At 40.0% G+C, this 71,641-nt stretch overlaps 3 protein-coding genes across 7 annotated transcripts; all 3 read left to right on the top strand.

Annotated features, from left to right (window-relative positions):
• Positions 1 to 374: 374 nt before the first annotated feature.
• Positions 375 to 4,965, top strand: dtwd2 (DTW domain containing 2). 2 transcript variants are annotated; one of them, XM_063480576.1, is made up of 6 exons: positions 375 to 604; positions 834 to 924; positions 2,166 to 2,260; positions 2,343 to 2,541; positions 3,107 to 3,235; positions 3,569 to 4,965. In XM_063480576.1, the coding sequence occupies exons 1-6, from the start codon at positions 438 to 440 to the stop codon at positions 3,707 to 3,709; spliced, it is 822 nt and encodes a 273-aa protein (XP_063336646.1). In that variant the 5' UTR covers positions 375 to 437; the 3' UTR covers positions 3,710 to 4,965. The 2 variants fall into 2 exon arrangements, with proteins under 2 accessions (XP_063336646.1, XP_063336645.1); XM_063480575.1 differs by having other exon boundaries at positions 378 to 604; positions 3,530 to 4,965.
• A 316-nt stretch (positions 4,966 to 5,281) lies between these two features.
• Positions 5,282 to 15,974, top strand: LOC134630627 (cytotoxic granule associated RNA binding protein TIA1-like). Of its 2 annotated transcripts, none has more exons than XM_063478067.1 (12): positions 5,282 to 5,482; positions 7,424 to 7,520; positions 7,763 to 7,861; positions 10,181 to 10,235; positions 10,373 to 10,460; positions 10,977 to 11,052; positions 11,216 to 11,321; positions 12,491 to 12,589; positions 12,673 to 12,757; positions 12,882 to 13,023; positions 13,171 to 13,319; positions 14,986 to 15,974. In XM_063478067.1, exons 1-12 carry the CDS (start codon positions 5,457 to 5,459, stop codon positions 15,122 to 15,124), a joined length of 1,161 nt encoding a protein of 386 aa, XP_063334137.1. In that variant the 5' UTR covers positions 5,282 to 5,456; the 3' UTR covers positions 15,125 to 15,974. The 2 variants fall into 2 exon arrangements, with proteins under 2 accessions (XP_063334137.1, XP_063334138.1); XM_063478068.1 differs by having other exon boundaries at positions 13,174 to 13,319.
• A 3,859-nt stretch (positions 15,975 to 19,833) lies between these two features.
• lg7h2orf42 (linkage group 7 C2orf42 homolog) lies at positions 19,834 to 26,060 on the top strand. Of its 3 annotated transcripts, XM_063478070.1 has the most exons (9): positions 19,834 to 19,927; positions 20,204 to 21,297; positions 22,048 to 22,167; positions 22,312 to 22,413; positions 22,678 to 22,782; positions 24,230 to 24,337; positions 25,008 to 25,108; positions 25,249 to 25,411; positions 25,504 to 26,060. In XM_063478070.1, exons 2-9 carry the CDS (start codon positions 20,235 to 20,237, stop codon positions 25,734 to 25,736), a joined length of 1,995 nt encoding a protein of 664 aa, XP_063334140.1. In that variant the 5' UTR covers positions 19,834 to 19,927; positions 20,204 to 20,234; the 3' UTR covers positions 25,737 to 26,060. The 3 variants fall into 3 exon arrangements, with proteins under 3 accessions (XP_063334140.1, XP_063334139.1, XP_063334143.1); XM_063478069.1 differs by having other exon boundaries at positions 22,048 to 22,413; XM_063478073.1 differs by lacking the exon at positions 22,312 to 22,413.
• Positions 26,061 to 71,641: the final 45,581 nt, after the last annotated feature.

Raw genomic sequence — 71,641 nt, forward strand, 5'->3', positions numbered from 1 at the left:
CATTACTCTTACCTTACAAACGAGGTAAGAGTAGCCAGAAAAGGTCTCTGCTATGATTATGAAACAAGTTATTTTAGCCATCCAACTCTAAATGTATATAACATACTACGTGATATAGGCATACCAAAGGAGATGGGAGGAAAAGAAAAAGAAGAGAAACACTTTGTATAGACGAATTCAGCCTCGGACTCTCCTGTAATAAACATTTCCTACTGAGAATCTTTATTTGCCACCAGCAGTTATGTGCATTGTGTACCCATCTCTTTTCATCCATTGTAGAGGCGAGGTATATACCCAAAATATAAAGCCTTACTCTCATACGCACTGTGAACTCTACGAAACACTTGTGCCTTCTCTCTCTAGTCGGTCTACTTCTACACCAGAAGACGGCGCAGTGTTTGGGTACTCGCACAGGTTAGCTTGTTGCTAACTCCACAATGGACTGCGCTCCCAGTCTGTGTCCCGCCGTCACTCAAGAGATACAGAACGGCCCAGAAATGTGCGACGGCTCCTCGATGGAGGACGGGTTGGTTGACGCTTTTGGGGATCTGGCTGCCCTTCCGGTGGAGGCTGGCGAGAGAAGACCGACATGTTTCCGTTGCCGGTGAGTTGAATTAAAGAGCAGCTCATGCTAGTAGTTAGCCGAGTTGGTTGACCCAGGCGGCGTATGAATGTTCCCGTCTCCTCGCGTAGCTGGCATGCTTTAATGAGGGAACAGATCCGTGTCGTTACAGAAAGCTCAAGACCAGCTGAAACACACACAGATGGGGGCTATAGGCTGGGAAGTAACTGGGAAAACACAGCCTCACGTCTTCAACTTTCCTCCCATGTAGTCGCCCTCAGAAGGTGTGTCTATGTCCTTTTCTTCCACCACAACCCCTGGAGGTCTCCACATGTCTGTACGTAGTGCAGCATCCTGCAGAGGTGAGTCAGAAGTCATGTTTTAAGACCCAGAGTCCTTGATCTGTTTAAATGTAGCGTTTGTGAAGCTTCAAAAAATACATCTATGTTATTCAAAGTTTTTCAAAAGCCCCCAAAAGTCACTGTTATTATTTATTAAAATCTGTTAGATTAAACCTTATGTTGTGTGGTAGTGTTAGCTGTATTGTCGTATGCTTGTATTGCACATTGATTTGAGCCTCTATGGGTTATTTTTTGCCTAGCAAATTGAGCTTGCATGAGTTTCACTTTGAGACCTGGCTGACAAAAATAGGATATAAGTAATAAACTATTATAGGACATGGCTTTAACTTGAATCAGCAGAAAAGCTGATAAAGTAACAAAGAGAGAGGGAATTTTACACTAAGATGACTGTAGCTGTTGAAGATTGATTTGATTTAAAAATGCTGATGAATATTTAAGTAAAATAAACACCCAAAAGTATTAATTGTAGAGACAAACATTATGGACTATAATAATCTTACTACAATGATTGTTATGAATGTTCCCTATCTCCTCCTGGAGGCATTGATCAAGCTGGATGAAACTTACTGACTAAACTACCTGCAGGATTATCAGCATCTATATAGGTTTTTATAACACAAATAATTTACAGATTATACATAGTATGTGTAGTAGCTGATCTCAAAACAAACAGTGACATGAGGTGTACTTTGCACTAAAACGGAAAATTCCCAGTTAAGTTACCTCGCTAATCTAAAATCCTGCATGATGGTACAGATGTCTACTCTGCTGGAAAAACTGTTTCCTGTAAAATAAATAATAATAATAATAATGATAATGATGGCAAACATATACATTGATGCCAGTATCAGCTGATACAACCATAGCTTATTTTATTAATCAAACTATCTGAAAGAACAATTTCTACATCGCACCATTTCCACGCATGTTTTGCTGACTTATTTCAGTTAAAGGCAAGTTTTGATATTGACCCATATCCAGAAAGATGCATTCATGTACATCTGCACCAGACCAAGACTGATATTGTGTTGAGAGTTAGTGGATGAATAAAAAGAACATCAGTGTCTCATTTCTTAGTGTATCACCCTGACATCGCCATCGGGTGTGTTTGAATGCTTTGGAATCAGATTACTGTCTTGCTCCTGACAGTGGACTCTATAATGCGCGGCTTTCGGGACAGTAATGAACACACATTTTATAAAAGGTTAACATTAGAGACTAAAGGTTTCGATCTCTTGCAGGAGAGCCGAGTACTCCGCACAGTTCCTCTACTTGCTGCTTGCTTGCCACAAGGAAAATGCAATGTCATAGTTGGAAGGAGATTTAATGAGGAAAAGTAAGTATGCGTTAATTGAGCGTAGCTAAATATGTGTGATATTTAAATTTTTATTTTCTGCCTTCATTTATTTTCTGTGCAGGCACCCGGAGCTGGCTGCGGTGTGTCGGGACAGCAGAACGCTGATTCTGTACCCAGGACCTAAATCGGAGAACCTTGAGGAGTTGGTGCAATACCAAGAAGTGGGCACTGCGAAACATAATGTCATCATCATAGACGGCACCTGGAGCCAAGCCAAAAACATGTTCCTCAAAAACAGCCTTTTCCACCTGCCCAAACAGGTGCGCACATTAAAGGACGTTGGAGAAAATATAAACTCTGTTCTCTCAGTTGCTAAGCCTTTTTTCTTTCTAGGGTCTTAAAGCCTGAATTGGGTGGAAAATTTGGATTTGTGTGTCCAACTGACACAGAACTATAACATGCAGGTGTGCACAAACGTGATTAGTCAATACAACGCCACAAACACACAAATCAGTTGATCCAGGCAGACTGAGGGAAAACGTAAACAAGTAAATGAAACACAGAAGTCTGAAAGGGGGGAAAAAATTAGCTCATATATCTGATATCAGATAAATCTGTGTCATAAATTCTGTGTCAGTCCGCCTCTAAGTTGAATGTGTGTAATGTTGACAACCAACATTGGAAGATGTTCCAGCTCTGACGTCACGTGTTTATGGACAAAAGCATAACTTTGAAACTTCACACCTGTCAGAGATGAACGCTGAAAGCACTAAATGAAAAACTGCCAGTGTTGTGCATTCCTTAAGAATTACAGCTTTCATAAAATTCATTGCTTTTCATACATCAACATTGTGATTACTGATCACTTTTGCTTTCGTTTACCAGGTGCAGCTCAATAGGACTTTATCAAGCCAATACGTGATCCGCACACAACCTTCCAACATCTGTCTGTCTACTCTGGAATGTGCCGCTGTCGCTCTGTCGATCCTGGAGCGGAATGATGAGATCCAAGAGGTAAAATACCAAAACAGTTATATAGTAGTATAATAAATATCTAAAATCTGTAGTATACAGTAGTATATTTTAGAATAAAATGAGTTTTTTGCTGCTGCCTTCTTAAAACGAGGGTGATGAGTGGGTAGGCTAAATGAAAAGGGTAAAAGGATGGTAAAATGTAGCTTGGAGATAAGAGTGCGTGAGAAGCTGGGCAGTAATTCTTTATAGGTTCATTATCATGAATTATGTCAAAACACAGAGCGTGGTGTTCTTTATCGCGCTCTCCTTCCATTCCCATCTGTGCGTGTGCAGGTTCTGCTCAAGCCCCTGAAAGCACTCTGCTCCTTCCAGCTTCAGCACGGCGCTCAGATCCATCATAGCAAGGAACATCTGCTGAAGAATGGCATGTACGACAAACCCATGCCAAAGAACAAGCGCAAGATAAAGAGGATGGAGAAACTCCTCAGTGACCACAGCATCTGCCCCAGATGAGGGCATGTCAGAGCAGAGAGGACAGGCCCGATTCAGCTCTGCTTCTCCTGCTGTTTGCACTGTGTTGGACTGTGCGATCAGAGTACAGGCATGGAAACTATGAGACATAAGGGGACTTTTTTCCTTTTTGTTTTTTTGTAAAAACACTTGTATATGCTGATAAATATAATTTATGTATTTGTCATTAATTGTAAGTAAATTACTGACAAATAATTGTTGTACTTGAAGCATCAGAGTTAAGAATAAATTAGGTTTCTTACTTTGTTTACATCACAATAGCTTGAATTTTTTAGAAAACGTGTGGTGGTTCTGTTGTGATTGGATTCACGTGGCTATACAGCGGGTCACATGTGGAAGGGCCGATTCCACTGATATTTTCAATAAGCAAAATTTCAATTTCCACAAAAAATAATAAAAGAAACTGAAATAAACACAAAACCTACCAAAGACAAATAACACACTGGTAAGAAGAGTGACAACTGAAACTTGCACTATACTGTATAAATGTATAGCTTTATAAATGGTGTTTGGAGGCTTGCCAATAATGTTTGTTGGATGTTACAAAAAGCTGTTTAAGTATTGCAGTTTTTCTATGCCACAAACTATCAGTAAAATGGAAAACAAATCTCATTTTAGGAATATGTGTAGAATTTTTCTTTTGTTTACACCAAATTCTGGTCCTACTATCTAAATGTCGCAGCAGATATCCCATGTGCTTCAGTGTTCAACGTGTTGTGAATTCAGAGATGCTCTTCTGCATACCTTGCTTGTACTCAGTGGTTATTTGGTTTACTGCTATCCTCCAATCAGCTCAAAGCAGTCTGGCTGTTCTTCTCTTTATTCATTGCTTTTCTCTCCAGGGCATACCTCCACCTTTCTAGGTTATCTTCCACATGCTCTCTACTCTCACTACAGTTCAGTGTCCTCTGCAAACATCATAGTCCATGCCAAGTCCTACCAAACCCCATCTGTGAACTTGTCCATCACCACTGCAAACAAGAGGGGAGTCAGAGCCGAGCCCTGATGTAACTCTTCTCTTCCACTGTCTCATTGTCCTCACATGTCCTGCACCACCCTCTGTACCCCACTGCTGCTCACTGATTGTCACCTCTTTTCTTAACCTAGCTTAAACAACTCCTTCACATTTGTTTATAGTATGGCTCATCAGCTTTATCCATCTGTGTATACATAATTTAAATCGTAATGTATTGCATGTCCTAATATTTGCCTGTCAAATGTAGAAAAGAGAACTCCAAAACAGCTTAAATATAAATTCTCAGATACACGTTTCCCAAAGTGCAGTGTAGTTACTTTACACAAAAGAGAATATAAAAAACAGCGGGATTGAATGAAGTTATTAAAAGTCGCACAGGTTTTTATATATTTTATTGATTAGAGATCTACTTGTAATGCATATATTATGGAAGAAAAAAAACATTTACACGTGCTTTTACATGTTTTCGTGTAATAATCATGCGCGCGTTTTGTCATCTAATTTGCACTTGTGGTTATTTTGTAACCTGTCTAGAAGTTGCCTTTAGGCTGAACTACTGCGCATGCGGGTCTCGCGTCGGCCTCCAGTTGCTCCGCCATCTTTGTCGGCTGCCCATTGTTCACTCTTGAGCTAACAACGGCGATAAACCAGTTCGCAATAAAATAACTCGACAGTGTCACCGGCAGCTGCCCGCGACAGTCGTGGATTTGCTCTCGGGGTTGCGACTTGTTTTCGGCCAGCAACTGAAACAGAATGGACGATGACCAGCCCAAAACCCTGTAAGTGTATGTCTTTATCGTTAGCTAACCGCTTGTGTTCGTCACGTAATGCTCAGCGGCAGTTTCCAGGGCTGACTCTAGTCTCGAAGCGGTTGTTTCTTTAGGACAGGCACATTGGAGGCTCCCCTCTATATAATAACAGTTGAATGTCTTGTGTAAGCTTTTGTTAAACGTAGTATAACAACGCGTTTATAACATCTAAACACATGGTAACGGTCTATCTCTGGTATAGTCGACACATTGGTTAATGCTAGCCTGCTAGCTAGTTCCAGAAAAATCTCAAATTAACGCGTCCGTTCACGTTCCTTGCTGAGAATAAGACGGTGTGAAAGTTGAATTGTTTCTAAAATAAATAACTGTTGGTATGCTTAGTGAACGACACTTTAAGTAGTAACTTGGGGAGACTCGCTAAATGTACCAGAGACTTCTCTATAGCGCAGTTAAGTGTTGCAATAAGCAGAAGTACATTAAACTAGCTGGCTTTTCAATGGAGTTCGACGTGCCATCACCCTGATAGAATCACCATTGTATAGGCCAGGAAACTACACACACACACACACACACATTATATATATATATATATATATATATATATATATATATATGCGCGTTTGATGCTTTCAGCTGCTATAAGTGTTAACATGGTGTCAGCCAATGTTGATTTGATTATGAAAACGGGTTATTTTTATTACCTGGGGAAGATTAATTCTATTTAAAACAGTTCTATTTAAAAGACACGGTTGATATTTCTTTATTTAAACCCCTCCCTTCTCTTTGGCTGACATTTAAATGCTATAATTACTGAATCATTAAGCATAAATAGCGTTCAGATTTGCATTTAATGGAGCCTTACAAGTGGACTAGTAGTGGTGTCTGGTGCTGATATTGTTTTTTTTATTTTCTGTTTTTTTTCTTTCAGTTTATTGTTTAATCTGTAAGTCGTCATCTTAATTAAGTCATTAAGTAAAATATTAAGTAATTAAGTAAAATATGTTTTTAAAAAAACAGCAAGAAGTCGATTAAGATTTCAAATAATTTTTCTCAAAATTCAAACCCTTTTATCAGCTCATTAAGTATGATATAATTTTAGAGATTAAACCATCTTCCAGTGTGTAAAAAGCTTTAAATTGAACCTTGTTGGGCTACAGCGTTAATCCAAGATATCATACCAATAAAACACCAGTATTTTGAAGTGTATTTGATTTGGAATGCTTTCATAGTAGAGAAATTTAATTTCATAATAATTATTTGTCATTTTAGCTTGTGGCAATATTTTAACTGAATATTTATCCCAACACAGAATATAAACAGTGATTGTATTTTATGAAAACATGATCAAGTCAGCTGCTTTGCCATCTTATGGAAACGTGTACCGCCTTGTTATTTTTATCTTTTCCAAGAAATTACAAGAAAGCAATCACCTCCACCCGTCTGAAATTTTCTAGACCTTACCCAAAGGAGGGGCATACGATAGTGCATATGTCCTATACAGTTGGATTGGATGAATGCGTGGTATGTGGTTGTGATTTGCTGAGTTGTTCTGGTCTAGGAATTACACATGTAATGGTCCAGCGAATTCACATCTATCAAGTTGTTATGATGTGTCTGGCCCCCTGCACAGTCTACCCAGAAACCTCCCTTATCTAAAACGAAATAAAGGATTTCCAGTAATGAGGGTGAGGCTGATATGAATGTGCTAAAAATGGGAAACAACAACTTCTTACAGTGTCCTGACGTGATGCTTCAAACATTTTCTGGAGTTAGGATAAAAATGGATTAGGAAAGATGTTTCTCTGGGCTAATATTTTAACAATTTTTAACTTTTAGAGAAGGGAAACCCTGTTGCCCTGTTAGATCATCTGCACCAGCCATCGGTGGCTACTTTGAAAAACTAACCAGCACTGACTGTCTCCCGTCTGTTGTTTGTTTTTGTGCATCTAGGTATGTGGGAAATCTGTCCCGGGATGTGACCGAGGCACTCATCTTGGAGTTGTTTGGCCAAATCGGACCCTGCAAAAGCTGCAAAATGATAGTAGATGTGAGTTTGTTTTTTGTTTTTTTTTTTATTTTCCGTAACTCTTTTTCTTCTCATTTTCCTTTCAGCCCTTGCAATCTGGTTTAGCTACTTGCTTGACTCTTGTAATGTCCATCCTTTTTTTTTCCATTTTGCATTGGTGTTGCATCCTCCCAATTTAATGCTTAACAATGACGTCACCATAATTATTCAAGCTTTCATATTGCTCACAGTAACATAACTTATGTGTTTCCTCTCCAACCCAGACAGCAGGTCACGATCCGTACTGCTTTGTGGAGTTTTATGAGCATAGACATGCCACTGCCACAATCGCAGCCATGAATGGTCGGAAAATTCTGGGTAAGGTAAGCTATCGTATCTCCTGGGTGAGTCAACTAGGTCAAGGCTGGGTGGGCACAATTTGAAATGAAGCGTCTGGAGAAACTTGTATCTTGTTAAACCTTATCACACTGCCCTGTTCCTGCTCCACTTCACTTAATTTGTTTAATTCCCCTGTGCAAACCATTCTTCTGTGCACAGTCTGAAATGACCAGGGTGAGAACACTAAGCACTGATCTGTGTAATCTTACTATTGTGAACTTTATGAATCCTAAAAATATGTAGTCTTGGTTCTCAACAGTGTGGGCTTTTGGTTTTGTGTGTTTGCTGCTCTGTTGGTTGTGTGGAATTAACTCAAATCAGTAGCTGCACATCAAGAAGTGACTGCAAATCATGCAAACCAAAGAAATTAGATGCAAAAATGACTTAATAGCATATTCTTTTCACTGTGGTAGATTAACAGTGTTAGAGTATTTTGTTCAGTGATTCTCAGAAAGTTAAATAATATTCAATTCGATATTTTGTTGATACAGACATCAAAGATATGACCTTTTTGTTAATTTGTTTTTAGTAATTTTACCAGTTAGCTTATTAATTTGTTTAAATAAATATTTATTTTTAATTTCAATTATTTTTCACAGATGAAATGAAAATGATTGAAAAATGAGAAAATCTATCAATCAAATTTTAGTGGGACAACAGTTGATGTGTCAATTATGTTCTAGAGCTGCCACCTATTGTTTGTTCAGACCAAACACGATGCAGAGGTTTTCCTGACTTTACTCACATGAATAAAGTGTCCAACATTTCACTGTCAGCTATATGCAGTTCACAGAAACATATTTCAGACCTCACCAGGAAGTAGAGTCACTTCTCTTACTTTACTTCAAGTCCTGTTCTCTCTCTCTCTCTCTCTTTTTTTTTGTCTCGAAGGCAAATCTTAAAGCTCTGACTGACTCAAATTGTGTTGTGACTTTAAGCTTATCCCCCATTTCTGCTAATTAGTGTAATCAGGGGAAACAACAGCTGATACTTTGGTGATGGAGCATAAAGCAAAGTTGGTGCCAGAGTTTAGAAATTTTGTAACTAATGTCTTTGCCTTTGTTTGACACAAATGTGTAGCTTCCACAATGTTTATATTTATCTTTACTTCACATTTGGTCTGAACACACTGTTGGGTGAAGTTTTCATTCTAGTTCAAGGCCAGTAACAATTTAATTGAATGCCATAGTTATGGCACATATATAGAATGGAAGCGTTAGAATTTTAACCTTAGACTAGAAAATCACAAAAAGGAAGAAAGTGCATAAATGTGGTCACTGAAGCTTTAAATACAGTGTTTTATTTATTTATTTTTTTTTCCAGCTGTATTGAATTATTACAGAACTCCTGAAGTCCCATAACATTAAATGTGTCTCGTATATACAAGGTATAGAAATTCCTGGCTAATAAATACATTTATTTATGTATTTATTTTATTTTAATGAAAACTTGGGTTTGTTTTTTTTAATTATTTTTCGTAAACGTCACCATATGGTATTTCAGGGGCTCTGTAGGTTACAGTACAGTGTCTGACATAGAAAGTGAAATCCAGTATGTGAGTGGGTTTAAACACAGTGCTGCTTTTTACTGTCATTTCATGCTCCATGCTGTGCCTGTTTTTAAATGCCGATGTTCCTTAAGTGAGTTTCCATCTGTGTATGAATTAATTTACCGTGGCCCTGCTGTGTAATCATGCAACATGTAACATTCTCTGATCTCCTTTGATTGATGCTCTTCTGTCCCCCTACATCTTTACTGCTGTGTGTTCTTTTGCAAACTTATTTCCACATAGAATCCACATAAGAGCTACTTCCAAGAAAAATACATTCAGTTGAAAATATTTTATCCTCAACAGGTATTGAAGGACCATTTGAGGAGTATAACAAGTTCGTAAAAATCACTTGTTTGTAAGTCCCTTGTTATTTGGACCTTACTTCCTACAGTTTTGCTCCAAATTTTTACTAGACTGAGAGTGAAATGTTCCTGATTATGAAGGTGAAATCTTGATATCCCTCTGTGTACGCCACTGTATTTTTACTGTGTATTAATTACTGCAAAGGTGTATAAAATTAAATGGCAATGGATAAATCAGTTTGTGTTGGTGCTTTAAGAACCCAAATGTGACATACAGAGATCATCTTATTTATATAAAAAAAGTTCTCAATCACAAAATGTGGCCTAAGTAAAAGTGGTGTGTGAAAAAGCCTCTAATCACAGAAAAACAACCTTCCTTCCTTCCACAAGCACGCTACATGTCTCACCTTTGTCCTCTTCCTCGCTTTCTGCATCTTTCTCTCTTGCAGGAAGTCAAGGTCAACTGGGCTACTACACCAACCAGTCAAAAGAAAGACACAAGCAGTGAGTAAAACTGGTGATGTGGTTGCACAGTATTCTCTGGGGTCGTCTTAGCTTTTTAAACAGGGAACATTGGTCAATAAATAAATGAAAATTGTGTTTTACTGTGTTATGTTTTTTGTTTTGTGTTTTTTTTTAAGGTCACTTCCATGTCTTTGTTGGAGATCTAAGTCCTGAAATCACCACAGATGACATAAAAGCAGCTTTTGCTCCATTTGGAAAAATATCGTAAGTGTGTTCTTGTGATATATAGTTTCTGGAAATTTGTGAGCTGAAAACAGCACAACCGAGAATGTGCTAGTAACCAGTGCTTCTGTGTCACTCAGTCTGACTTCCACTGGTTTGTGAAATGAATTAATAGATATGGTGTAAAGGCCATTGTAGGTATTAGCAAACACTACCTTAATAGTTGTAAACCCGCACTAATCTAACCAGATCTGCTGGTGCTTTCATAAGGAGGAAAGCATCATGGAAATAGGCTGGAATCTATTGCTGAAAATGTGAGGCCCATTCCTCAGTAGTTCTAGTGCTGGACCATCACTTGATACATTTTTATTTTTGGAAACCATATGAATCAGGGCAGGTGAACACTGGTTGGCTCTGACTCTTGTAGGAAAATGATTTAATGTGCTGCAAATGCTAGCTTTACATGTTCAATATTTGGTAATATTCTGTTAAAATATATTCTTTATAGGTCTGAGTCTTTCAAGCTGCTTGTTTTGACCGAGTTTCATTTGTTTGCAGGGACTGTCGGGTGGTGAAAGACATGGCCACAGGTAAATCTAAAGGCTATGGCTTTGTCTCCTTCTTCAACAAGTGGGTAAGTGTGTAAATTATGACCGTGTTAGAGGAGTCAGAAACAGGTTCTGATTTTTCACTTAAGTCAGAGACAGGATTTCCATATTGTATTTGGTAATGTTTACAAGTGTCCTGTGTTTTGTTTTTTTGTTTTTTTTTCTTCTGTGCTTGCTTTGTGTAATCAGGATGCAGAGAACGCCATTCAGCAGATGGGAGGACAGTGGTTGGGAGGGAGGCAGATCAGGACTAACTGGGCTACAAGGAAGCCTGCTCCAAAAACTACAAGTGAAAGTGAGTGAGAATGAAGATTTGGGAGATTTTCTTTTCTCTTTCCCTTCTTTTTTCTCTTGAAGTAAATCCTCTTGTGCATCTCTGGACTGCTTTTCAATATAGCTGCTATTTTTAAATTGCTCCCTAAAGCCCCTTTCTCACTGCTTGCACTTACCTGTGTCACCACCTCAGACATCAGTTTCTATTTTAACCAGAAACATGTTTCTTATGGAGATTCAGCACTAGTCTCCAGCTTCAAACCAGCAGTTTTCAGCTGAAGAGTTAAGTTGTGCGTGTCAGACCAAACAGACCATATGTGTGGTTTTGTATGATATTGTGTAGTGTCCCCGCACTACATACGTCCGGTGTACTTCTGTTTTTGTTTTTTAATGGTTGGTAAAAGCTTGTACTTTTATTACCACCACCTGCTTCTGGTTGTAGCTCATTACATAATAATAGGCAGTGTGTAAATATAGTTTAATAACTTCTTGAATGTATGATCATCCCTTATGAGTTCCTGCATGCAGATGCAACCTGAAAATAGGAGTCAGGGAAGCCGTGCGGACATGCACAAGAAGGTAATAAGAAGAGCACTCATAGTGGGTGTGCCAGTGCTGCAGCTAGCAGTGTGACAAAATGAGAGGCATTCAGCAAATAGAAGTGCTCTTGTAAAACTGTCCATAGCTTATTGATAAAGCAACACTTGACTTGTCTAAATATGGGAAACAATAAATATTTGCATGATACTGAAATGGCATCCGTATTTTATTTTTTATTTACTACTACTATTTTTAACAAGGGTTGGGGGAGGGGTATTCTGGTGCAAACAGTGCAAACATACTCCAGGTCTTATTTACTGCTCAATAGGAATCATGTTTGTTTTTGGTTTTTTGGTTTGTTTGTCTTTTAATTAAAGTTGCTGCTAAGCATATTTTTCAACAGTCCCTAAAAAAAAAAAAAAAGACTTTCTGGACCCGAGAATATAAAATTACTAAATGTTCAGATTTGTTCCTCCTGTGTTTGGCTAATAAAAAAAGTTGGAGCAGGTTTGTGTTCTGTTTGTTCTGTTTCAAAATGAATATAAATGCAATTAAAAAGAAACTAGCCCAAAGCAAATATGCTGCAAGAAAACATTTTGATAACAAAACTAATTAAAAAAGAAACCTTGTCTTTCTCTTTTCTCATTTTAGCAACCAATACCAAGCAGCTATCTTTTGATGAGGTGGTGAACCAGTCAAGCCCCAGCAACTGCACAGTCTACTGCGGAGGAGTGACAACAGGACTCACAGGTGAGTCACAGTTTACCTCTGTGCTGCAGGGCTGCAAGCACTGCCCACACATTCAACATTAAAACTGTTTTTCCTGTTCATAGAACAAATTATGAGACAGACCTTCTCGCCTTTTGGGCAAATAATGGAAATCAGAGTTTTCCCGGAGAAAGGCTATTCATTTGTGAGGCAAGTTGTCTTGTTGTTATGCTTTCTAAGTCTAAATTGTCAAACACACCTAGTTTAGGGTGTCTTAATATTATCCAATCTAATGCCTGCGCTTTTTTTCTTTTTGTTTGTTTTTTTTGTGCAGGTTCAACTCCCATGAGGCCGCAGCTCATGCTATTGTTTCTGTCAATGGCACTTCCATAGAGGGCTATGTTGTTAAGTGTTACTGGGGTAAAGAAACTACAGACATGGTCCAGGGTCCCATACAGCAGGTACAGATGGCACAGGTATGAACCTTTTAAGATTTTATTCTGAATGTATTACAGATCGACTACAATGACACCCACTCATTCAAATGAGAGACTGACTGTACTTGTGAGTGATTTTGATGCAATGTGATAGTCTGCCTCCTAAAATATAACTCTGCATGTCAGCAGAACACAGTGAGCTTCGCAGCGCAGCCCTACAGTCAGTGGGGCCAGTGGTACAGTAACACACAGCAGATTGGCCAGTATGTGCCCAATGGGTGGCAGGTGCCGAGCTACAGCGTCTATGGACAGACTTGGGATCAGCAGGGCTACAAGTAAGTACCAAAGATGATTACAGTCAAAAGAAGTGAGCAGGTTGTTCACCTCAGCCTTGTTTCTTTTCTGTGTCAGGGGCTGTTATTTACATTACAGTGAATTAAACATTTTTCATGTTGTCTTGATACTTTAGGATTTCTACCAGCCTTTACAACGCACAGTGCATCATTGAAGCCTAGGTAACAGTAGGCTGCTTAAGACAGAAGTAAAGTTAAAGACAGTGAGAAATATGGATGTTGTCACCCACTGGTTTGGTATGTCCTGTTATGAAGCCTCAGGCTGCAACTGCTGAGCAGTTCTGTCGTTGCCATCTTGGTATTTTAAATCAAAAATGACAAACAAGGGATGGATTAGACATTGTTACACAATGAGAGTGTAGTTTCACAAGTTGTTAGCTAGTTAACATGCACGCTGGGTAATTATCCTTTCTGAAACTTGGAATTACGAAAATTGACTTAGGGTTTTATTCTGCATGAGCAAAAATAAGTGACTGAATCCACAAACCCATCAGGAAAGTACTTGCAGAGGTCTGGACAGGGGCTGTTTTCCCCTTTTAGGCTTTTATACGACCACAAGTGTTTTTGCTGCAGCAGCATCTCCTGCTAAAAAGAATGCAACTTTAAGGCTCATTCACTCTTCTGACCTGGAAGCTACATCCATATTTTATACTGTGTATTAGTGTAGTCCCTCACTCATAAAAGGCTGATGGGGTATTGTCGTCTGACTTTAGTCTGTCTTTGTTTTTCTTGGCTACATGCAGAGCAGTGCAAGTCCACATTTAATTCATTTCAGATACTGTTAAAGTATTGAAAAATGCTGGCATAAGAATAACTTGTATTCCTTTTAATAACCCATGTTGGAATTCATACATTGAAATCCCTGCATCTGATGGAATCTGAACAGCTCAAATAATGTGCAAAGGAAGTTCTAATTGAAACTAGACATGAGTAAAGCTTTAAAGCTATTTTCTGCTGATATGGAGCATCAGTCTGATACCAGCAGCTAGTAAATGCACCAAAAATAAGCTGTAGTCAGTGCTTTAGCCCTCAGATTTATGCTGTAGTTGCATTTACTAGGCTCAGTGGTAGCACTGACAGCTGTCAGTATTAATTAATTAGTTTATTTTAAATGTGTAAGACAGCAGCAGGATCAACATATAATTTGCTACCTTATTTCCTGCTTGGAACTAGTGGTCTACTATTAGAATAATAACCAATACCCAAACTAGTGATATGAGGATTGGGCTGATATCTGATCAGTGCATCTTTACTCTGGTTCATGTCTTACTTGGCTGCATTTGTTTTTACCCCTTAGCCATAAAAGGTTGATTTGCTATTGTCGTCAACCCGCTGGGTAGGTGGGCGACTTGGACACCTAAGTTTGCGACTGCGATAACTCAAGAAGGCAGTCACCTAGGCTTTTGGAATTGATACCATAGATGCATCTACTAAAAATCTTTGATGAGTTAGAACCTCGGTGACCTTGACCTCAAGGTCAAAATAAGTTTTCTGAAAATCTCGTGAATACAAGAACTTAAGAACAAGACATGATAGGATTTTGAAGTTGATATCATAGGTGTTTCTGCTAGGAGGCTGAGGGGTAGCACAAGCAGTTGTCAGTATTTTGCATTTTTTCTAATTGTTCTGTTTTTGTGTGCTGTTGCAGTCATTTACATGCTGGTGCTGGATGGACAGGTGTGGGTGCCATGAGCAATGGAGGCATGGTGGAGGCTGGGCAAGGAGTCAACGGGACGGTGCTAACCAACCAGGCTGGCATGGGTACTGCTGGCTATCACACTCACTGATCACAGCGTCCGTCTCCCTCTAAGCCTCTGAGGCCACAAGGATGATACTCTGCTGGGGAAGGAGTGCAGTAGAAGTGCTCTGTCTGTCACCTCACCAAATTACTTTGTTAGTGAAGCTGGTACGCCATTTTATCAACCATACCAGCCCCAAACTTCACTCACCGCCCAAATGTGCAAGTGTAAAGATAATTAGTCACACTTTAACACAGTTAAAGCTATCGCTAATGCACCTTGCATTCCTGGGCCCATTTTATTGTTTGGTGTACTACTGGCCAAATGTAAATTCTCCTACGATATTTTGAGCTCAGCCACAGTTTAGTTTAAAAGGAACCTGTTTCTTGAATTAGATTTCTATTCAAACAGCTGCTTTAATGTTTGTTTTCAGCCCCCAAGAGCCAAAGAGCAAGGGCAGGATTTTATACCAATATTCAACGATTGTCCAGGGCGAAAGAGGTGACAAACTCAATAGTTGGCATAATTGCAACACAAGCTACAAGATGTGTCTTGAATAAGGGTACGGGGTTTTGTTTTGTGTTTTTTTTTAGTTTTATTTCAGTTGGAGCTCGATGTCACTGTCCGTCTGTCAGCCGGTTGCTAAAGTAAAACACAAGTCCGAGCAAGTTCTCAGGGTGTTGTCAAGTCATTCTGTGAAATGTAGGATATCACTGAGTAGAAGGAGCCGGCAGGTTGAGGGAAGGATGCGGATGCAAACAAAAAAAAGAACAACAACAAAAAAATCAAAGTAAATTTGAGCGCTACTTCACTTGTTATCCCGGACAGGACTGGGCAGAGAATCCCATCTGTGGATTAAGAAATGTGTGTGTGCTTACGTGTGTGCATGAACTGATGCTTTTACACACAAGACGATACCCTGGTCATCTTCCCCTGAAACCGAAAGGACTATGCCATCTTTTCTTTTTTCCCCTTTTTTGCTACAAATCTAATAGATGAACTGCCATTTCTTTTTTTTCTTTTTGTTGAGCAAATTTAAAATGCTGTTATTGTAAAAAGAGCTTTTGCCTTTTTGTGTTTCATTTCAGGACTCTGTCTTATAAAGAAATGTTGAAGTGACACCATCTAATCATGTGATGCGCAAAATCTTCTGTTTTCTTTCTAAAACATGAAGTGGCTGTCAACTGTCAACTTTTATTTTTTAAATTAGATGATCTCAAATAAAATGCAGGGATTACTGCCACTCTTATCTTACTTATAGGCAGACAAATATTGCACAAATACTTAAGTTGTCACAAAATTTGAAACATTAGAGGGTTTTTTTGTTTGTTTTGTTTTGCATTCCAGTTTATTTGTGATTTCATTTGGAAGTCTGTTTTATGTAAATAACAAAACAGTCTGTTCAACTGTACTGAATCTGTATAAAGACAACATGATGATTAAGGAAGTGTGCTTGCTCTCCTGGTTGGGGAAGTGGATTCCATAAATGAGTAGCAGCAATGACTAAGGCGTGTTGGAGAGGCGGTGCAGCATTTCAATCTTTCACATGCTTGGTGGACACGCTGGAAAAGCCTTTAAACTTATAGTTCTTAACTTATTTTGTTTTCCCGCTACCTGACAGTTTGTTTTTGGGTACAGAAGCAACTTCATAAGGATTAGATTTTGTTTACTGTGACCCCAGTCATTTAAACACAATCGGGGGAAAAAAAAAACCTTGCTGTGCTGCCTTATCAGTGACCTACCTTTCATTAAATCATCAGAGTAGGCAGTGCCTAAGAATTATTCCAACCCAAAGCAAGTTCTGTTAAAGCTCCAGTAACATGCTTTGTGATTTTAATTAGATTTTTTTGGTCTGTTGTCCCATTAAAGTGCTGATACTTAAAACGGATCACATTTATGCTGTTTGCATCTATGCTATACAGCAGGTGGAGCCTGAAATGGGGAACATTATTTGTAGTCTTGTTACAACTTGCTGCAGGAGAGGCAGATTAATTTTAAGATGTCACTAGAGTGGTACAAATAGGCCAGTGGGGGCATACACTCACAAGCCCCTTGTTAATTGTGCTTGTTAATGCAAATATCTAACAAACCCAATGAAATGGCAGCAATCCAGTGCATTAAGGCATGCAGATGTGGTCAGGACAACCAAGATCAAAATCAAACTAAGCCTCAGAATGAAGGGAAAATGGTGATTTTAAGTGATTTTGAACATGGCCTCATTGTGGGAGATGGGTGGATCTGAGAATATCAGAAACTGCTGAACTACTGGGGATTTTCTCACACAACCACTGCTAGGGTTTACAGAGAAGGGTCTGAGAAGGAATCTGGTACCCAGGGAGTGGCAGTTCTCTATAATGTCGGTGACAGAGGTCAGAAGAGAATGGTCAGACTGCTCTGAGCTGACAGGAGGGCAACAATAACTCAAATAACCCCATGTTACAATCAAGGTTTGCAGAAGAACGTATCTGAATTTGCAACAGAGTCTTGGAAGTATATGGATTACAGCAGCAGAAGACCACACCATGTGCCACTCCTGTCAGCTAACAAACTGAGGCTATAATTTACACAGGCTCACCAAAACTGTCTCTAGTATTTTTGCTGATCATGTCCATCACTTCAACATCACAATGTATGCCTATCTTCTGATGGTAGCTTCAAGCAGGATGGTGCACCATGTCAAGCTCAAATCATCTCAAACTGGTTTCTCTATGTGACAATGAGTTCACTGTATTTACACAGCCTCCACAGTCACCAGATCTCAGTCCAATACAATCCAAAAGGTATCCGCAGCGCTTCACTTGTTCCACATTTTGTCATGTTACATATTTATTCCAAAATGGATCAAATTAAATTTTGCGTTCTACACATACCTTACAATGGCAAAGTGAAACATGTTTGCTTGAAATTCTTTCAAATTTATTAAAAATTGCCCAAATTAAAGAAAACAAAAAACAAGCAGCCTAACAAGTCTATTAAAGGATGATGCTACAAGTTTGGCACACCTGTTTTTGGGCAGTTTCTCCCAGTCTTTTTTGCAGAACATTTTGAGCTCCATCAGGTTGGATGTTGAGCCATCTTCAGATCTCTCCAGAGATGTTTAATCGGGTTCAGGTTTGGGCTCTGGTTGGTTCACTCAAGTTCATTCACAGTGATCAGGAATCCACACCTTTGTTATCTTGACTGTGTGATTAAGGTCGTTATTCTGTTAGAAGATGAACCTTCACCTGTCTGCACCGGAGTAGTTCCCACAACCCCAACTAGTATCCCAATTCCTGCTGACAAAAAACATCCCCACAGCCTGATGCTACTGCCACCATGCTTCATTGTAGGGATGGAATTGACCATGTGATGAGTGGTGCCTGGTTCACTCCAGACATGATGCTTGGCATTCAGGCCAAAGACTGCAATCTGTGTTTCATCGGACTGGAGAATTTTGTTTCTTATCTGAGAGCACTTCAGGTATCTTTTGTTGAACTCCAGATGAACTATCATGTGCCTTTTACTAAGCAGTCACTTCAGAAGTGTTTCTGTACTATTCCCCAGATCTGTGCCTCGATACAGTCCTGTCTCAGAGGTTTACAGACGATTCTTTAGATTTCATGTCTTCTTTTGTGCTCTATCGTGCACTGTCAACTATGGGATCTTATATAGATACACAACACGTGTATGAGCGAGCTTTGTTTACCAACGACCCTGTCGCTGGTTCACTGTTCCTTGGAGCCCTTTTGATACATACTGACCACTGCAGACCTGGAATACTCCACGAGAGTTGCAGTTTTTAAGACGTTCTAACCCAGTCGTCTACAGTCATCACAATTTGGCCCTTGTCAAACTCGCTCAGATCCTGACACTTGCCCATTTCAGTATCTGGGACCACATTCTCGGTAACGATGGGCGATGAGGGATGAGGAAGTATGAACTGGTGCTGCGGTTTGGGGAAGGCCTTGAAGGGGACTGGCGATGGCTCCCGGGCCGGACAGATCCCCATGTACTAATGAGAAGTGAATGAAGGAAAGGAAGAGAGGAGAAGAGAGGATAAATGGGGGGGAAGGGTGGGAACAGCAGGTATTGGTGAAGGGGGGCTTTTATAGCCTGAGCCCAGACGGGGCGTGAAGGAGGAGTGGTCCGGCTCCTGAAATTCAGATGATATCTCCACTTTTTTCTGCTTCTAGCCCATAAAAATTTGAGGACAAAAAGTTCACTTGCCCTCTAATAATGAATGAATACATAATCAGTCTTATTCACCTCACCTGTCAGTGGTCATAATGTAATGCCTGATCAGTGTACTTTTGCACTCATCCCTATGGGCAATTTTGAATCCCCAAGTTACCAAACCCCACTAACTGCAAGCCACATGGGAAACACATGTAAACTCCCTTGGCTTTTTTGTCAGACCAATTAAAAAAATTATATATATATATATATATATATATAAAAAAAAGCTATACAACAAAATAAAATATACGTTAAAACGCACACTTGCTATATATTTTTAAGTGGACCTTAATAAATATTTGGCGCCCTTTAATTTCATGTGAAAACCAACATGATCAAGAAAACAACTTAAAAAGCCTCATCAACACAAGCGTCACAGACGTCCACCCGACAGTTCAAAATAACTACAGCCCCCATGAGCCAATGCTCCTTATAGAGGCCGTCCCCTCCCAGAGCCCTGAGCTCTAGTGAACCGCTCTGTCCCCGCCTTTCTACACCACGTGATCGTCTCCGGCCAATAGGGAGTGTCGTTACAGGCGCAATGCGGGTGTCGGGATGTAAGGAGCAATGGCGACGGTCGAGACGGTTTTGGAGGTTTGAGTTGAGCTGGATTTGACCAAAAGAGGCAGATTATAGGTAGTTTGGACATTCACACACGTAAAGACCATATGTAAGATAGGAGGTTTGTTTATAGAGAGGTGCTGTAGCGGTTAAACAGAAATATGATAAAGCACTTTAAAAAAAAGCAATGAAACGATAGTAGAATGAATAAGGCTGAGTGTTATTTCAATTAAAGTTTCATACTATTATAAATCAAAAATAGACTGTTTTACTGGTAACATTTAGTCACAGCTCCCTTTATTCTTAATGCACGTGTATATTTTATTTTCCCTCTTTTTAAATTTTTTTAAGGCTTGAATCCCTTCATGTCTTCCTAAAAACAATGGAAACTGAAGTTTGCTCCTTTTCAAGCGTCCTGTCAACCCCCACTCCACAGACTCTAACCAGTCAGGCCAACCTGGCAGCAAAACAGAGAGACAGCAGAAAGTCCTCAGCCGCAACTCCTGCCTTCCTCTCCAACCTGGGAAGGGCCACCCTGCGGGGTATTCGCAAGTGTCCTCAGTGTGGGGTCTACAACGGCACCCGTGGGCTCAGCTGCAAGAACAAGGCCTGTGGGGTGTCCCTCCGGAATGCTTCATCCACGGGCAGAAGCAGCAGGAAATGTGCTGTGGAGGTGGTTAAAGTTATAATCGACAGTGAGGTGAGAGGTGCGAAAGAGCAGGAGGGACAAGGGGTACTGGGCAGTGGCTCAGGCGGAGGTGTGCAGGTGTTCTCGGTATGTCACAGGGGAAGAGGAGTCACAGGTACACAGTGTGGCTTTGTGGAACTTGTTCCCACGGATACTGCGATCGCCACTGGGGATGGCCCCACCCTGCTCACCCGCATCAACCTGGGCCGCTGCTTTTTGCCTTCCTGCAAACAGGGTCAAAGATCGAATCAGGGCGAGTCACCTGCAGCCAAACAGTCCTCCGAGAGCCTCTGTGTCCACATCAAACAAGCCATAGAGTGTCGCAGCCGTGCCACCCCACTGACGTTCAAAAGTTCAGTCCTGGAGGGTTTGAAGGCCTCAGATCAAGTCAAAGAAGAGCTGTGGCGGCTGGCCACAGAGTCTCCGGGGCCCCTGGTGCAGCGCGTTTCTAAAGACACGCTGGTGGTGAAGTGTCACACGGACTCGCACCATCCACTGGGGCTGCTGCATCTGACTGTAGGCGCAGGGGGGCCGTCATCAGAGGCTTTGAAGAGCGAGAGAAGCGTTTTTCACTGTGCCTGCCAGGTTAACACGAGAAGAAATAAAGCCGGCGTGGACGGAGCAGGCGGCTCTCAGCCGCCTCCCAGCTCTTTCACTTTGCAGCCCTGCCTTCACTTCTTCGCCTGCGTGTGTGCATTTGCAAGCGACGAGAAGCTGGCCTCAGAGTTTTCAGCTTTCCTCAGCTACGCCTCCAGCGGTACGGCAACCCAGCTGATTTCAACCAGTTTCGAAAGAACCTGGCAGCAGACTGGGATTACATTAGTACTCAAGTGTTGTCAGACAACAGTACTGAATCCATTTATTTATGAAACTTCTCAACAAGCAAAAAGATACATACATACATACATACATTCGTGATAATAACCTGTCCTTTTGGAGGGCTGCAGAGGAATACTGTTTAAAAAAACCCAATTAAACCAATTTAAATCAATCCTGATCGTTTTGGTGTGAGTTGCCCTGAGCTGTGGGTATGTCTGCCTTTCTTGAATGTAATGAAACCAGAAGGCTCGACTTGTAGTACTGAAGAAATATCCATATATTTCAGTTGTTCAGAAGTACACCTGTTCAACTGCTCTATAACACAAACTATCTGATCAGCCAATCACATGGCAGTGACTCAGCGAAGGTGACTTGATGACATTCAAACTGGGCATCAGAATGGGAGAAGACTTTGAGCATGGCATGGTTGTGTCACTCTATCACAAGAAAAAGCCCCTCATTATGCTTTTTTTTACCAAGTGCCATTTAACTTAAACATAGTCAAGAGAAAGCAGATGTCTCTACAGCCGATATCTCCAAGACTGGGTTTCTAGCACCAAAACAATCTAGATGTATAAAAAGCACTACAGACCAGCTTACGGCTTTACTCTTGGCCACAAATGCAACTGTTCCTTCATGCTTGATCACATGTCTTAGCATGTCCCTCTCCTTGTGGTTTTCCTTTCAGGCTTGCAGCAAAAAGTTTCGGGTAGAACAATCAGTCCCTGTGAGAAACCTCTGCAGCAGGCTGAACCCGTCGGCTCTCATCCCAGAGCCAAGAAGCTTCACCTGGATGAATCTGTCTCTGGTGGTTTGATCGTAATTCTTTCTGAAAAACTGAGCACAAAGCATTGTGCTCATCGATGTTGCTCTAAATCTGCTGTTGTCCTCACTTCTCTTCCTGTCTTATCTTTCTCTGTCATTTCCTGCTGCCCCTGTGAAACCCTCTCAGTGGCTTCTCTCTCTGGGGTGGGGAAGGAGGGAGTGTCTGCCTCTTGCCCAAGGAAAGCTGGTCACAGGAGAGCCCCTGGTGCTGGTGGGCCGAAGGCTCCAGGTGCTACCTCCTTGCCTTGTCTCACCACTGGAGCCTTTCCCCCTCTCTTGTGTGTGTCTGTTAAAGAACCTTACATCTCCTCAGACGTCTCTCTCTGTGGTTGTCATTTCATCTATCTAATCTTGCAGCACTTACCCTGATCCACTGTTCAAAAAGAACACAGGAGATATTATAACAGTTGTAGCATATTCTAACATTTAGTTCAGGAAAATGTCTAGATTCTTTTTTAATCTGATTTGAAGACTAAATATTTGTATGTCTCAGGGAGCACTCAGGCCGTGGATGAGCATACGGTGACGATGGGCTTCCATCAGTGGCTGGCGAGTGTCACAGAGAGGATCCACCTGGCCATGCACTACCAGTGTGACGGTAAAGTTGAAACAACGCGTTAACGGTTCAAGCACTAAAACGAAAGTATTTTCAACAAATAAGGCCATGAAATCTTGCGTCTTTGAGAGTAGTGTCACCTGTCTCTGGTGGTCCAATGGAGACTTTAACATAGAAAATATCCTCTTGTTTGACATCATACCGAGCCATGAGTAGAAAAAAGTTCTTTAAACATAGTGTTTGGAGCAGACTGAAGCCTGAGTTTTTGGCTCACAGAGACTTCTTATTCATTTGCTTGTAGAATAGAATGCCTTTATTGTCAGGATGCAGATGTACAATGAGATACAGGTCAGATACAGTGAGATAGTATCTCATTATATGAAACTTTAGCCAACACTTAATAAACACTTTCATACTCCTTTCACTTTTTTGACCAATAATTGCGCCAGGTCTTCCATGTTGCTCTTCTGTTGCAGCTGTCACATTTTTGGTCATAATTCATATCTGTTTTAGTTACTTTACATCCAGTGAAACCATAAATCAGTAAGAAGCAAATCACAAAAACAAAAATGTATTTCCAAGTTATCAACATGAACAACATAACAGATTATTAAAAATTAGTGATGCAAAGAACCTTTATTTGGAACGGTTCACTCGTTTAATTGTTAAATATGCTGTACTTGCTGTATTTAACCACCAGGGGGCAGCGCAAACGCGCTGTTAACACATTTTAAATTGATGAGCTGGGGAGCACACAGTTGTAGTAACAAAACACAAATATTATTCTGCTTTTGATGAAAATATCAGTTTCTAGTTGCTTATTGCAGAGCTGTAAAACAAAATTAAATGATTTAATTAATTTTTATTTTATTTAATAATAATAATGTATACTTTATTTATCCCCATAGGAAAATTACTCTCTGCATTTCACCCATTCACTCTAGTGAAGCAGTGGGCAGCCAATCCAGCGCCCGGAGTGCAGTGTGTAGGGACGGTACTTTGCTCAGGGGTACCTCAGGGTAGCCATTCAGTGGCCCCCATTTTATTTAATTTATTCAGTGAAAACATACAAACTCTCTACATCGACTGTGTTTACATCGACAGTTTAATTCACTATTAGTTATATAGCGCCAAGTCACAACAACAGTCAATTAAAGGCACTTTGGGTAAAGACCCTACAGTAAGAGAGAGAGAGAGAGAAAACCCCAAAAATCAGACAACTCCCTAATGAGCAAGCATTTGGCGACAGTAGGGAGGAAGAACTTCTTTTTAACAGAGAGAAGAAGTAAAATGGGGGAGGCTCTCCCATTCTACCTTTAAATCTCCTACGAACCACAAGTAAGCTTGCAGTCTGGGAGCTAAGTGATCAACTGGGGTGATATGGTACTATGGTATGGAACTTGATCACAGTACATCTTTCTGCAACATGACAGGCTTTAAATTTCTCACTGCGCACAGAAAAAAACAGTTTCTTTTTTTTCCCCATCAGGGAAGCCAGAGCCTCTGGTCTACCACATTCCTCAGGAGTTCTTCAACGCTCTGCAGCAGCGTCTGTCGCTCGGATCCAAGAAGAGGAGACTGCCTAACTTCACAACAGGTGGGAACATATTAGGCTTTAAGTAAGACAGAGCTCTGAAATCAGAACATCACAGCTGAGCATCCAGGTAATGCGAGTCTAGCGTTGTGTAGCTCATCCTGGAAAAGAACCAATGAGCTTATCCCATGTTGAGGTGTCCGTGTGTTCACAGGTCACAAGATTCGCTACTTCAGAACAGAGTGATGTCCAAATTTAGGTGCACACAATTATTATGTAACGGGTCTTTGCCCAAATTGTGCTTAAGATCATAATTATCATTTTACAGGCAGTAACCTGTGAATTGTGATGCAAACTGTGTCAGCGACGTTCTGGTTCATCACCCAGAAAGTACTTGATAATCTTACAAATTACAGCACAATGGCAGATATTAAACTAGTGACTCATGAACCATCGTAACACAGCCACGCAAAAACCTCACAAATGGTTTTAAGTTTCAAGCCAATGGAGGTCATTTTTATCATCTCACAAATCATTAAAGAGAAAAGAAAATACTCAAAAAATGAAGTGCAGTAAGTCTGCCTTCATCGCCTCGTTACTCCTCTTGTAACCCTTTGCAGTAACTGTGAATGTCTCCTGTGAATCTGGGTACTTCCAGCTAAACAAGCCCAAAAATTCGTACTTATGTGTTACGTCTCTCTCTCTGTCTCTGTCTTATTTGTGTGAATGTCAGCATTTGTGAGAAATGACGGACTTCCTCAGACCTCTTACTCCAAGTACACCTGGCACATCACCAATCTGATGCAGGTCAAACGCATCTTTGACACTCCTGAGGTAAACGCTCGCATCTATAAATAAAAAAAAAAAAATCACACAGCATTTCTTTCATGAAAGATCTTCATTAGTGTTTTTTTGGCAGACCCCAGACCTCTTCTTACAACTTCATACCTCTTTCTTCTTGTCTTGCCCAACAGCTGCCGCTGGAGGTCACTCAGAGTTTTGTGAAAAACGCAGACGGTTCGTACTCACATTTTCGCTGCCCTGAGCCTCCACCTGAGTTGGAATCACTGGAAGGATGCAAGTCAGATCGGCCGCAGGCGATACGACCAATGGAGCTCCGCACCTTCCTCAAAGTCGGTGAGTGACTTTTCTTTCTTTCTTTAGTTTTTCTTCTTTAACACTTGAAGTCAGCCTGCACAGCCGTGTTTACGCTGCTGTTTCTCGAGTAGGAGCAGCAGATCAGAAGGAGGCCTGCCCGTTTGTGATTGACTGGATCCCAGACGTTCTCCCTCGCTGTCACGTGGGAGAGCTCAGGATCAGCTTTGAATTTGGCCACCAACAGAGCGGCCAGCCCGAACACGGCGACAAAACGAGCGCAGCAGAGAAAGGAGGCCGTAATAAGTCAGACTGTCCCCAACACAAACTCACAAACACTGTCGAAATTCTACAGGTCGTTGTCTAAACACAGCATGACATGTGTCTCCTCATGTGTCCCACACATACATATATATATATCTCCATGTGTTAATAATAGTATTATGAAACGTGTGAAGGAACAAGTGTGTTACATGGTATAATATAGATCAGTAGAAAGCTAGACTGTACTGGAGTTCTCATTTTAATGTGTATTCCTTTATGCAAAAATATTTAAACTACATATTAAAAATCAACAGTTTATTTTTTTGAAACAGATTCTGTTTTTTTTTTTTACTTTGTAAAGATAAGAAAAAAGTCTGAGATTGATTGTACAGTAAAAAGTGTGCAAAATAAAATCAGGAAAAAAAGATGCATTTACTGCCCTGTGTGTTCTGCTGTGTTTTCATCTTGGGAAACTCAGAAATGAATTCTTAGGCCTTTTCGTCATGTCCAGATGATCAAATGATTGATGATCTGGTTCTTATATGGAGCTTTAAGCCTCATTCATTCATACAAGTACATTTTTCCTTCACCTTAGCACTTTCTATCTCACATTGACACCCCAGTGAACGCACTGGAAGTTACTCAGGGTTTAGTGTCTTGCCAAGGATAATTTGGCATGCAGACTGGACCAGCAGAGGGTTGAACCATCAACCTTCTAATTAGTTGAGGACCTACTCCACCTCCTGAGCCACAGCCACATCATTTAGTCACGTGATTAAACTGGTGATTCTCAAATTTAGAAGAACAGGTAAAAACAGAATCATATATAGAAACATTTAATCCAGCATTTGAAAACTAATTATCAGCATATACATTAAAAGAGGCCATTTGTGATCTGATGATCAGAGCTGGTTCTCAGGCAAAGACCGAACCAGAAGGTACACAAGGTCAGGAGAGGGACCAGTATGCTGGCCTTTCACAGAGTGGTGTACCTCAGGGTCAAAGAACAAACTGTCAAAGCACAGTTCTGCTGTAATTGTGTGAGGCGCTTGTTGTCGGACAGTCAGCAAAAAGGATAAATTGCTGCCATTTAACAAGCTGACTTTCAGCAGTTTGCAGGTCTGGAAAACTGAAGCCAAAGCAAAGCACCTCCCAGCCACTAGAGGGGAACACCTACGGTTGAATAAAGTCTTCCAGTCCTGTAGAAAACACCCGACTGTTCTGACCTCAGTAAGCGCTTTACTGATAAGTTTAATAAACATCGAATTTACTTTATGTCAATTATGGTCATTCTAAGAACTTGACTAAGTAATTAGTGACGTCACAGTGCAGTCCATCTTTTATACCGTCCATGGTTGTTGTCATGCCATCGTGCATGCTGGAGAAGATCCAGCCTTTACTGCAAATTCATACATGCAAGGAGTCAGTCCAGGACTTTCAGCCTAATCTAATAATAGCCTCCGTGCAAGGTAGCAGTGCAGTGTTACAGAAGGACAACTTTCAAGGTGTAGACAGCCAATATTAAATTAGTTTTCTTTTTTAAGAATTTTTTTGTCATACCTAGCATGTCCGACTTTTTCTGGTGACATTTGTGAATATGGCTTGGCTTTCTGGCTGTTCTAATCCACAGTCCAGCTACATGTACAGTAAGAGGTTCATTGTGCAGTAGCCAGCTGTAAACTGGATTCCCCCATTATGTAGTTTGGAATTGGAAAATGTGTTTACATCCACCACTCATTAGTATTCCCTGGAGACATCTCCAGTGTATTTTTTTTCTCTATTTGTAGCGTGCAGTTTGGTGAAGATGCTCTCTGAATTTGCATGCTTTGACATCACAATATCACAGTCAAATTCAGATGACTGCACAATAAAAGAGCGCTTGTGTTCTCATTACAGTGGAAGTCCTGCATTACTTTTCCGGACGAATGTACATAACTGTTACCAGCAGATGGAAGCAGCGTCCTGCGCCTTCACCTACAGTATTTGAGCAAACACAAATTGAAGAAGTGCAAAAATGGAGGAGAAATGAGTGTAAGAAGTGCATCGTTTCACTCTGTTCCTCTCAGGAAATGAGTTAATATAGAATAAAATTAGGTGTATAACTGCATTTCATAATTTGGCTTCATCCCTTTTTTCTCCCTTCTGGGCATCACAAAGCGGCGATTACACACTTGCTGTGTGATATATCGCTGGAAACATCACACATGCTTACAAAATGTGTCCAAATGCTCATGAATTAATTAAGATTACAAGTTAATGCCATGAGGACGTAACGCCAAATTATATGCAGCGCTCAGAATAGCAGCTTGCACACTGTGTATCTACATGGTTGGTGTAGGCGTTTAAGAACAGTGCCAGCCCCCGGCCTCGTCGTCCCTCACAGGCCCCCAGGACATCAGTGTGAGTACAGCCTCTGCCTGTGCAGGAGGGGGGTGGAGGGTGGGGTGGGGGTTTCTGCCAGACAGCTCTGAGGAACACATTTAGCTGTTTATGTAGTCTGTCAGTCACAGAGATGGGAGACACATCAATCCTCTCCTGGAAGGAATAGCGAGCACATTGTGACAGAGAGACTTCCTCCATCACCTAAAAGATGTGTTATAGAAAGAGACAGCAAAGGCCTGAGAGGGTGGGAGGGCTCATATGTTGTTGGAAGCCAGAAAAGTTGATTTAAATTAAAAAAGACTAAAGTGGTTTTCAGTAAAATTAATGGTCTTAAAAAAAAAGCCTCAAGATTGAAAAGCTGCTAGCAGCATGTCAGTCACTGCACGGTGGCATATGTCAGTTCCACAGTGGTATGTCACAGCTCTTGGATGTCACGCTATACCATACTTTCCAACAGTGTGTGTCACATCAGTATGCAAATTTTATGCCAGTGACATTGTTTCGGGGTGGGTGTTTCTATCTTTATCCACAATGTAGCTAAGGCAAACGCACATCAACTCAAAGAGTCTTTAATTTGAAAAGCTCGTCTTTTATCAGAAACGCACCAGAGGCTGATACTACAGCTAACCTTTGCTAAAATGTCCATGGTTTCCTTGACTGCTGTAACCAGTCTTTCTAACCAACGAGAGTGGGCTGATCCTATTTAGGGAAGCCATTTGAAAACAAGAAGCAAACCAAGAACATATTTACTTTTAAGGGAGTAGTATTGTATCTTGTATGTAAATCTTTGAAACTGGATTTAAGAAACACGTGTTTCTTAGTACTCAATGTGATGTCACCAGGTTGGTTGCTTGATTGATTTATATTAACTGATAACTACTTCTAAGGTTAACACTCACTGTTGCAGACAGGGGCAGTGCAAAAGTGAAAAAAAAAAACCTACTCCACAACTCCAGGAATTCATACTTTTGGGCTACCTTGCAAATACTAACATGAAACCGGAAGTCTCAGCCAGGTAGCAAAAACTTCAGCCTGTAATACCATATTGGATTTAGCACTGTCCATGTAACCGAAGAAAGAATAATTACGTTTCTAGAATTTACATTGTGCAATAAATTTGTCATGTTTAAATATTTTTGAGATCATTCACAATGAGCAGTAATCTCAAAAGGAGCCTTATAGCATCTTTGAGACACTTGTCTTAGTTTTCCACTCTGTTCATATCATGGTCAAGAGAGACTAGCTCTATACTGCATTTCAGTTAAAAGTATCAACTGTATATAAAGGTGCACCTGTTGGTTGTAAGGTTCTTCTACACAGGAAGCAATTTAGTCCCTGGCATTGCTTTATTGCTTTGACAGCTTGTGTTCCTCTCTGTGTTTACCACCCTGTCATGACTCAATCAACCATATTCTTCAATGTCATTGGTAGTCACTACAGTCCCTCGCTTTACAGCTGAGGAAAACTTAACTCAGGATCTGGCCACTTTGTATCACTAGTGCCTTATTTTGCCCATTGTCACGTCAAGCCACAGAACACCGCAGACTTTCTATGGTCTCTGGTTGCGACATCACTAAATGAGTCAAGGCCCCTTTATACTCTACATTCTGAGGCTTCAATGTTAGAGTTTCAGTGCTAGGTTTTTTTAAAGGCAGATATTAACATTTGAAAAGGAGAGGGCAAAGTCGTTAGCTAATGCTGGCTGTATTCATAAACAATTAACAGACACACACATTTGCTAATTAGTGTCCAGTAACAGAATAACATAATGCGGGTGTTTTCCATAGGACTGGAAGTCTTTACTCAACCACAGGGGTTGCCCTCTAGTGGCTGTTGTGCTCGTATGGGTTCCTGGCTTCCTCCCTCAGTCCAAAGCTATTCATGCTCGGTTAAGTGGTGATTTCAAATGGGCTTGGATGTGATGTGGATAAACAGGTTAAAGTGTGTACATTAAAGCCCTAATGTGCTTTGAATGGCCGGTTAACTAAAAAAAGCATATACATGCCTTTTCCAGTTGTCTCTCTCTGATATAAAAACATGCTATATGAGCAAATTTTGGTTAGCGAGCGTAGCTGCGTGTTGATGAAAGATCACATACTCACCTTAATATCATTTTAATTGGTTTTAACGAGATGCAGCACTTGTACTATTAATACAGAACTTTCCAGACCTCAGACTCACAAATCCATTATCACTTTGACATCTTGTTGTTGAAGCATCCCCACGGCCCTCATCACTTGACTTATCTCCGTAATGAGGTCAGAAAAGTTGCTTCCATTTGCACGCGATTAGTGCAAACAGCAGGTCTTTGTGTCCAAGCACACAAAAACAGTATGAAAAAGGGAAAAACCGCGAGGATGCACCAATCATCAGTTACAAAGGTCAGCATTTTTATGGTCAAACGAACAAGGCAAAACACATTATCTAAGCCTGCCACGTGGATATATGAGATACTTAGTGCACCTGCACCAACAGCACTGGCACCCATCTGACGTGGTGTAACTCAGTGTAAGACAAGGGCGGGGAAAACGATCTGCCAACAAGTAGTCTACCTGCCAACTGGAAGAGATGCAGGCAAACTGACGGGACTTATCAACACGTCCGTGATGACTGATGACAAACCGTGACACGCAATATTTCCACGGCCTGGAAACAAACTGCACTCAACCTGCCTCAACAGAAAACCATTAACCAGACAGAGAAGTCAATGTCGCATGCAAGGTAAAGAGCGAGAAGACCACTTACCCAATGACTTCCGAACCCTGTCTGTCAGTCCTCGGGTGAACCGACCGAATCCAAAGTCGATGTCCTGACGATCCACATCTCAATACCTCCACAAGTCCTCCTGACTCCACAGCGGCATGTATTGACTTGTATTAGGAGGGGTAAATCAGCCCTGAATGATGGATGAATATGTGGAGTGAGTCGATCACATGTTCATTAGATGTGTGAAGGAACCTTTAAAAACGTGTCCAATAGTGGTGAAATCTAATGAAGTTCAAGTACATTTTTGCTTCTTGCATTTTATTTTTTTTTCTATGCTTATTCATACTCCACTGCATTTATATGTTTGCTTACTTAATATACACTGAAGAAAAAAATTATTTCAAGGTATATTAATTGCTTAAGGACTTGAGGACATATTTTCATACACGTTAAAAAACTAAAACTAAAAATCTGTGTGTGGAAAATCTTATAACAAAAATGCGTGTTTGAAATTTGATTCATAAATATGTAAAAATGTGCCCGCTTTGCAAGTGGATTTAACACCACTAAATCTTAGAAGTAGCTTTTTTTATAACCTAAACTATTCATTTCAGAACACTGTACTTTAACTGCATAAAAAGCAAATTTGTTTGGGCACAGATTAGTAATTGTGACATTATTGTTTATGTCAGTTCCTCAAATTTGGACAAAATCCAGACTCTATTTGAAGCGTTAGCTAACATTTCTTGTTTTAAAGTCAACATGACCAATGAAAAGTACAGAATTATCCATTTTCAGTACTTCTGGATTTGTGATTTCTCTAGTGGCCACTGAGCATGACTCCCATGTTAAAATGTCCAACTTTACAGATTTAAAAAAAAAATCATGCTAATAGCCTAGCAAGGAAAATGGTTTTGGAAGAACTAGTATTTCATTAGTCTGTTATTTAAGGCTAATTATCAGTCATTTCTGTGTTTCATCACTCTTACAATTTAACGGATGTAGCTAACTAAGCTTGATAGCATTAGTTGATAACTTATCACTTCACTTCTTCATTCAAATATGGTAACTCTGTACCATATGGCTAAAGCTTAAATGCTAGTTTTGAGGCTTCAAATCGAGGAGTCTAAACCGTAGACTCGGTACCAACGGGTACTGGCTTTGGATTATTTCAAACCGTGTGCAAAGAAAGAATACTTAGTTTAAAAATGTATTTTATTTTGATTTGTTATTTTTCTAAAAATGCTACTACTACCCACACCTCACTCCCTCAGTCGTGTTTTTTCTTTCATGCATCAGTAAGTCTGCAAGCTAACCCTTGAAAAAATGACAAAAACAAATATCACTGGAGAGCTTCTTTGAAAAGGTAAAATGAGACACCAGAGGGGTCTCAGAGTGCCAAGAAAAAAAAAGCTGTATTTAAAAGAAATGATCAAGAATCCTACTTAAATTAAAGGTTCATCGCAACAGGTCGTGTCATACCCCATCCATGCGAAGAACAAATTAAATTCTAAATAAAAAACTAAACATTTTTTCATTACCTGCTGCAGTAATACAAGAAAGTAATAAATCTAAAAACAAAATGAAGCAAATGTTCTTATTTTTTAATACTACAAAGAGCCAATGAGATGTGTGTGAGATCTATGCAATACAAATGTGAAACTCAAATAATAAAGTTCAGTGACCCTCCACTATAGAACCACCAACCGTTAATCTCATCACCATTAATCCGTGTCCTATAAATTATGCAGTAGTAATTTTACATTCTTTGGAGAACTGCTAAAAGTTTGGACTGCATTTGAATGGAAACTGGTCACGTGGTGACGAATCTCTGAGGGGAACTGAATAACAGTTTGAATGTGCAGAAGCAATTTGTTTGTGATTGCCATCAGTGTTTGGATGGATCTCATTTTGTGCAACTCAGCTGCTACACTGCATCATTTAACACAGCCTTTCTTCTCTTATGATTCACGCATCCTCCCCTTCACATGCAAACTTTCTCTCCCCTCCTTCTCCTCCTCCTTCCTTCAGACTGCTTCCTGATCGTTGAGCAGAGTCATCATCAGATCCATCAGTGCACAGTCATTGCCTGAGGAAACACGGGCCAATTATGGCCATAAATAATAATGGGAGAGCGCATCTGGCATGATGACTGATGGGCCTCTCTCACAGCTCATTTACATGGCTTTTGTGTGGCCATCAGCAGCTTCACTCTAATGTAATGCTCAGAAAATGAGCCTTTCATAGAATATTGTATGATTCAAGGGTGGAAAAACGGCACTAGGGCGGTGCATGCCGTGGACTGGAAACAGGGAAGGAGCGAGCATAAAGAGGTCTTAATTGTCCCATTATATGCTGCCATACATACAGTGCGAGCTTGTGGCTTGTCTCTGCTTGTGTGTTACACAAAGAAGTCCATCCATCAATATCAACATGAAGGGGGACTGATTGTGCCTGTGCGGTCAGGTAACAAACTAACCACCTCCCACGCTCGAACACACACACACTACAGATACTTTACATGTGCCTGTCAGACACCTGCCCACTTATCCTGCCTCCTTAATGCTTTTCATGTCAATTCCTAATGCGCAAAGTGAAAAACGATAGCGTTACTTCAAAGCACAGATTGGTGGACAGTTTTTAATTTCTCAGCATAGGTGTCAACGGTGTTCGGAGAATCCTTAATCTGTCCTTTGGGTCGGTGGCCGCCTAGAGCCACAGAACAAAAGGCTGCAGCATGCTGACGTGTGTCCCAGGAGCTGATAAGCCTGGTTGTTAATGGTGTTAGGGTAGATTTCATTACCCCCTCCAGACTGCTCTCATTAAATAAACATCCTCCTGTCACATCCTTCACCCTGCGAGCAGAGGAGTAACCGAGGCAGGACAGGGCGAAGGGAGGAGAGGGATGAGTGAGACAGACAATAAAGCGGAATGTTAATGAAAAACTTGTCAATCAAAGTCACGTCAGCTGTAAAATGTATGTTGGTGTTCTTGTAAAAGTACTTGTAGCGCTGTTTTTTTCTTCTTCTGCTTTTTATCCAAGCTAGCACTATGACTCTGAGGACAGCAGTGTTGGCTGCTTTGACTTCATGATTCAGACTGAAATATCACCAACTGTTTAGAGCAGATTTTCATGATGGACTCTGGATTTTGGATTTACATTTGTGGTTTGAGAGAAATGTATCAACAGCACTTGCATAGATTTGCATAATATTTATCCTTTGGTATGGTACAATTCTATTTATACAGGGCCAAGTTATAGCAATCTACTTAAGGTGCTTTAAATTGTAAGGATAACCCCCTGCAGTATTAAAAAAAAGATCAGCGAGAATTTGGCAACAGCGGGGAGGAAAAACTCCCTTTTAACAGACTTCCAGCAGAGCCAGGCTCAGGGAGGCGCAGCCATTTGTTGGGGGTGTGGGCAGAGGAGCAAAAAGGAAAGAAAACAGGAAAGAGGAGCAGAGACAGACAACAAAAGACAAACATAAGAGATCACAGGGCAAGCCTATAGCAGCATAACAGCATAACTAAGGGAAGGGTCAAATGTATGCAGTGTTTTCTAATGTTGTCTAAGGCGGACATGTATAACATGAAAAGCATCTATTACAGCTCAGAATTCAGAACCAGGCTCCAGTGGAAGGTAGTTTAGTTCTGAATTGGAGGTTGTTACTTGGCAGCAATGTTCAAATGGGGTCACCAGATACATAGCACAGATGGAAACCCAAAAGCAAGGGCTTTTTTTCCTTTATTAGCTTATGCACAAGGTGAGGATTTTTAAATCAAACCACTATCTTGGAGTCAGCATCCAATCAACTATTGGGTCAAATCATTGCAGATGGCACAGTAAGATGAACAGTGTTGTGTGTAATGCATTTCAAAGTAACGCATTACTGTAATTACAAGTTTTCCTTGATGCAGTAATGTAATGTGTTCTAGTACTAAATTCAGTTCAATTCACTTTTATTTATATAGTTCCAAATCACAACAGCAGTCATCTCAATGCCTAAAAAAAAAAGCAAAACAAAACATCAAATACGTTTTTTTTCAGCTGATTTCAGTTCTTGTGCAGGAAGGAGAAAAATATTGGAGCACTCAACAACTTTTGAGACATTACTTTTATTTTTTTTATCACATAAAAGAACAAGAGCATAATGGTGAAATGTAAAGTGTGTACAGACTAGTGATGTTCGATTCGTGAACGAATCATTCGATACTCGAGAATCACTTTACTGACTCGTGAATCATGATTCACAAGCGCAACTGACTCACTGACTCATCCCTGTTGCTGTTAGCAAACTAATTCCATTAGTAGAAATATATCTAGCTTATAATTAAAATTGTGGGGAATAAAACAACAGACAGTTTCTTAACAAAAACATTTCTGCTCTGAACTGGAAGAAAAAACCCTGAGTAGAAAGCTCACATCAAGACAATAGCTCCTCAGTTCACAGTAGCATCGCTCAGCTAACATGCTAACAGCACATTTGAGTTACTCACCCCCTCCCGTCCTGTGCTGAATCGTAGCGTAAGCGAATCACTCACTCACTCACTCACTCACTCACCCCCTCCCTCCTGGCTCACAGCTTCTTCTTCTTCTTGGTTGGCAACCAATGTTAAGGCGCATTACCGCCCCCTGGCTCACAGCTCAGTGGACATTTAGATGAGAAAATATATATTCGACACATTTAAGGAAAATACTAATAAAATAAAATAAAAATAAATAAATGTTCCCTTTAGAATTTTTTTTTGCTCTTTTTTGCTCTGTAAAATAGTTGTTTTCTTTTAAAATCATTCATCTTAGCAGTAGGATTTACATGAAAAGAGAAACAAATTAAGTTTGAGTGAAAATGTACATTTTTGCACTCTCTGGTCAACTGACTCAGTGACTCAAATGACTCAAGAAACCCGATTCACTTTGGTGAGTGACTCATTAAAACTCGATTCAGTAAAAAGAATCAAATTTACCATCACTAGTACAGACTAGAAACCGCTGCATTACACTCCCAACAAAAGTTTGGCTCTTTGCAGGAATCTTCACAAACAACATGTTGACAATAAGCTAGAGATAAACCTAGAGTAATGTCAAAGCTGAGTACATGCCAACATATCAGAAAATACTTTCTCCAGTGCATAATTAAGTAACATACTGGATTATTTTCCTGTTTCTCCCACTGAAAACGCTACGTCCAGATGAACAGAATCAACTTTTGGGAACATACTGGATTACTTTAACAAAAGTATTAAGTAATACATGACTTTTTTGAGTAACAACCCCAATACTAAAAATGATATAATCAAAGAGTGCTTGTTTCTATAATGTAGAAAACTGAAAGAATCTTTGAGGAACTTCACATTTTAATTTTTTCTTTTAATCTCTGAAAACATTTTCTCAAGTTTTGAGTCCATCAACCGGTGGATGGAAACTAACCTGTGAGCATGCTCATTCTAGCATTTAGCTACAGACTTGCAGGGATTTTAGCACAGATTTACTGGACGCTGTTCTTGTTTTAAGATACCCACCAATCACATGGTGAGCTGAAACATCTAGGCTTTTGATATAATTACAGTTATCCAGACATGTCTCCGACCCCTTTTACAGTTACCCTTTTCCTCTCCGTAATCTCTTCAATCAGCCTCTTCGCTGATTCCGTCTCTTTTGTCTTCTTCCATTCGTTTTTGCTGCAGTTTTCTTTGCTAGCGACCCTTTCATTACCCCACTTACACCTCCTCTGACCCTGTGTGGACTCATGTCCCTCCCACCCCTTGCTCTTTTTGCCCAGATGAATCTATGCCATCATCCTCTCTTCATCTATCAGGGTGCTCTCATTGTTTTGACGTCTAGTTAATTCTCGGCTCATGATTTATCAAATTCTTATTACCGCTTGGTGAAAGCCTCATTCATTGTCCTGATGTATGGTAATGATAGTCCTCGTGTAGCTGCCTGAATCGCAACAAACCAGCTCATTTTTTCTTCTTCTTCTTCCCCTATTTCCTTTATGATTGCCTTTCCTTTGTAAACTGTTTTCGTTTTACTTTTTATGTGCTCATCTCTCAATTACCTACATGAATGTAAAGCTGTCTGTCCATTCATTTTCTTCTGGGTGTAATACACAGAGAAAGACAACCAATCACACCTATGGCCAATTTAGAATTGCAAATTAACCTAATTGCCATGAATTTCTTTGGACTGTGGAAGGACACACAGAGTGTCTGGAGTGAACCTGTGCAAGTATGGGGAGAATTTGAAAACTTCACACAGAAAGGCCCCGGCCAGATGGTGGAATCGAATCCAGGACCTGCAGTGTTGACCACTACAGCTCCCTGTTGCCCAGTAAAACTGGCTTCTGGCAAAGCTGACTCCACTGTAACCTTTTATGAAAATGTCAAAGCCTTCCAAACAGTCTTGTTTGCTATATGTTGTCAGTAAGGTTAGGTAAACTAGAGTGTTTCTGGTGTTCGTAGTTGCTAGTCTTGACGCCAAGACATCCCACAGAGTGCCCCAACAATGTATTTGTTAGGAAATGGTTTACTGTTGGTCAAAATGAGTGAACATAAACTTTTGTGTTCTATAAAAGTAATTACTATCCAGAAGAATACAAATAGACTATAAAATAATACATGCCCTCAGTGGGAAAGAATTGGGAGTATGCTACTTCTAGATGGAAAATTCCCAAGGATATTGTTAATTTGACTCACAGCTAAAGCACCTCTATAGTTTGGATCAGTACAAACTCCACTTGAAGATTAAAGACTGGATTTATTTTAAAAAAAAGTGAATAGTGAATGAAAACCTAAACAAAGCAAAGGTAATACTTCAATTAAAAACTACAACGAGGTCAAATGGGAAACATCAAACAGAAAACGATGGGTGCAAACCTAGGATCATAACAATTTTGGTTGGTTAAATAAAAGGACAGTTGAATAATGGAAAACCCATCATGAACATCAGCACAGTAAATATTGAATAAAGATGTAAAACAATAAAGAAGTAAAAAGGTAAGTTTAATCTACTCCATAATATGGCACAAATTGCACAGAATAGAATAGAATAGAATAGAATAGAATAATCCTTTAATTGTCCCACAAGGGGAAATTTGGTTGTAACAGCAGCAGAAGAAAAGCACATATACAAACACAAACACACACATTTTTTACAGAAAAAAATATTTACATCATGGACAATAGTTACAAAAACAGAGTACTGTACAGTTATTAAGATTGAAGGACAGGTTGTTGTTTTTTTATATAAACTGAGAAAAATAATGTGCACTTTATAACAGTAGCAGTTGTTCAGTTGATTAGTGCAAATTACAGCGCTGATGTAAACATCTATGTTTGTTGGGAGCAGTTTTACTTACTTAATTTACTTACAGTATAATCATTTCTTTGTTTCCTGTAAACTTTACCCCCTTATTCTAGTGTGTCTCACTTTAACTTTACCTTTCATTTTAATTTAGATTCCATTTTCAAACAAAATACTCTGAAATGACATTTAATTGCAGGGGACTTACACCCTTAGTGGTGTGCTGTATTAGAAAGAGTTACATGACTGTCCTGAGTGGATAGGATTTTTTTAACGACTAATCTGACAGTTAGAGGTTTGACTACTTTGACTGAAAGGTGTCTGGAAAAGGCAGTTCAAACCGACTGGTGTTTATTCAGCATCACCTTGATTACTTACAGTCACTGAACTGAGCTGGGCACTGTGTCATGTTTTAGGGCAATTTAATGGAATTATTCGACATCATGGCTTCCAAGTAGTTTGTTCTTGTGTTTTGGTGGCTGAAATTCTAGTGTTGTATTAGTCTGTCACGTAGCTCTAATTAGCAGGTATCTATATGTGTGCATAATGCCTGTACAGTTTATAGATGCCACTCACTAATCAAGCTTTTTAGCTTCAGCCGATGACTTAGCACCCCACTTTTTCATCTAAATGTGGGCACTTTTGCCTTTTAACCCACACAAAAAAACAACATGGCAGCAGCCAAAATGCTAACCCGTGGGTGATGACCAGCAAGCTAAGTCTAAGTAATTTGATGATACTACTTTTTTAGTTTTGCGTAAAATATTGGCATAGAATACTTTTACTTTTCAAGAGGTATTTTTAACATGGTACTATAATACTGAAGCAAAGTTATATAGTAAAATCTGACTGCTTATTTGCTTCATTGTATATCATTTCATTTGTAAAAATGCTATATTTGTTTCAGCCCAAACAAAGTGCTAATTGAGTGTGCTCACAGTTGGTTATCCTCCCACCAAAAAAATCAATTTTCATCCTTCTCTTCTTATCCCTTCATTCTCTCCCTTGTTCTTTTTTTCCTTCCCTTTTCCCCTCTTGTCCACCCCATCTTCAGTGCCAGTGAAGGACAGGCGCCGGGTTAGAGGAGGTCAAGCATTAGCGAAACTATCTAATCACTAGCTCTACTCTTTCTCTTCCTCCTCTCCCCCCTTTCTCCTCCTCTTCACTGACAAGTCATCTGTCAAACGGGTTGGCGGCTCTGGCCTCTCCATTAGAGCTGTGGCACCTGAGTATTTCTCAGTCCTGCGCACGCACACACACAAAAACTCACGCACACACACTTTTCCATGCATCTCCCTGCCCAGACACCCTCCTTGTGAGCGGTGAGATCAATGCAGCCAGTTCCATGCATCATTTGTCACACCGCTGCCCTCCCTTTAATGAGCTTGTCTGGCTTCAGCTCCTCCTTTTTCATTCTCCCTTCTTCTTCTTCACCTTTCATCCCCTGTTCAGCTGACTGTTTCAATCTTTTAACTCGGCTCGCCTGCATGTAGAACAACTTCTCTTCTCACTTGTCCTACTGTCAGTCCCCCCTGACTTACTCTCTATTTAGGTAATGATACAAGCAGCATGCTTTATAGTGGGTGGAGATTACAGCAGCCAGTCCGTGGGCAGTGGTGAAGGAAGTCCTTGAAAAAAAGCACCAAAGTTTCAATGATTTTGATGATTAAGATCCCACTAAAAATGGAGTTGTAGCAGTGTAAGCAGTTTAGTGTCTTAGAGCCTGTAAAGATTAAATCTGATGAAATGATTAGTGAAAAAATAAAGTTGTCTACACACTTTTGAAATTTATTTTGGACTTTTGAAATTATCCATGAAACACTGATAATTTGAATTGCGGATAATTTAGGGTGGTGGAGTGGTTAGCAATGTTGCCTCACAGCAAGAGGGTTACTGGTTTGATACTGCTGGCTAGCTGTGGCCTATGTGGGTCCTCTCTGGGTACTCCAGCTTAAAGACCTGCTAGATGTGTTAATTCATGTTTCTCAATGGCTTTAGCTTTTATTTCACATTATTTATTTGCAAAAATCATTTTGGTAAAAAACAAATTACAACAGGCGGCTTACAACCCTGGTGCCAGTCCCAAGGCTGTGTTGCATTAGGAAAGTCCAAGTCTAAGTCAAATCAAAGATGCAGACCATAAGTAAGATTTCTCCATGGTCTATGATGTTCACGGACAGCATTATTATCTGTAGTGAGAGCAGGGAGCCAGCAGGAGAAGGCCTGGAGAGGCGGAGGCATGTACAAGAGGAAAGAGAAATGAAATGCAGTAGTAGTAGAAGCAAGGCAGAACATGTGTGTGAATGAGAGAGACACAGGTGCAACGGTGAAGATGCAAGGAGCAGAGATAGTGAAGGTGGAGGAGTTTAAATATGTGGGGTCAACCATCCCAAATAACGGACAGTGCAGAGACAAGTGTCAGCAGAAAGACAGCAGCAAGAGAAAATTTAGACAAGAGCGAGACCTGCTATGATGTACGGTTTGGAGACGGTGGCACTGACTAAAAGACAGGAGGCCGAACTAGAAATGGCAGAGCTGAAATTGCTCATATTTATGTTGAGAGCGACTAGAATGGATAGCATTAGAAATGAGTACCTCAGAGGGACAGCTCAGGTCGAGTGTTTCGGAGAGAAGCAAGGCTGAGATGGTTTTGACATTAGCAGAAGAGGGATAATGGGGAAAGGATGATGAATATGAAGCTGACAGGCAGGAATAAAAGAGGAAGAGCACAGAAAAGATTGATGGATGTAGTGAAGGGACAAGCAGAGGGTTGGATGCTCGGAATATGGTGAGATGGAGGCAGATGATCCATTGTAGAAACCCCTGAAGAGAACAGCCAAAGAAGGAGAAACAAAAGTACGCAAATACTTACTGGACTGTGTGGACTGCACTTTAAAACCTTTATAATTTTGAGTTAACTGAACAAACTGAGATTTTTTATACCGTGTAAACACAAGTTAGGTTATTATAGTTATTAAACTAAGAAAACTAGCTGAAGTGATTTTGTGATTTTGGAAAAGTGTAGTCATTATGTCGTAATGAACAAGTAACCTTAAATAAATGACATTTATACACATGCGTTAATTTTAACATGTTTCATGCCTTACTTCCATGTATGATCTTTGTGCTGTTAATGCAGGGTGATGATTGTCTAAAGCAGGGGTGTCGAACTCCAGGCCTCGAGGGCCGGTGTCCTGCAGGTTTTAGTTAACACCCTGGGTCAACACACCTGAATCAACTGATTAGTTCATTACCAGGCTTCTGGAGAACTTCAAGACATGTTGAGGAGGTCATTTAGCCATTTAAATCAGCTGTGTTGGATCAAGGACACATCTAAAACCTGCAGGACACCAGCCCTCGAGGCCTGGAGTTTGACACCTGTGGTCTAAAGACTTGTTGTTATATGATGATCCTCCAGTGTTCAAAGATAGAAATGGGCTGTCATAAACAAGACTGACACTAAAAAAAAGCATATTTTTTGTGTAAACTGCCATTTTTCTCCCGATCATCATCAGTCTTCCCACGTTTGCTTGAATAAAGACGAATTCTCATTTCTCCACAACAGCAGCTTCTTTGCTCTCTTTGTCATCCGTTGCGTGGCACGACCTGTTTGTCTGAAAGTAGCTGCCGTTAGTACTGGATCATTTTCCGAAAATAACAATAACCGACAACAACAGCAGGTGCAGCAGAGCATCATCTGGATCTGTACGCTGAATTCTACTTTGTGTTGTCACATTTTTCACATCCTGAAATGTTGCTGTTATTGTTTGTCACCTGTAGCAGCACTGCTCCACACACAGGGTCCACAAAGGTTCATGTACGCCTGTTTAGGTTAATATAGCAACAGCTCATGATGTGATATGCTGCAGGAATCAAAAATGATAAGGGAAATTGTAAAGTTTATCTCATAGAATCAAACAAATTTCTGGTATTATGAAATCCATACCCCAAATTCAATCAACACATGCACACACCAGAAAGTCACCTTTAGCATGAGCCGGTCAAGGTGGTGAAATAAACACCTGTGTGTAAAATGAAGTGGTAGTTGAAAGTACAATGATTCCCTGAAATATGTGATTTTTTGACGCTTTATTATACATAAAACTACATAACCAGTTAGGCAAATAGAGGTGTAACAGTTAGTCGGGGGACAGAAAATTATTTGGCAGCAGAAACAATTTCTTCAATGCAAAAATACCAGAAACATTTTGCAGTGTTTACACAGTCTGTGTTGGAAGTGAATGTGGTAGTAAATCATGAAAATCTTATTGCAGTAGATTCAGAAACAGTCTGCTTGAGGACAGAGGCTGAAAAAGAAGATCAAGATGGATTTAAAGAAGTCTAAAAAAACAAGTGAATGAAAATAAACTTTATGCGGCAAGAGGGAGAAAAGAGAGTTTTATCTTCTTGTAAAACATGAAGAAAATGTGCTGCCATTTCTAAATCAGAGGTATTAAAATACAAACCCCGGCAGTTCTTTTTCATATTAATGAAAAGAGTTCTAACCTTGATGAAGGAAGGTATTACATTCTTCAATTTAACAAGGTTACCGGGAGCACTCTTATCTCTGTAGTGACAAAAGGAGCCGACACAGCTTAATGTTAGATTAATATCTATAATAATTCAGGAGTAATTAAAGAATTGAATTATACAAAGCTTACTTAATTAATGTGAAACAGATCAAAACAACCAAATACAAAAATAAAACAACTACTTTAATGTTTGCCTTAATGGTTTTTCATTCATTCAAAGGAGGGAATAGATGCTACATGGCTGCGAGAGCTAATATCACAAATAAGAAAAAGCATAGAAATAAAATCAAGGAATTTCAGTTGCATAATTACATTTATCAAGCTAATTTAAATTTATAACTGTACAAGTGCATGGGAAAAATTCATCTTATTAATTTATTAACTAAACTAATTTACATAAAAATACATATAATATGTATGAAATAGTTGTTTTTTCATCTAGTTTATATACAGACATTGTCTTTTTGTACACCGTACACTTATTGAACTTAAGGGCAAATTGCTAATCAGGTCAACACAGAAAGATGGATAACCACACACACTCACTCCTACAGCCAATTTCCAATCATGCTAAGCAGGAGGTTCAAACCTGGAATTTTCTTGCAAAGCCGATAGCAATAACCGCTGCTCCACTGTGCCAGGAATTCCAAAAACAGTATAATGTTTTGGTACCAAAATGGCAAATAGCATTACATACAGGTTAAAGTGGGATGCCTACTAGGTGTCAGGTAAACGGTTCAATTCCCCATCCTTGTTTGTGATAGTGTGTAGCCTCCTCTGCCTGCAAATGACCACACTCCACCATTAGCCACTAGTCAGTCAACATTACTGATGCAGCTTATCAATATTGGAATTGGTGCCAGTAACGTCAGGATATAGAAGACTAAGTCTTAATCTGTAGCCTCAGGTTTCAGATGAATAAAACTGGACATCATACTGGGACAGGTGCTGCCATTTGACCTGATACATTCAGTGATCTCTTTTCCTTCAACTTTTAGCTCTGGCTTGTAGTCCAAATGTTCACCATCTGGTAGCTAACTCTGTCTAACCGCTTACTTCTAAACTTACTGCCTAAAAAACCAAAACAGTGATCTGAAAGACACCCACAGTGCTAATGGGACTGTTCAAATTACTGGTTCTTATATATCCCAAGTGGAGTTGTTCTTGTATAGTGCTGTACTACTCCAGCACTCAAAGCGCCGTATACGACACGCCTCATTCAGCCATTCACACCCATTCATTTAAGTACTTTTTTCTATACCTAGGTGCTTTCTATCTAACATTCACACTTCAGTGAAATCATCGGAGAGCAACTTGGGGTTAAGTATCTTTGCCCAAGTATAATACACCTGCTCTACTGTACCTCCTGAGGTACAGCCACCCATTACCCAGTTATTTGATCCATTTCTAGTGTAAAATGGGTCTTCCCACCCACCAGTCAGGAAGGGAAGACAATAAATAAACAGCCCCTGAAAAAGGAACCATTCATGCAGTTGATGTGAGCCGTGCACAACTTGTATTCGATGTTCTGATGAAGAGCGATTTTGTTTGCACTCTGCAGCTGTGTAAAGATGCCACCATTGAGAACAATGGCACCACAAACAAAAACCAAGCACACATGTGCTCACCACACATCGCAGCTGAATGGAGTTGAGAGATGTTTAATAGTATTAGTCCTCAACCTCCTCAGCAGTGCAGTACTTTACTGCTCTTTGTGGAAACTTAAGCTAATGCTTAGTCATACTAAGGATTCTCAAACCTGGGATTGTTCCATAGACTGCTTTTAAAATTATGCTGGATAAGACACAGTCTGTTGTATTTATGGTTTACTGTCATTTTGGCTCGGAACGAGTCCCAACCAGTGATTTATGATACACGTGAGGGGCTCAAAGGATGAGAATCACTGCTATAACGTATGATGTCCTGTGGATACAGATACATAAAGACCAGCAGAGCAGGATACCAGATCCACTCGCTGCAGAGGAGAGAGACTTAAGGGAAAGATTTATCATGCAACTCTGTGCTAAAAAAAATGTTTGGGTGATTTAGCTTGTTTTTACTGGAGCCATTTTTGATATTTATTGGTAGATTTATCTTCACTAATACCATTAAATGTGCCTGACATGATGTCATACTGAGATGTTTTTTGAGCTCAGTTAATACATTTTTTCTGCTTCCAAATATATCAGTATTTGTGAGCTGTATCGCAAATGCTTCCCTTTGTAGTTGGATTTGTAGCGATATGAAAAATAAGGAAATAGATATCATTGCATGCATTCATTACAGGACAAACAAGCAATTTGAGAAGAGTGTCCAGAATAATTTGTTATTACCAGGCAACAGTAGATGAGAAGGATTTGGGTGTTATTCTCCCTATATTTCCTGAATCCTGTCTGGCTGTTATCTCTAGCTGAATGTGCTCCTCCATCTCTCTTTCAAGAAATAGCCAGTCAAACTTTTCTTTTGCCAAACTAAGCACTCCTTTTTTTTGTCAGCCTGAATCGCATCACATTGCTGGCTATCTAAGGACAAGCTGTCATCTTTTTTTTTTAAAATGAAGCTTGGAAAAGTGTTGTTGCATTTGGTACTCATAATTTTTGTTACAGCTCCCTCTTAATGAGCTTCCTCTGTGTTTGGCATCGCTTTGTCTTTTCCAGGCTGAGACTCACATTTTGTTCCCGCTCATGCAACAGGCAGCTGTTTTTACCAGAAAAAACCTCATACTGTGTACAGTACCTGCTCAGCACCAAATAGCAGATAGACGTAGCTAGCAACTAGCTTGGAGCATTTAGCTACTAAACTTAGCAACCACAGCTAAACAAACCTATAAGATATGACTGACCTGAACTCTTCAGTTAGACAAACACATGCCTACCAATCACTGCTAAAGTGATTACATATCTGTGTAAACATGTATCTGTTTGCTAACATAAAGTTTTTTTACGTCTCTCCTGGGCCAATGTGCTAGTATCAAAAAACTGTTAGCATTGTATGTCTTTGGATGGCAGTGTCAGTCAGATTGCTGCTTTTTGTCAAGACTATTTAAACATAAATAGGCTCCACAACTGCTGTCAATAATAGTACCACGTTTTAAAGACCGATTTTATCATTGTGAATTGTTGGTCACATCTCTGGAGTTCATATATAAGTCACAGGGACAGGATTCCTTCTGTACTTCCATGTCTTTGTGTCAAAGTACCATTAGCTAAAAAAAACAACAACAGGAAAAAAAGAACTTCTATGCAGGTGCAGATGTTTGGAAATGGGGATCGTAAAAAGCTGGTAACTGTTCTCGACACCTGCTACAAACACCCTGAAGGTCCCTGAAGTAAAAATAGTCTGAGACATGATTTAGACCCAAGGGACAAAGGCACTCTGCCCTTGGGTCTAAAAAAGCCTGGCTCCAAATGCTAAGTTTTTGTTTCTTAAGATAAAATATATTTGAATATATATTTTTCTTATCCCTACGGTGGATCTGAGGGGTCAAACGGACTGCAACTTAAAGAAACACCAGCAAAAAGAAAAAAAAGAGCAACACTAAGCAGGGCATGTACTGTTTAGGTGGTTCAATCCCTGAATGCTCCAGTCTCCATGACAAAATATCAATGGGCAAGATACTAACTAACCCTAAGCTGCTCTCCAATGCATCCATTGGAGTGTAAATGTAGATAGAAGTTACTTATATATAGAAAAAAGTGTTTGTATGACGAGTTAATGAAGCAAGATGTATAAAGCGTATGGTGTGTTTTTACCTCTTAGGGCGTTCCACAGTTGTAATAAGTTGGGAAATTAACAAAATCATTACATAAAGTAGAACAGCTCAATAAATATATACTGTTTACCCCCCCCCAACACACACATCATAGTTAAGTTACGCTCTGAAAACTTTAGCAATGGTAATATAATTCATAATATAATTCTGCATGTATTGGTTTGGTGAGAAAGTGGGGGCAAGCACTTCAGAAGATTCTACCAAAAGCCTTACAAAATCGGAACCTGTTAATCCGCTTCTCGTTGTTGTTTCCAGTGGATAAAAAACATCTCATCTTTGTTACCTCATGTCTGAAGTAAAAAAAAATATATGTGTATATATATTTGAATATTAGAGCTTTAAGTCACCAAACACTGTGATTGGTAGTAACAGTAATATATCAATTCAGCTATACTGACTTATGGCCATTTAGCATTAGCCTCAGCTGTTTTACATGGTAACTGCTAAACTGTAGCATGCTAATAGGAGAAATCGAGATAGTTGAAATGAGAAATATTTCATTATACTTAATGACAACTACACATTGTTGGTTTTTAGCCCAGTACAGCCTTACGGGGTTAGCTGACATGCTATTAGACTAGAGTACGAGAAGAAAATGATATAAAAATTAGAGATTCTGTCACAGCTCAGCTTCTTACGGTATTAGCTAGCTTATTATCAAAATTTTTTAGTATTTTTGAAAAACAGTATCCAGACAAACTGGAGCAAAAGCAAAGCCGAATACTGATTTGAATGAAGAATATTTGCATTTACTGAACTTTGTGTGGGATTAGCTTATGTATAACACCCATTCTTTGAAAAGACACTTACTGTGCATTCCCACAGAAGTGTGTTTCCCAGAGCTGTGAGCCTCTCTGCTGCCGCTGCCTGGTCTTCATTCGCTGCTTCCTATAAGTGCTCCTTCCCTCCCTCCTCCCCCCTCCCAGTCCACCAGCTGGCCCATTCCTCAGTGTTATTATTGGATTTCAGAAAGCCGGGAGGGGGCATATATCACATCTCCCTTCGTCACCCCTCCGCTCGTTCACACTCATTCTTTCATTCATCTTTTTCCTTTTTAATAACTCCCTCTCTGCTCTTTGGCCATTAATAAAGATGAACTCACTCTGCTGTCGCCTCTTGCACTCATCTCTATCTCTGTCTCACAGTCGTCCTCTTTCTCTTTGCGCTTTATTGACCCCCCCGTCCTAAAATCTCATCCCCCCATCTCACGTGCCTTCCCCCTTACATTTTCCTTTTTCTCCCCCACTCTTCCTTTTCGTCTGCCCTCTGTAAAAAGCTCTTGTCTTCCCTCCATTCCCCTCACCTCTCTTTCCTCCTTCAATTTCTCTCTGCCTGACACAGCAGTCCATCATGTGCTGGGCTCTGGACGCCGGGCCTCCCTCTGACGCCCTCATTCATCAGGACTTTGAAAAGCAGAAATCACTCACTCCTCTCCTCCGCTGGCCGCTGCCACTTATTGCGCTATCCATCACACCTGGCGGATGATCAATACGAGCCCTTCCCCTCTGCTCTCTCCCTCCCGCTCCTCTCACCCTCACCACCTCTCCCTCCTCCTCCTTTACTGCGCACTGTATTTCTCTCACGACTGGCTCTCTGCAGCCTGGGTTTATGCGAGAAAACTGAACTTGTTAGCCCTATCTGAAACAAGGAGCAAGGCCAGAGTAACAGACAAGTTATTATCACGAACATTCTTCCTCAAATTTTCCACTGCAATTGAGCATCTGGTAATGTCCAGCGCTGAGAGATGTAAAGAAATGTGACAGCAAACTGATCTATTTTCAAAATCCAGAGAATAAAATGAATCCAGTATCACAGAAGACATTGGTTTGTAGACCTAGCCTAGCATTACAGCCTTTGGTTTAAAGGTAGAACATCTCATCTATTCCATAATTATAAGGTGTAAATTATTCTGGATACAGAAAAATCTTGAGTCATCTTATACCAAGCTGGGGCTGCTGGAGAAGACATCTGAAGCAGATATCTTATCCAGGGCCGTGATTAGTATCAAGATAATCTGGCTTTATATTGCAATTTAATAGAGGTTGTTGATGCAGTCCGAAATGCAAATTCCTCAGTGCAAACAGACAGTAACACATAAGCAAAGCTTAACAATGCCACGACAAAGGACAAAGAAAGAAAGAACTATTCAAACACAAACAGGGTAATCAGGTAAGTGAACACAGCTGGAGAAAATAAACCACATGCGAAAGTAATCAGGGAAAATGACAAAACAGGAAGTGAAACTTGAGGCAAGATGCAAAACACAAGCAAAAACAAAATAAAACAGGAAGTGACAAATAAAAAACAAACCCAATATAAACACAGGCACAGCAACTTGACACTAAGGAATGCTGGGGAAGGCTGGATGAATAATTCAAAATAACTAACTTGCAGATCACGACATATCGAGACTCGTTCAGCTTTCTGCTGGTGTTTTTTTCTCACTGCAAATTACAGGTATTACAGCCAGTTGTTTTACTGCAGTCTCCTCCTCCTGTTCTGCGATGAGATCAGAAAATGTGGTGCATTGCTCCCTCTGGCATCTTAATATCCTGTTATGTGATGTGGGTTAAGAAGAAAATACAAGGAAAGGGAAGGAAAGAAAAGCAAAGCCTTCACTGCTAAATTGTGTGAACAATAAGAACAAGTGCCAGGTTCTGTCCTCCACCTGAAGCCACCAAATGACTACAAACTTTAAATGAACAAATCTTCATGTACAAAGCTTGAGAAAAACTTTAGCTTTGGAATCCCTATGTCAAAGCTCGAGAAAGCTTTGTCCCCGTTTTCTTCGACTTAGATTAACGATACCTAACAATATGGTGGCCAAGGTGGTTAGTAAAACAAAAACTATTTGTTAAGATGCTAAATTTGACAAATGGCTAAGTTAGAGAGGGCTCAGTTACTTGCTTAGAACAGTGAAAGCAGAGCAAGTGGCAACTTGTATAGCATTCTAGTCCAATCCATCTCCCATTAAAGACGCTAAGTTTATCCACAGTGTGCATGCATAAACGGTCTAGTTCCTGTATTTGTCAACAGGTCATGGATACACCCATCAAAATGACACAAGCTTTATATTTCGGTAGAACAGTCAAACAGAGTTAAGCCTGCTTTCAGAGACAATAGCCAACTGTGGTGACAAGATGGCAGCCCTTTAAATGCAACTAACCGAGAAGCTTTATGACAGAATACTATTTGACGTTTAAGGAGAGAGAGGCTTTAGTTTTTTGTTACTTATTTTTAGATTTCACTGGTTGCCCCTTTGGTGGAACAGCACTGGTCTAAGGTTACATTATTTTAAAATGCTTGCATGCACAATACGAACAACTTTTGTGAACCACGTATTGTAATTAATCTAAACTTCTTATGAAGGACAAAGTTTAGGAGTAATATTTGTTTTCCCGGTGAATTTGATGAATGGCATTAGTCTAACATTGGTATAATTGTTTTAGTAGACCATATCAAAAATATTTATAGAGGTTTATTTATCTTGTGAGCACTGAAGTGAGCAGAGACGGACTGTGCAGTAAAACATATTATTTTTGCATATTTACGAGAATTTGCAGTAGATGGACAAAAAAATCATGCAAAACCAGGTTCCACTGAAATCTAAAGCTTATGTCAACCATTGTGTATTTATCTCATAACAAAGGCATATCTGTAGGTCAGGGATTGATTAGAGCAGCGGTCCTCAACCTTTTTTGTGCTACGGATCGGTTTATATTCAACAATATTTTCACGGACCGGCCGGTATCAGTCCGTTGCCCAGGGGTTGGGGACTGGATTAGAGTCCCCCTGGATTAGAGTGTAAGGGAGCAATGGCTTGTTGTAGTGAACTTGTGAGCAGCAGTAAAAAGCTACTGATATCAGTCATTACCAAACTGGTGGAGCAGTGTACTGACACTATCATCCATAGGACCAGGCTGTAAGTATTCCTTCTGAAAATATGAGGGAAGTAAGTTGAGCTGTAAGCTATAACCAGAGTGAAACTTTTTTCCATGAACCAACTTGTTACGCAGGGGTCTGAATTGATGGTGTTATTCCACCGATCCCTCTTCAGGTAGGACCCAATTAATGGGGGTAGGCAATAAGAGTGGCTAACAGAGGCTATAATTCTGCTGAGAGCAGCTTTGCTTAGTAAAACTGATTTGTTCAGGACAGAGTAGTCGTTAAGCACCGTGGCCAAGCTTCCCAGATCCTAATGCCTTTCTAATCTCCTTTGGTATCGCTAATTCTTTTCGTTCTATACCGCCATTAAACTTCTTCACAGGTTCTTGGCAATGGATTAAATTACACTGGATGTATTGAGCAAACTAACCACAGATTGGCCTGTGCTGCCCTCGCTGGTGTAGGTGGAAAGCTGAGAATACTTTGGTTAACTGGCTGCAGCTGCACAGCAAATATAGATGGTAAGAAAAATAACAAAAAACCCCTTCACTATGCGTCACCTCAGTTTGCACCGCTCATGTATTATTATTAAAGTCAGCATCTACTAAAAGCATCTGGTTCTTTAGGATATAATTACCTTGTGATCTCCAACAAAGCAGTTGTTTATTAATCCTTGGAGACTCCTCAAACCAGCTGGAAAAAATCATTTTTGTCATTTGCATTATGAAAAACATCATTAACTCATTTTCCACTCAGTTTCCTTACTTTCTAAATGATGCAAATAATACATACAAGTAAGTAAAGATGTACCTATTTGAAAATCATAATTGTTTGGATTAGAAAATAAAGGCAGTGCACTGAGGTTAAATCTTTTTGGATTGCGTAGGGAACATGTGCCTTCCTCAGTTTGTAATCTCAATTTGTTATCTGATATTTTCATATACAGAAGAATGTTTGTGTTTTTTAATCTAAAGAACTCAGTACTGTCCAGTTAAAGGAATAATTAGGAAAAGGATCCAATCAAAACAAGAAAGGGACAAAAGAATACATGGGGAACACAAGAAGGTAATTAGGTGACCAACAAGACTGACAACTAACAGACGGACGCAACACTAACAACAAGAGAAATGAGCAAATACACAGTTACAGAAGGTGATGGAGGGCAACAGACAAAGACAGGAAGGAAAACCTGCCAAAACAAGAACATGACAAACAAAAGACATGATTAAAAGGAAAAGAGACAAGAACTGCACACATGAACACGAGGCACTGGGGAAAGGATAGGCAATAAACAACATAAAACAGAGACTACGAATACAAATGCAAGATCAAAACTCAAAAATACTTAATCTGGGATTATCTAAATGGACAAAATATACTTAGTGGAACCTTCTGCCTACACCCTTATAGGAGAGTCCACGCTGGAAGTGATTTGCTTGTCGCATATTTAATAGTTGGCAGGTTCTGGTAGCCTATGGTACCCTCTAATGTATTTACAACCCTGTCATATGTCTATCAGTAGTTTTGCTGGTGGTCGTTTCCATCGCTCTGTCACTTCCAGATGAGAAAGTTTAACTAGTGACCCACACATTTTGTGTTGCCAGCTGTTGCTTGTAGCCACAGAAAGTCACAACTCTCCATTGTCAGCTGCTTCCTGTATGGATGCCTCTTAAGGTTTGCTGATTGTGTAGATTCTATTTTATTTCTATTTAGTTTTGTACTGTTATTAATTTTCATATTTCAATTTTTGCCTGTGATGCATTAGATTTATGTAAAACACTCAACACACTGAGACTCTTTTCTGTAAAGAGATGCATGAAACCTTTGAGTAATGCAGGCTACCACCACCAATGTGACATAATGAGTCAGTGTAACCTTTAATTTAGCCAGGCAAATCATGAAGACCGCATTCTTATTTAAAATGTCAGCATAGCAAAAGACAAAGTCTCTTGAGAAAATGGAAATATCAAAAGAACAAACAACAACAGGACACATTGAAAAACATCTCCAGATGCTGCCCACAAGTTTCAGTTAAGTTCTGCAGAGAGTAATTATAAAATGTGCCTTTAAGCCAGTGCAGTCTGTTTTTTCAGCTTAATTTAAAACCTTTAAAACTGCATGGTTGTAAAAGTCTGAAAGGGCCATCTGAGCAACAGTAACTGACAAAAGAGCTTTTGATTTTCAAACATTGCTGAGAACAAATGATGCCTGCGTTTAGCTTTATAACTTAAATCTAATGGCGGCACACAACAAACTTAAATTAAAGCTACTTTCGCCCTACTGACACACACTCAAAGCTATGTAAACTGACATGACCCCAGAGTTGCAGAGATGCAATAGAGGTTTTAGATCTTGACATAAAACCAAGCAGGCGGACCTGCCAGCAGCTCAATTATCTGTCATTAGCAGGCAGCGCAGCACAGGCGCAGGGTAATTTGACAATCTAAACTGATGCTCTTTCATGCTGGACTGCTCCACTGGACCAGAGTAAATATATTCTCGGGCTAATGCGTTTGAATAGAAGAGCTGTGTTTGAACAGCTGAGAGAATGTAAAGGGCCAGAGAGACAGAAATGAGAGGCTAGATTTGATAGGAAATGGTGATGCGCTCTGACAGCCTGGCTTAGAGTTTTCCTGCAGATTGTTGTTTCAGTGTTGTGAAAAAGGCCAAACCTTGTGATACCATCTCAGCAGACACAGAGGGATGACCAGGGGTTAATCTCCTCTGGACCCCTTGTCTCAGAAGACGGCTTGTTCATGCTGATTGGAAGCTTTTGAACTGAAATAATCCCAGCGTCACAGCCTTATCTCTCTGGTCCTCTCTGTAATTTATTCAGGATTTGTCTCTGCGTGTTGGACAATAGCAGGCAGGTGCTAACACTTGTACCCTTTGCCTCTTCTCGGTCTTCACTTATGCTGGAGGTAAGACAGCAATAGAACAAATTTAAAGACGAACTTTACACTATTTAGTTTTGACACTGCATGGAAGCAGGATTTTGGAAAAATCAGGTGGTTTAGGAGCACCCTAGCAGAGTCTGGGGGCATTTTTATAAGAAATAACGGATGCAAAGCAATGAACACAGAAATGCATTAGCTTTGTCAATCTGTATCACCCTGGCTGCCCTCAGCTTCTGCTGTCTGGCGGCTGTCAGCACCCTGACTTAAGAGGGGCACTTGTGTCGGACACCTGGGGATCAGGTGGAGGCTGTGACATCAGTACAAATAAAGAAATGTAGTGACAAGGAAACAGAAAGTGACAGAGGTGGAGAGATGCAACTACAGCTGTGACTGCATCCAGAAGCTGCAAGAGCCCGCTTCCTCATTTATTACCCACCATATGGCACAAGTCAATGCAAACGCCTCATTGTCAGCTATGTTTTAATCTTTTAGTTGGTATATAGTCTCTTCCTCCTTTATTTATTTCACCTTTTTATTCTACTGCAGAGCAATGTAAGTACACTTACTCATTTATTACTTATCACTTTATCTTTTAGGAAAATATGAGGCATTTTGCTGCCTGATGTTTATGTGACACCTTTTGAGGATTTGAACATAAAAAAATAAATTTTTATGTTCAAGAAACTAGTTGGAGATGATATCTTGCGAGCCGGATGAAAGCATCCATCAGAAGATGTGTAAAATGGGAACATAAAGGGATGGATATGGTCAACAACCATACTCGGGTAGGTTGCGATATGTAAACAATGCTCAGCTGGTAGTAAAGGGCAAAAAATGTACCACTATTACATGAGCAACAGCCTGAACCGTTGATACATGGAAGGATGTTTTCATGTTGTTTCACCAAATTCTGACTTTATCATTTGAATGTCGAAGCAGAAATTGAGACAGACCAGGCAATGTTTTTCCAATCTTCTATTGAACAATTGTGTGTGTGGTCTTCTGCTTCAAAGTTTAATGAGTGGTTATTTAAGTTACTGTTGCCTTCCCATCAGCTTGAAGCCGTCTGGCCATTCTCCTCTGATCATTTTTATACGACCTCTATTAATAAATATAAAAAGTCAGGAGAAAAAAGTGGCATACCTCAGTTCTTGAGCTCCATAAGCTTCACCGGTATAACAATGAATATCTTTCATGTTTTCACTCAACCAGTCAGTTATGATAGCTGAGTGATTGATGTGTCTTGTCTCCGTTAGGGACTCCTGATACTGTATGCCACACAGGATGAGTGACAGAGTCACACACTGACCTGTTGATCCTCACAGTCTTACACATTCCTCTGCACTGAGACATTTGAACATTTGTGCATATATGTTATATTTAACTTGGATTTCTTTGTTCATATTGACCAAAATCAAGTTTTTTTTTTCACTTCCCTCCCTCTTAGAACATATGGCATCAATTGTTTTTTGGCTTGATGCTCTCTCTTTAATCCTTCTTTTTGTGAGACAGAGCACAAAAATGGGAGAAAGAAAGATGGGAGTGTCAGCGAGAAGCACACGGCAGCTGAGGGTCATTAATCACTGTCATCACAGAGAGAGACGGAGGATGAAAGACATGAGAGCTGGAGCGCAGCAGACATGGCAGAAATCTCTCTGCAGAGATGAGATGAATCAGCCTATTCAGCGGCCTTTGCTTTGTTGTTGATATGAAGCTGTGACATCACATCCTGCTCAAGAGCGAATACTGAAGCGCTGGAGTCAGTGAAGCAGGAGCATCCTGGTCAAAAGGGAGGGGAAGTGAACGCATCACGCTCTGACCAACAAAAGCATATGGATTTTGCATTGAATTACTGCCAGTCTAGAATCTCCCAAAGGCCCTCAGTACCTGGTGAAGACAGCAGAGTTATGGATCATGAAAATATTCAGACTCCAGTGGGAAAGGAAACATATTTAAAAACCTGACACTGACATGTATACTGACATGTAAAGCTAAAACACAGTAATATTTGGTCAAATCTAATCCTGTGACATCTTGCCATGAAAACAGCTCTTGGGTCAAAAGGAAAAATTGCGTGTAGAAGTTTACAAAGAAATAAAAAGCATGGATAAACTGAAATGGCTAGTTAGCTGTTAGCCAAACAACGGCAAAACTAACTGATATATTTTACTTTTTTGCTATAAATTAAAGCCTCAGTTTGATGCTCCTATTACCCTACCAGTGGTGTGTAAATAAAATAATAGTGATAATGAAAAAATCAACATAAAATAAAGAACATAAATAAATTTGTTTTTGCTAAAAGCTAACTAGCCTAGCTTCGATGACGCAACATAACCTTTCACGAAATATGAGAAATTATTGTGTTATCTTAGTGGGCTCCATAAAATCAATTATTAGTTTAAATTAATTTGACTTAAAACATAAAACCTTACTATAGATTATTAAAAGGATGTATACTGCAGAGCAGCAGATGTTTTTGCAGTCTTTTACTCTTCTAAGTGTTAAAGATTCCCAAATGTAACTGGTTGCTGGCATTATAAATTTGACAGGCAATTAAAGCCCATTGCTATCTAAGACCTCACCTTCTGAATTGAGCTTCTTCACAGATTTTATGCTGCTTTTGCCTTTTTTGAACATTTTAAAGGACTCATCGTACAAATAATGTGAGCTGATGAGTATTACAAGCCACCCACAAAGTTTGTGCTTCAGTTTTGGTGAGTGAAGGTCTAGTGTTTTGTTACACTGGGTCGTATCCTCAGAGACTGCGCATACCAGCTAGCACCTGTGTTCACTGAGATATTCAACATCTCTTTATCTCAGTCGGTGATCCCCACATGCTTTAAGGAGTCCATCATTGTTCCTGTCCCGAAGAAACCCCACCCTGCTTCTCTCAATGACTATTGCCCTGTAGCCCTCACCTCAGTAGTGATGAAGTGCTTTGAACGCCTGGTCAGAGACTTCATCATTTCTTCACTACCAGACACACTGGACCCACTACAGTTCGCTTACCGTCCAAATCGTTCCACAGACGATGCCATCTCTCATCTCCTTCACACATCACTTACTCACTTGGACACTAGAAGGGGGAATTATGTTAAAATGCTCTTCATCGACTACAGCTCTGCATTTAATACCATAATTCCCTCCACACTCACTACCAAGCTGGAGCACCTGGGACTCAGCTCACCTATGTGTCAGTGGATCTCCAACTTCCTAACTGGCAGACCACAGGCAGTAAGGATGGGCAGACATGTCTCAGCCTCCATCACTCTCAGCACTGGAGTCCCCCAGGGGTGTGTTCTGAGCCCCCTGCTGTACTCTTTGTACACATATAACTGTGTGGCCACTACCAGCTCCACCACCATCATTAAGTTTGCTGACGACACCGTCGTGGTGGGCCTGATCTCTGATAACAACGAGACGGCCTACCTGAAGGAGATTAGGAATCTGGAGAACTGGTGCCAGAGGAACAACCTCCTAAACGTCAGTAAGACAAAGGAGTTGATAGTGGACTTCAGCACTAAGCAGGAGAGGAGCTACCAGACCCCCGTCATCAACGAGTGCCCAGTGGAGAGAGTGGACAGCTTCAAATACCTCGGAGTTCACATCACACAGGAACTGTCATGGTCCTGTCACATCAACACCGTGGTGAAAAAGGCCCGACAGCGTCTCTACCACCTCAGATGCTTGAGAGACTTCCGACTGCCCTCCAAGGTGCTCAGGAACTTTTACTCCTGCACCATAGAGAGCATCCTGACGGGAAACATCTCAACCTGGTTCGGGAACAGCACCATGCAGGACAGACGAGCTCTACAGAGGGTTGTGCGATCAGCTGAGCGCACCATCCGCTCCGAGCTCCCTGACCTGCACTCAATCTACAGCAGGCGGTGCTGGACCAAGGCCAGGAAGATCGTGAAGGACCTCAGCCATCCCAACAATGGACTGTTCTCTCTGTTGAGGTCAGGAAAGCGATTCCGCTCCCTCAAGACCAACACAGAGAGACTGAGGAGGAGCTTCTTCCCGCAGGCGATACGGTCTCTCAATCACACCACCACATAGTACTGACCCACACATATGGTTTTTACACACACACTGGACATTCTGGACATTTGTTTACACTAGTGGCCACTGCACAACTACACTGTGTGGCCACTGCACAACTACACTGTGTGGGCATCTAATCGAATCACTTTATCACTAAGTCACTTAAATAAATCACTTTAAGCATATTTGCACTGCACAAGACACTTACACATGTGGATTGCACAATCCTGGACATTATATTTCTTCATTACCATTTAATATTTGTACAGCTGCTGTTATTGTTCTATATTTCTTCATATATTCTTATACATTTCTATATTGGGTATTTGTGTATTGTGTATTTTGTTGTACAGTTATTTTATTTTTAACTTTAATTTTTATATTTTATTTATTCTTTCCTAGTTAAATTCACCCTTCATTTTAATTTGTTGTTGTACAGTTATTTTATTTTTTAACTTTAATTTTTATATTTTATTTTATTCCTTCCTAGTTAAATTTACCCTTCATTTTAATTTTCATATTTATTTACTATCCTATTCATAGTCTTTTTTTCTTTAGATCACGAGCAGTTCACTGCATATCGTACTGTGTATGACTGTGTATGTGACAAATAAAATTTGAATTTGATTTAAATTTGATTTAGTCTCTTAGCACTAATTGTCATCAAGCAGTCTAGAGTTAGCACTCCACCCTTTCATTTAAACATGCTAGCATCTGATTCCAGAAAAACAGCAAAGCCAATGGCTGACACTACAGTGATTCCATTCAAGAAATTTGCCCACCCCAAAGCCATTATTTTTATAAAGCTAACCCTTTTAATGGTACAGTAGTTTACAGGGAATGACTTGCCCTTGGAGTCAGCATCAAGTGTCCACTTAAAGAACTTTAACTATGTGGTATTTTTGCGTTGGCTTAATCTTGTCCTTTCTCACGATATCCTTGTGATATAGGAAACCAAAAACATTTTAGCTAGCTGGTAAAGCTGGGAGGCCTCCTAAGCTGTGGTTGGTTAGAGGAATGGCAGAAATAAGTGCTATTCCCACAGCTTTTATTTATGAAGCAACGCAGTGGAAATACATTTTTTTGTTTTAGGTCTTTGTAACACTGACACATTACGCCTGTTTTGTGGTTGAGCAGAGGAGCTCATCAATGTTTGATTAACAGCAGCTTGCAGGCTGAACTCAGTTACAGGTGGCACTGCCAAGAAACTTGATCTGTGTTTCACAAAGTTGTGGGCAACCTGCATGTTGTTAGTGGCACCCAAGGCCAATCCAGCATCAAGCCTGACACTTACAGTAATGCTTACATGTTGTTTCTTCTTCTTTTTCTACAGCTGAGCAGCTAATTGGAAATCTTGCAGACAAAATGACATCGGCAGAGTATTTTATCCCAATGAACGTGTGTTTTGATCTTCAGCCAGAATGTGTTTTCATTTTTATTACTCAGATACCAAGGAAATGTTACCAAGAGAGCTAATGTGGGTTATTGTTTCAGGCTATCTGGTAGTTAGCATGACCGTCTGGTCTGCCACAAGGCTGTGGCAGACCAGACGTCATGTCAAGTATGAAATAGAAATTTCAATGATTTCATTTTTATTCTCCTCTTGATGAAAACACAGGGCAAATGATTTAGAGAACTGATATGTATGCACTAACCAAAAAATTAAATAGCATTTCAGTTGAATTAAATTATATTAATTTTATAAAAAGATGAAGAGGAAATGGAGAAGGAGAAAGGAAAAGCTGAGGAATGAGCATGACGGTAACGTCTCTCTCTTGCCCACATTTCATACCATGGCTCTGGCCTGCTGCACTGCGGTTAACTCATAAATATGAACCAGATACTTGAAATCAGGATTCTTTATTATTCTGACCATCCCGAAAATCTATAACATCCCTTTGCTTCAAAACTGTAACGACCAGATCGCATGTTCTGTATATATTTTTCTAGCCTCCGGCTAAGATGTTATGGTTGGAAAAAAAAAAAAGTTAAGAGTATGATGAATGTGTTCTGGCTAGAGGAAAGTGGGTGGTCTACATCTGTCAGCGCTGCTATTAGAGCAGACAGCAGAGTTACAGGCCAATAAGCCTCACTATCATCACCATCATCAGCAGCAGATCTCCTTACAACAGCTCTCAGCTGTCCACATCACAGCCTTGACAGTCCAAACATGTACTTACTTAGAGAGCTCCACAGATGAATGTTTTGCATTAAAAGACCAGCCTGTGTTACTGTATGTACTCAAAATGCCAGCTCAACCAAATTATAAAAAAATTTTCTCACTAGTTTTGTTGTAGAAAACCATGTAGATAGTTTTGGTCGACTCTGCCAATCCAACCAAATATACTGGATGCCAGGGTAATATTTATATTGTTCTTGGTGCTCAGAACACGAATAGCTAATTATGAAGTTTACTAGTTATTCAGTATGATAAGTCCTCATTTAGTTATTTATATTACTGTGCAAAAGTCTCAAACCATGCTTATTTTGCCTCCAAGGAGCCAGAACGTCTTGTAACCTTTTTTAAAGCGATCTCAAGCAATAGTTCTCCAGACTTTCTGAAGGCCTTTGAAAGTTTTTCTTTGGACATTGGGTGCTTTTTGGCTCATTTTCAGTCCACTTATACCACTTTCACTATTTTAGAGGAGTTTTATTCCACTCAAAGACGATAAACAGAACTTAAAAGTCATGTCTTTAAGAAATAGGAACAAATCCAGCCAGGATGTGACACAGGACCTGAGAGATGCTTCTGACCCTTCAGCTACTGTTGGCTGAAGCCTCATCACAAATTATCTCAGGGTGGAAGGGTGGCTGTCAGGAGGCCATGCTTAAGAAGGGGAAAAAGGGAGAAAAGGCTGAGGTATGCCAAATTACACAAGAACTGGACAGAAAATCAGTGGCAACAGACCTTATGGAGGGATGACTCCCTTTTAAATCACCATCACAGTTGGGGCTCTGTTGTGATTTAGGGCTGCATTTCATCGGGGATCTTGTCAAAATTAATGGAATTATGGGCGCAATAAAAGCATAATTAGATTCAAATACTTTGGTTTCCTGCTACAGTCCAAGGACATGCAGTTAGTGGGGTTAGGTGAGCTTTTGTTTGGTGCCCTGTCCAGGGTGTACCCTGCCTCTTTCCCTATGACTGGATAGGCTCCAGCCCCCCATGATCCTCAACTGGATAATTTGAGGAGAATGGATGAATGTGTAATACCATCTGGAAATCATCTGATTTACAACAGCTTCAGTTTTCAGCATGACAATCATCCAAAAATATACTGCCAGGGTAGTAAAAGAATACCTGGACAGAAAAACACACAATGCTACACAATCAGCCATGGATGGGCCTCCCCTCAACATGTTTGAAGCAGTGTGGGATCGTCTTAGTGAACGGAACAAAAAGAGAGCCAACATCTGAAGAAGAGCTTTGAATGTCCTCCAAGAAGCCTGGAGAACTATTCCTGAAGACTACTTAAAGTAAAGAAAATAAGGTTTGCCTACGCGAGTTCAAGCTGTGTTGAAGAAAAAAGGTGGTCATACCATATACTGACTTAAACACTGTATTTGCATTTATGTTTGCATATGTTTAAACAAATCTCTGCACCTATTTCCCATTTACTAGAACATATAAAGCAGATGAGGGGTGGCTCCAGACTTTTGACAGCACTTATGCTATATAAAGACCAAAATGATATTTTTAGAGGGAATAATGAACATTTTCAAGCCCTATGTCCTGAAAATTAATTAAACGTGTTAATCAGTTCCTCTAGCACCCAGTAAACTAAATGGTCTGCCAGTTTTAAAAGCTAGTATGAAATGTATCCACTTTGTACATTAAAAATTTGGAAAACAGTCCTTAAGCTTAAACTGGGCGTCCTGTTTCTTCCCACAGACTGCACATAAAAAGTTGATACAGCCCCATGACATCACCTGTTGGTAAAAGCCCTGCCTCTTTGGGTAGCAATCTGTAAATCACACCTAATATTCTGGCTTATTATCCTTTTGACTCCCACACCATGTTCTTTCGCAGCATCCTCTCCCTGCTCCTCCTTGTTTACCTGTGTTTTCCTGGAGCTGTGACGCTCGTCTGGTGGAATTTTTATGAGAGATTTACTGGAGCAATATGAGCCTGGGTGTTATAATTACTGAGCTAAGCAGGAAAGCTGCTATCAAAACAATGTGACGCTGGTTTGTAGTGCTGATTCATGACTATGAAAACCCGACTCACACACACACACACACACACTTAGACGGCAGTTGTGGAAAATGCAGGCAACACTTTGTTATCCTTGAGATTGGGGAGGAGAATAATGAGGTCACCTCTGAGCCAACTCTGCTGTGTTACATTAATGAGGTTGCTGTCTGGCACGTTGGCCAACCACAAGGACACACACACACACACGCACAGTAGATCACCTAGCATTATCTGTGCTCTGTCATTTGGCCTGGCACCCATACAGAGCTGAAGAAAGGGAGTGTAGCAGAGCATGGAGCAGACTGCACCGCTGCTCTATTTCTCTTTCCAGCTTATGTTAGACACTCTGACAACGCAGCGTTGATTTATGACTCCTGCAAACACACACAGCCAGCAGACATCGCCAGCGTGCGCGCCTGTGTGTGTTTTGAACTCGTGTGATTGATTATCCTGTCTGTCTTGTCTGTGGCATTTTTTGAAATGTAATCTCTTTGAACAGCATGGAAGGTTTTGAGACCCCAGAGACTCCCCATACCCCACCCTCCCCCACAGCCCCCTGCCATGTCTGTCCAGGCTCTTGGTGTATCCTTGCTCATATTGTATTTTGCATACCTTTGCTCCGGCTTCCTACGAAATTGAATTCCCTCTCTTCACGTGAAACTCTCCCTGGGATTAAACTGTCACTGTGTGATTTACTGTATCCTTGCTATAAACAGCGTCACCCCTCTGTGATTGATGCGCCGGCCAAATGTTTTGTGCAGAGCCCATTGTCACGCCAGCAGACATTTGATTTTGCTTACTGCGCATTGACAACAGAACTTAACACCGTGGAGGATGTTTGCTAGGTGGTGACGAGGAATTTTTAGGAGGCAGAAAAAAAGGAACAGTTCAACTACCAGTCTCCTAGTGCAGGACACGAAGCTGTGGATTGCAAAGTGTGATAAGCGTCTGATAATTGTGCAGACTTTTGAACACCTGATTATTTTTAGGACTATGAAAGCACATTAACCTGTTTCATGATCATTGTTTGCTTCCTAGATTTATACAAACACAACACAAAGTAGCCTTGCAATTTCCAAAATTTCCTCCCCTCACCCCCCAACTGGTCACAGCAGATAGCCGCCCCTCCCTGAGCCTGGTTCTGCTGGAGATTTCTTCCTGTTAAAAGGGAGTTTTTCCTTCCCACTGTCGCCAAAGCGCTTGTAAATTGGGGCCATATGATTGTTGGGGTTTTCTCTGTTTTCTCTGTGTTATTGTAGGGGCTTTACCTTACAACGTAAAGCGCTTTGAGACAACTGTTGTTGTGATTTGTTGCTTTATAAATAACACTGAATTGAACTAAATTAAATTTCCTATGCTCCAACTTTTTATTTGAACTTATGACTGACTGAACCAGGGATGTCAAACATAAGGCCAAAGACTGTACTCTACTGTTTTGGGAAATGTGAAGGCGGGCAAATATTTTTGACTTTTAACTGTATTTTCATGTCATTTACAGCTTTTCCTCCTGATAAAGACCTCTCCCACAGCCACACCAAAGTAATTAGTTTTTCCAAAATCATTTTTTTTTTACACTAAATTCCCACTAAAAACAAAAAGCCAGGACTTTTTCTGTTGACTTTCAGTTTTATAATTACAGAACAATTTAGGCAATGAGTTACCGGAAGTTTTACACATTCATTTCTTACACTGTAAGCCCAAAGAGTTTTGCTGATAGATTAATTTACTACATCAGCATATCATCTAGAAAAACGACCAACTGTCTTGTTTTCTGTCATACTGTCGTTTGAGGGATTAAAAGTGCAGATAACTCCTTTACAGTGAAGTTGACTTTCAGTGGTCTGTCCCGGTGATAATTAAAATGAGCTGTATGTGGCCCACAATGTACAATGACTTGGTCTAAACCATTGGCTTTTTCCAATGTTATTCTTTATTTTGTGCTTCCTGTGGCATCAAACTGCAAAACTGCCACTGTTCCACATCTCAGTTATTGCCACCGATGGCAACGACTAGACCAAAATAACACAAAAGTCATAATAAATTGAAATGATCCTTTAAAGCTTCCGATCTGACGCAATCCCAACAGTGACAGCGTCTCATTTTTCTTCCCGTGTTCATGTGTGTGTATGCCGCTACGTAGCGGATGATAAATGAGCGCAGCAGATCCTGAGAGACCTCGCAGAGGAAAGAATAATGGGTATTTAAGCACACTTGTAAATTACCAACACATTTGTCTTAGGCTGTCCCCTTAGGGATGTCTTACAGCGCAGCACACAAAGTATATAAAGCTCACATACATCTGTTCCACATAGCCTTATTGGATCTGCTGACATCACTTAAATACAAACTGTCACGCCATGTACCATAACTCACACTTTGACAAAGCGCATAAAGCAGTCTTTGCACCTGCATGCATGTGTGTATATGATGGAGCCTGCCTCAGCAGGTGTGCGGCAGGTCACACAGAGTGCACACCGATGTTTATCTCTAAGTACCACGGACAGGCATGCCGGACCGCCTGGTGGGAAAATGGGATTACAGCTATCTGTTCCTCTGCGGCGTGCTGTGCGCCAAGCTTGTGAGTTTTGCAGTTACATATTTCCATCAGCCGCGCACATGCTGCCTGCCACTTAGCTATATGCAGAGGTATTTGACCCAGCGAAAAGGTTGCTCACGTGACCGAAGGAAGCTGTCGATCACCATGAAATGTTTGTTTGTTTAGTGACAGCTTTAATATTTTTATTCATTATGGATCTGAAGATAAACAGGACCCAACTTCTCTGACTTTGCTTTGACTTCTCGGCGGACTGCAAAGCTCGGGCTTGTTTTGAGCGCTCTGCCAAAGTTGGGATCACGGCGCACAGCTTTGTGTGCTTCCAGCCGTGACCTGCTGAATGGCTTCCAGAGAAGCCGGAGTCCTCCAATTCATCATCGTCCTTCATAAACAGCCATTAATGTTAATGACAGGTGTCGTGACATGTTTACGGCAGCATTATGTCTGCTTTACAAGACCGCTGTCAAGTCAGGTTTTACAGCCGTGGCACTGGAAGGCTGCGAGGGGATGCCTGGCAGCGCGGCCAAGCGGCTCTGGGATGTTACTCAAACACACTCGCAAATAAAACGAGAGCACAGTGTTTGGCAGGGAAGTCGCTCTGTTTGACAGGGATAGCCATCAAACCTTCTCATTAAACTCTCTGGATCCAGGCTCCCTGAGCTGCCCCTGAGAGTTTTTATAGGAAAATCACTATTCTCAATTTGCTGGCTTTTATAAAAGTGTGTCCCAGGTAGTGGCTGTGGATTCTGGTGAGGTTTAACCACAGAGCCCACCCGTCCCTTCCCTCCTGCTATATGGCATGCTGTAAAGCTGCTGGCAGGCTGACAGTGGCAGTATCTTTTTATCCGGCTGCTAATTTAAGGAAAGGGATTAAGGTTGTAAATAACGCTCACGGCGTTGGCTTTTTCCTATTTGCTGATGATGAGAAAGGGTTTGGTTTGAGGCATGTGCCTCATACAAAATGTTTTAGCAGTGTTCTTATTTTACGCTAGTTGTGTGTCTCTTTAACGCTTTACAAGTGGTTAAATAGCCATGCATAATTGATTCAAATGTTTGTTTATATATTTAACTATTGGTATCACTTGAAATAGTATCCCATAAAGGCTTTTTGCTTCATTTAAAGTTAGTAATTAGCACATTAATAATGCTTTCTAAATTAGTAATAAGCCATGATAACAAAGCTCTTTGATGTAGTAGGCTGGTAAAAATAACATTGCCATTTGACCATTACTTCCTTTCTGTGATAAAACATATTTATAAATGATGTATTATTTCAGTTTCTCAGAATTTAGAGTTTATCAGCATATAGAACATATATGTACAGACATATTCAGTTCTTTAGGTATAAGGAAAAAAATTACACATCTTTACTAATGGCAGAATGATTTATTTACTTGAAAGGATTTAGAAATAATGCTTTAAAGATGACCTGTCTTGAAATAGCCCATCCTTGAGTTGAAACAGTAGCTGTGTGTCAGTAGAGCCTGAACCTGTGCTGCATCCCCCCAACCGCGCCCTAGCAAGCACTTTACAAACAAACGTAAGCAGTTTTATTGATAGGGTAATCCCAGACTGATTAATGGCCCAATAATCAGCCGTAACCAGCAATAAATCAGCTGCTGATCAATACTGCTTGTGCTCTGCAGCCGTGGCCAGATCATTACCATGTCACCGTATATCTACCATTAGCACAGGAAGGCTGAGTGCTAGAGGGAGGAAGAGGAGTGGAAGAAAAAGTGCTTCCTTTCTAATGTGTTAGAAATGGGATTGATAGAGAGGTCATTTTTTTGATTTCATTTGTCTGCTCGGTGGCCTCCCTCCCCCCTCTCCTTCTTCTTCTCGGTGTGATTAATGACTGTACAGCAAAGGCAGTGATAAAGATGGAGAGGCTAGAGCAGGATGTTAAATTATGATAATGACAGTGCAATTAATGACACTGAGAGACATTATTCTTCAGCCTTTTGGCATATCACAGCTGCCAGGAATGCTGAAGATGTACAGTGACCTCATGCTAATATTGCTACCAAGATTGCCGATTATTTGACCGTCTGACTATAAAAAAAACAAACTTTTTTACAGGTGTGCAGCTGTACGTAGTGTTACAGAAGTGTATAGATAAGTGTTTGACTAACATTTTCTAAGTCTGTTACTTTGCACTGCTTAGCACCAATACAATTTGTGAATATAACTTGCTAACCAGGCTAGCGTTAGCTATTAAATTAGCCCTCCACTCTGTCATCATCAAAATAAATTACTTCGAAGTTTTTTTTAAAAAAATGCATATCGGTGGCTAGAATGTTAGGGTTGTTTAGAGTGTCAATGGGCGATGCCACTATGATTAAATGCAATATTTTTGCTGTATATGGTTTGTTATTGTGCTCTAGCAACTGAGCTTACAAGCTTGCAAGCTAGTAGCAGTGAAGGATTACGGTACTTTAGTTTATTTAGTTTATTTTTATTTCTTAAATTCATTAGCACTTCTTGTCAGTAACATGTTACAACAGTATTATTTGTCCTACTGTTCGACATTTTATTACCTTATTCAGGTTTCAACATTCGCAGTTGAAACATTCTCTTTGCTTTGTGTTGTTAACAGTGTTGCCAACTTAGCGACTTTGTCGCTATATTTAGCGAGTTTTCAGACCCCCTAGCGACTTTTTTTCTAAAAAAAAGTCGCTATAAAAAGACGTGAAAGCGTGTATCGCTTTTACTCTCAACAAGCAGCGGGTGCTGTAACGCAGTCAGTTCTTCTTTTACTCTTTTACTCTTATGCTGTTTTGTGGATCACAAGGTTTAAAACTACTTATAAACACACACACACAAAGTAACTCCACCAGAGTGCCTATTTCGGGTCACTTTTGCCGGTCCAAGCCCGGGTAAAGGAGCAGGGTTGGAATTGTGACATTAAAAAAAAACAATAATTGCTAAAAGAAATTTAATTTGTAGTTCTAAATAAACTCTAAATGCATTTAGGACGTTTTTTACTCACTTTATGTCTCTTCCACGATGTTATTTCTCTCTCCAACAACATAGGTTACAATTATATTAGCATGACCAATTATGCAAATTAGGTGATGACGTCATTTAGCGACTTTTTTTTTTTTTTTTTCACCTGTCCCGTTTGGCTCTTTTGCCATCAGAATTATTTTCTAAAGGCGAAGAAAGATGCCCAACGGATTTACTTTACCAAATGGACCATCCCAGCCTTGCCGTAATGGTCCATTTGATTCACCTTTTATTGTTTATTTTATTTTATTTTTGCGACTTTTAGCGACTTTTAGGACAACCAATAGCGATTTTCCTTACTGAGGAGTTGGCAACACTGGTTGTTAATAGACTGGTCTGGTATATGTTAGCCGAACCCAAGCAGGATTGCGGGGAAGAATTCATGTTTTAATGAAACAGAAATTGTAAAGCATTGTGCAATAATATTAATATAATAATATAAAATAACAGCAAAATGTTTTGTACCAATTACCCAGCATGCTATCCATCTCATCATCCTTTGGTATTTTTTATTGTCTTCTGATAGATTTAGACTGGACCTTTTGTTTTGTTTTTTCACCCTATATGCTGTTCAGCCTTTAATTTACAATTGCCAATAAAGGGATTAAGGCAGGTAAGCTAGGATAACACCCCAGTACAGCCCAGTACAGCCTTTAGTTAAATCTTGTTTGGTCTTAGAGTTAATTCATGATTACCTTGAACAGCAACAAGCTGTCAGAGACATGAAACAGTTGATGTGGGCACAGGAATGTGGAGTGAAGAGCCTAACCCTGACTGTTCTTATTAAAAACAGGACCAAGAATGTTGAATATAATAAAACATGAAATCTGTACCACACACAAAATGTGAGTCTAGGTTTGACGCTTGCTAGGTTTACCACAGAAAGCCACAGGTTTCATTCAGAAGTCAAATGAGCTGAGGCCTTGTCAGGTCTGGCCTCTCTTGTGCTAACGCATGAGCATGATCACAGCAAAAATAAAAATGAGACAATTAGCCTTGCTGTCATAAAGTTTAGCCAGCGTCTGTGGATTATTCATGAACAATGTGTCATTTTACAATCAGCTCTGTTGGCTTCAAGCAAAGCCAGCAGAGGAGACCGGCTGAAATAGATGCACCACATTCGAATGAAGTGTCCCTTGAAATCAGAGATGAGATTAGAGGTCAGAATTTGGTCAAAGCGCATCCCATATCCATAGCAGAGCCGTTTGCTGTGACAGATGAAGAGGAGCAGTGGAAAGGGAGGGTCACCAAACAAGGGAGAGAAGGATCAAATCAACTAAGCGAACAGAGGAGAAGATAGGCCAGGGCAAAAAGGAAGTGAAGATGACAAGGTGCAGAGGAAGAGCATGTGGGGAGATAAGATAGTGCAGACACAAAAAGGAAGGGGAGGATGGAGAAGAAGAAAGGTAATTTGAGAGAGAGGGAGAGTAGTAGAAGAGGTTGAGGCAAGGCTGACAGTGGGCCATTCATCCTCCATGCTAGAAGAGACAAACTGCTGGCAGAGGAAGACAGGCCCCATAAATCACTTGGCAGCACACACACACATACACACAGTAAAACACATTCATGGCCACACAAGCACAGAAACCCACATGTGAACAGAAAACTCACATCTCCTACAGCTTATTTCAACCACATCTGTCTCTTTTTTCTTCCTGACCATCTGTGTGTCTCTCTGGTACAGTGCTGGAAAGAAACTCAGTGCTTAAGTGTGGTTTTGAGATACTTCATTTGAGTAAAGTAGAGCACTGCAATTCAGATCAATTCAAATGAAAGTGACAGCTATTTTAGCCTATTGCGGCATTTTGTATATGTAGGCTAAATGAGTATTTAATTTTTGTCTTGCTCAGCATTTAAAACCACAATTACTTTTGGTTTACATATTTCAAAATTGTTTCTTGATTTTATTAATGCAAAAAAACCACAAAACAAAATCCCAAATATCAATATCAACATATCCAGTTTTACTTAATCCGGTTCATATACTTAGACAAAATGCAATTATATTGAATTTAAGTATAAAAGTTAATTTTGGAAGCTGTAAATATAGAGGGCCAAAAAGAAGATTTAAAAGAGTAAAGTATAGCCAACTAGCTGTTTTATCTTCACATTAGAGTTATAACAGTCTCTCAGATTCTTACCCTGTTTTCCTTAACAATCCTTTTGTTTCTGTATCAAATAGGATACGATATTAAATTTTTCATTCTGATTTTAAGTGACTACTTATAGTTTTTCTCATACTTTTGCATAAGTAAAGGCTTGTAATAATTCTCCCAACACTGCTAGGGTAGCTCTATTTATGTTATAATGTAGGAGTGTGTGGGTGAAAAAAAGAAGCTGCAAATATTCCTGTAACCTTTTGGATTTTCCGCTCACAGTCCAGTAATACTTAACTGGTGGTGATGTGGCCAGGCCGTTCTTCCCTTCCGTCTCTCTGCGGCCAATGCTGGCAGCTCTCCGACTGATGGACTTTGTCTCTGTGGGTTCTGTCACTCACAAACCTACTGCTTTCCTCCCCCGCCCAATGAGGGTGAGGAGTGCCAATTCCTCTTTGCCCAACCCTGACCTCTCCACTGACACGCATGGCGTGTTTTGACAACGGGCCACATGCTGACCACGGCTGCCGGGCAGGTCAGGGAGTGGCTGGTCTTATGTTGTCACTGGAGGAAATTCATTTTGTTGTTATTTCAGTAATTAAGGTCAGACCTTTTAGACACAATTAATGACACAGGGTGAGGAAGTGAATACAATGACTTCAGCAACTTAATCTGTGGCTGATATAAAAAAAAATGGGCTTGTAACCTTTCAAAGAATCAAACTGTTAAAGAAATGAATAATACCCCACAAAATATTATCATCAGATCCTGAGTGTGGTGGTGCAGGGAGGTAGGGGGATCAAAGGAGTGGTTGAAATGACACAGAAAAACCTTTTAGAACCATTTAAGACTTTGGAAATACACCATGCCCTTTTTTCTATCTCTAAGTTTGAGTTTTGAGTGTAAATCAACCATATTTACACCCTAACCCTTACTACTAAAAGTAAATCCAAAGTTGCAAGTTCACAAAAATTTGTATATTATTATGTATTTGGGTTTATTATTTCTTATAAATACTTATAAGTACTCATAAGCAAACATGTCAAGAATTTAGGTTTTATATATCTTTTAGGCAGTGACAAATATTAGCTTTTATCTTTCTATTATTAGTTAGCTTTTTTCACCTTTATCATAATAGGAGCAGTCAAGAGAGTAAGCAAAAGAAACACAGCAAATAGGCTTGGGTGGCTTCAAATCTGGACCTCACAACATATGAGTCACCTGTTTAACCCGATGAGCTAAACGCGATGCTAAGGTTAGCATTCATCTTGACAGGTTTAAACGAAAACATTTCTTTTGCTACCAAAATGCAAAAAGGACTGCAGCACTATTAGAAGCAAAACAAAAAATTTAAATACTTCAAGTAAAATAATTAGTTTCAGATCCAAGCATCCTTTAAAAAGATTGGTTGCACGAGGTTTAGAGGTTAAGTTAGCAGCAACTTAGCTAGCTAGTTCAAATCTAAAGATGATACCAGTGTTTTCAAAACAAAAACAAAGCCCCACAGTTTTGCTATATCATTGAACATAAAAGAAGGAAAAAAAAGTATTTTCAACATTTGGGTGGTTAATGAAATAATGCTAGTTGGTTTATATTGATTTAGTGTTTTGTGGCTAGCTGCAGCGTTACCAATAGGCAAATATAAGCACGTTAGCACAAGAAAGATGTTAAATGAGGATCAAATTATTCCCAATAAAAGTACCAATAGAGACAAATGCCATCATACGGGGGAAAACCCCCCAGAATAAAACTCTAACAAAGAGAAAAGATTGTTATATTGTTAGTTAGTCATAAGTTGTTGGGGTGGGTTGTTTTGGTAAATTGTTTTCCAAAAACTCATGATCCTAAGCTTAATAGGCAAGGAAATTGTTTTTGAACCATTAAAATATTTGGTGTCGGAACACTGTGAACCCATTAAAACAACTTGTGAGCTTTAAAAACTTCGCTGGAGGATATGCTACACACGAATAGTACAAATTAAAAGCTGTAGATGCCTATAATGATATCTGAACAGTTTCTGGAACTTGTGCCTATTCAAAAAAATAACCAACAAAAAAACCACAAAAAACCACAGGACAAAGAAAAAGAACAAAGCCTGGAAACAGAGTTATGCAAAATCAACCTGAATTTCCTGAAACAAGAGAACATAACAAGGGCTCTCTCTTTTTTTGTAGCAGTATACAATAAATCATTAGTATGACACAGGTCATATGTAACCCTAAACACAACTCTTTAGGCATCAGTGAAGACAGTGAATTATATTACCAATGTCACAGAAGAGAAACCATAGATGATGGTAAAATGTAAGAGACGTTTTACAAAGCTGCAAAGATATATTTCCCTGTAATTAAACAAGCAGCATCTCAAGAGACCAAACAACAAACAGCATAATTGTGCAAAACATCGAAATCCCATTAATACCTCAGGGCATTTTATATACAGTAGTCCCATAAATTCAGTTTCATGTGATCTATCTTTACCTTTCAACTAAATGTGCATGAGCCTATTTTTAAACACCCCAAGTAAAGCTGTACTAAGAAAATATATATGCCTATTACGTGATGTGTAATATATCCAGTGTACTAAAAGCTTTACAGTGACGAATATAATTAAATAATTTCCAACCACATCATGTT

This window comes from Pelmatolapia mariae, linkage group LG7 (genome assembly GCF_036321145.2).
Source record: "Pelmatolapia mariae isolate MD_Pm_ZW linkage group LG7, Pm_UMD_F_2, whole genome shotgun sequence".
NCBI lineage: Eukaryota > Metazoa > Chordata > Actinopteri > Cichliformes > Cichlidae > Pelmatolapia > Pelmatolapia mariae.

Coding starts and splice junctions, on each gene's coding strand:
- dtwd2 (XM_063480575.1), top strand. CDS start 438: ATGGACTGCGCTCCCAGTCTGTGTCCCGCCGTCACTCAAGAGATACAG. Junction 925..2,165: donor TAGTGCAGCATCCTGCAGAG/GTGAGTCAGAAG, acceptor GATCTCTTGCAG/GAGAGCCGAGTACTCCGCAC. Junction 3,236..3,529: donor GGAATGATGAGATCCAAGAG/GTAAAATACCAA, acceptor GTGCGTGTGCAG/GTTCTGCTCAAGCCCCTGAA.
- LOC134630627 (XM_063478067.1), top strand. CDS start 5,457: ATGGACGATGACCAGCCCAAAACCCT. Junction 7,521..7,762: donor GCTGCAAAATGATAGTAGAT/GTGAGTTTGTTT, acceptor TCTCCAACCCAG/ACAGCAGGTCACGATCCGTA. Junction 13,320..14,985: donor TGGGATCAGCAGGGCTACAA/GTAAGTACCAAA, acceptor GTGCTGTTGCAG/TCATTTACATGCTGGTGCTG.
- lg7h2orf42 (XM_063478069.1), top strand. CDS start 20,235: ATGGAAACTGAAGTTTGCTCCTTTTCAAGCGTCCTGTCAACCCCCACT. Junction 21,298..22,047: donor CCTCAGCTACGCCTCCAGCG/GTACGGCAACCC, acceptor TTTTCCTTTCAG/GCTTGCAGCAAAAAGTTTCG. Junction 25,412..25,503: donor CCGCACCTTCCTCAAAGTCG/GTGAGTGACTTT, acceptor TTTCTCGAGTAG/GAGCAGCAGATCAGAAGGAG.